This window comes from Dreissena polymorpha, chromosome 10 (assembly GCF_020536995.1).
Source record: "Dreissena polymorpha isolate Duluth1 chromosome 10, UMN_Dpol_1.0, whole genome shotgun sequence".
Taxonomy (NCBI): Eukaryota; Metazoa; Mollusca; class Bivalvia; order Myida; family Dreissenidae; genus Dreissena; species Dreissena polymorpha.
Window position 1 is genome coordinate 55482679 of NC_068364.1, and position 72089 is coordinate 55554767.

General features: G+C 33.4%; 1 protein-coding gene and 2 long non-coding RNA genes across 4 annotated transcripts; all 3 read left to right on the forward strand.

Annotated features, from left to right (window-relative positions):
• The first annotated feature begins 11319 nt into the window (after positions 1 to 11319).
• Positions 11320 to 14850, forward strand: LOC127847542 (uncharacterized). Its single transcript, XR_008034017.1, has 6 exons — positions 11320 to 11399; positions 12447 to 12534; positions 13054 to 13200; positions 13692 to 13777; positions 14132 to 14220; positions 14738 to 14850. It is a non-coding gene; the product is annotated as an uncharacterized LOC127847542 (long non-coding RNA).
• Positions 14851 to 15171: 321 nt separating this feature from the next.
• LOC127847543 (uncharacterized) lies at positions 15172 to 15734 on the forward strand. Its single transcript, XR_008034018.1, has 2 exons — positions 15172 to 15288; positions 15455 to 15734. It is a non-coding gene; the product is annotated as an uncharacterized LOC127847543 (long non-coding RNA).
• Positions 15735 to 24902: 9168 nt separating this feature from the next.
• LOC127847541 (uncharacterized) lies at positions 24903 to 40827 on the forward strand. 2 transcript variants are annotated; one of them, XR_008034016.1, is made up of 12 exons: positions 24903 to 25428; positions 27427 to 27473; positions 32216 to 32321; positions 32895 to 32971; positions 33933 to 34020; positions 34532 to 34677; positions 35175 to 35260; positions 35832 to 35920; positions 36403 to 36513; positions 36843 to 36959; positions 37147 to 40013; positions 40097 to 40827. XR_008034016.1 is itself a non-coding variant. In XM_052379545.1 (11 exons), the coding sequence occupies exons 1-11, from the start codon at positions 25386 to 25388 to the stop codon at positions 37479 to 37481; spliced, it is 1245 nt and encodes a 414-aa protein (XP_052235505.1). In that variant the 5' UTR covers positions 24903 to 25385; the 3' UTR covers positions 37482 to 40827. The 2 variants fall into 2 exon arrangements, 1 of the variants encoding a protein (XP_052235505.1); XM_052379545.1 differs by having other exon boundaries at positions 37147 to 40827.
• Positions 40828 to 72089: the final 31262 nt, after the last annotated feature.

A 72089-nucleotide genomic window follows, 5' to 3' on the forward strand; every position in this document is an offset into this window, starting at 1 on the left:
GCTGGTTTGAAATAGTTAACAAGTTCATCAGCAAGTCACAACGAAAAGAATTTCCGTATTAAGAGCAAACATCGCCCTGTTTTGTCATTATGTTTGGTGTATGTGTCGTTTGTTCGCTTTGATGTGTTGTCGACTTCGAAGATCAGTGCCACAGCCACACACCAAACGACAAATATGCCCGCTAAAACGACCAAAATAACGTCAAATATCATATGTGTCATATCACCGCGCTTTTTGTTATTCGTTCAATTATATTTGTCATTTTTCCTGGTATGAACTGTGCGACCTTTTCCAAAACCTTCAACTACACAAGAGATGTGACTTGAATAATCCACCATAGAAAAGCGTGTATTCTTTTTTTAGTCAAGCCCGCCTATAGAAATCTTAGTCTGATAATTATGATTTTGTTCAATGCATACACGCCTTATCCGTAGTATTATGTTCGTCTTATTGTTAATGTGCAAAGGTGATGTCGAATTCATCCCATCTTATAAAACTAAATGGCGTAAATGGTACAAATGATTGCACTATGATGTTGTTCGATTTTCAATTAAATTACAAAGCTTTTATTTAAAGTATACAAATAGTAATTTGTCCGACGAGTGTTTGTTTAATATTAATAATGCAATCACAATCCAGTGTGGTCTAAAATAAATAATGCCAAACCAATTGTTTTGTGTTAACTTTATATGTTACGAGTGCTTTCCTTGAAAGCTATAATATGTTAGTTATCAATATATTTTCATGGAAACAGGACGACAACCACCTTAGGTACACTAGTATCTCGTTTTTAACAATACCACGTCAATCACGTCAATAATGCAGTCATTAAATATAATAGCATTATATCAACAAGCATGTTCTTGCCTGATGGACGTCAATTATTTAACACCGTGTTTGAAATACTGCTTGTTCAACATGACCAATCGTTGACACAGACTGTGATAGCTAAGCTTAACGAGGAACTGTTTCTTTCATCTTATGTAAACAATATTCGACTATTCTTTGTTGAAAATAACTGTAAATACATTATATCATTTTTAGATTCTCTTCTCCTTTACGAAACCTTCTGCGTTTTTCGAATACACAGTACATATCTCTTAACCTGCGTTAATATTAGAAATTAGGCTGACATCGTATTTCATAAAGTACGTAACCAATACTTAAATTGAATGAATTGTTATTTCTATGGCCAAGATCGAGTTCGGGGTCGCAAGCTTTATGATATTACAAACCGCAATTACCCTTTTAGTAAACATCGTTACCTTCAATCAGTAGCTAATTAAAAAGTTTGAAGTCATATTAAGTGTCATGAAGTCATCCGATAATATTGCTTTCTGGTAGAGATTTTATTTCGCTTCAACTCATTTCAAATTAACCCATCTATTAGAATCATTGCGTAATTGCTTAGAGGATGTAGAGACACGTTGCTCAATAACATCGCTTGTTTGAATGACAAATTTGCATACCGCGTTTTTTCATAAGCTAGAATAGATGACTGATGGCGACATCAGAATTAATGTCGGTCAACGAGAGACATTATTTGCAAACAAAATAATTGGGTTCTGAAAGAGAACATGACAGTCCATTGGTGCAAAAATGTACAATGTGACATTGACATTAAAAGGAGAGAGAACGGTAATTTGCTATTTCAAGTGTTTTGTGTTACTGCGTTTGACATGATGATCGCAAAACAATAACGTGCTTATGCAGTTATTATCGATTTAAATTATATACAAACATCGATGAAACTTTAATAACATAACGTTTAAAAAAATCATTTGACACACTTGTTACCTTTTATGTTAATTTTTTGTATTTTGCATCTCTATCGTGTTGTTGTTTTCACGAATCAAACTGTTTTTGAATACCAAACAATTTGCTTCTTGAATTAAATGGCATTGATAATTTTTTCATTTAAATTCAATAAAAAGAAACAAACAAAATTACTCTTAGCTTTACTTCGTCTGCGTATAAATTGTTTTGAATATTTTACGAACATACTAGGAATTGTTAAACCCTGATAAAAATTAACACTGTCCATACTAATACTATCAATACACAGTTTTGTTTTACTGAATCACGGAGAGGTAAACAAATAGATAATGCATTTGACTATAGTTGCACCTTGGTCTCATGTGAGCAATTCAGGACAATCTTTGTTCCCTTGTCGTGCAACTGACAGATAACTTGTTATAAAGATGCCTCAACTATGTTGGAAAATGGTGCAAATATTTCAAAACATAGCAAGGATTACTTTACTTCTTGTAGAGCCTCTGGTCCATTGATCGTTTGCAATGACAATCCTTTGAATACGCTCCCATGGATATGTCAAATGGTAACGTAAAATATGAAAGAAAGGTTTGTGTAACTTAGTAGCGCATGAATAGATTCGACAGTGTGTTTTGGCGTCGAATTCATTATATCATGTTACTACAATCGCAACTAGGCACCTAATCTTTACGTGATGTTATGCATAACATTTAAGTCGACCGAAGGCAAATTTCGCGCAATGATTTATATGTTTACATGAAAAGAGAAGGCATGATTTGTCACGGTATTTAACTTGCAATTAAGCATATCAGCGGGTTGTTTAATTGCGTTTTCGTGTCATGCATAACGCTTCAAATTACTCGGTTCGAATGGCATGTGAAAGGCAATTTCAAGGTATTCAGTCTTTGATATTTTCCCTGAAATTAATGTAATTTTTACGACGTTCATAACACTATATATGTGCGTTTGCGTCCCGTCATTATTCCTTTGTAGCAAAATCTAGATCATAACCGAAACACTTTTGTAGGGCCTTCATAGAAAAGCGCCAAGAATATTTGTGTTTTTGTTTTTATTTATGCGCACCCGACCAAAATGATAACTTATTGGAATTAAACAGACGTAATGGATATTCAAAACTTAAAAAGTATTATTAAACATTGTAATGAAGTGGGTTTTAAAAAATGCTATAAGCGCGGCATAATTTAAATTAACCGTTTAAAAATAGGGATCGAGACATATAAGTGTATTACTAGATGTCATTGCACTAGAATACGCCACCTATTTACATATCTCTTGCTCATTCAAGCATGCTCATCAATAAATTGTACGAATAAACAACAGACTGAATGTCTGTGTGTCAGGAGAACTGGTTGTTTTTCTTAGTTCTTTTTATTAAAAACGCATTCTTAATTGATGTTTATCGATTTATTAGCGGTACAAAATTAGGAATGTAAATGCAGATATCTACTAATGCAGTGATTAACATAATAAAATGCAATGGTTGTTGTTTATTTCACCGTTATCAAAGCTGTTTCATTGACAGTAAACAAACTACACATACAATACAATTTATTAAGTTTCTGTATAACGGTTTTTTTTTTACAATGTTAAATGCATGTTTCATATCGAGCGCATTTTCAATCGTGGCGGAGATGCCAACATAACTATGTTTGTATAGGAAATAATAGAGCTTAATTTACTTTTCAGAATGTTTTGAGATCAAAGAATATATTTACATGCCATGCGATTTAAACGATCTAGTATAACAACTTGGTATGTCTTAAAATATTTCTTCAAATCATACAGTTAGTAAAATTAAGAAATTATCAAGGTTCTGAATCATTATTTCATGCAAAACTATCCATAATGCAAGATGAATTTCATCAATGACATGTTTATGTATTGGTGTATACTACACTAAATGTTATACCATATGGAGAAGGGAGACACAAATAACTCAAATATAAAACTTCTGATGGTGAGTTGTCGTCCTCAATATTAATATTGTCTAGGGTATACTATGATATTAGTATTATTCCAAATATAAGTAATGTCTGTGCAAATTTAAAAAATGAAAGTTTTTTGTATTATTTTGTGATATCCTTAACTATGTGTTGCGTTATAGAACACTATGTACATGTAGTTGAAAAATAATGTGACATTAATGTTAAAGTAATGAAATCACTTATTAATATACATTGGAGATAACGTACCAAAAATAAAACATAAAACAAGAGCTTCGACACAGACAAATCGGAGTCCTTTACCGGGTTTAGGTAGTCCGAATAAGAACACTATCTCCATATCAAGCTTAAAGGAAAGTGTATGGCTACTGTCAAGTCATTATCCAAATAACATTTTCTGTTTAATAACAAACTGAAAAAAATTGCATATTCCACATAGTTTTCTCTATACACATATTGTTTTTTCAACCTAGCTTAAATACGTTTTGACTTAGAGAAAGTCCCAAACTTTTCAGACGTACGCACGGACAGGAGGTACATACGGGCGACCGGACCCGAGGTAAGCATTTAGTCTCCTGCGTTGAAACAGTAAGCTACCTAATACATCTTTAACGACGAATATATAATCGCGTTACTCATATTCATATTCGTTACATGAAATGGGAAATAATGTTGATGTTTGTTCTTAACATCTGTATCATCTTAATGTAATTTTTATAATTATAACCCACTGATAGTGGTACTTTTTGATGGTAAATATTGATTTAAGTAATAGAAGCTACCATATGAGTAATTCAAAACGAACTGATAAAAAAGAAGCCTCGCTCTGTGAAAAGTGGTTTTAATGCATGTGAATTTGCGTAAAGTGGCTTACCAGATTAGCCTGTTCAGGCTTATCAGGTACAAAACTTTCCGCTTTTAATATTTTTTTCGTTAAAAAAATACTTTTCTTGACGAAAATTCAGTTAAGGCGAAAAGTTTCGTCCTTGCTTAGTATGTGCGGACTGCACAGGCTTATCTGAGACGACACTATACGCGCATTAAACCCTCTTCTCACATTTTGAGACTCATGTGAATGTGTATTGTGAACTGCATACGATTAAATTAAACCGTTTGTTTTTGTATTCATGGGCCAAACATTATTAACGTCAACAGTTTGTTTGAATAGTTTACGAGCGATGCACTTATCTATGAAATATTTGTTTCGCTTAAGTAAATTTAACAACAAATGAAATGTTATTACGGTCCTGATGATATTATGTCACAACATTATTTGAAATGCATTGAAAGTACCCCATAATGCGCACGTTACACTTCACATCACTTATCACAAATGTATTGATTGGCCCGAATGATTATCGATGGATGAAACATGGCCCACATACCATGGTGTACTACCGTCGTCCAGCGGAGTATACTGCTGTGCTGTATCGTTAAATGACCATACTTAATTTCATATAATTGGTTTGTTTTTAAGACCAGATAAGTCAAGTCGCTTTAATGTGACATGCCAACGCGGTTTGCACATGTCTGTGTAGCCCTTACTATTTAAATAAAACAATCAGGATAAGCTTACGTACATTATCCGTTATATTGGACTATATTTGTGTCATTTATTGCACACCAAGAGGAAAATTTAACGAACATGTTTGGAATCATTAATATTTAAGGCTATTTCCGTGTACAACGAGTTACTTGACTTGCCGCAGATTCGATAAGCAGTATGTTGATGGTCTATTAGATCGTTTTCATGACCGTTTCATAAAAGTTGACCATTTTGCTGTTTGATGCGAGATAAGTACCCTCTATCTAAAATTATGTTAGAGAATACATACTAGTGAACTAACATTTCATAAATCAGTATATTATTCCATTTCCTGAAGTAGTTTTAAAAAAGAGCGCTTTGAAGATGCATTTTCGATGGATATGGGCTATGGCTTTGTTTACAGGTACGTATTCATACATTGTATTTACTAAAAATATCATACGATGTTGAGTGAGACAATATTTATACAATGTGTTTGCATTTCTCAGGCATTATTTCACATGTGTTCTGGAAAATAATTTAAAACGTTGTCATTATCTATTATGCTCAACAAGAAAATTTGTTTTGGATCCCACACAACAGAATTCAGTGCAAAGTATTTGCATTTGACGGCATTTTACAAAGTTCAGAAAATTGGAACACCACAAATTTACTTTCAAACAAATGCGCTTGGTTTAAATCAAACGTTCAAAAGATCAGGTTGTGAAGTTAATCGAGAATTGGCAATTTTTCTTGAAAAAAGGCCAACATTGCGAATATTTCCTACATCTTGAATTAACGTATTGTTTTGCGTCTTTAAGTTTAAGTGGTCGAACATCGTTTAATTACATTTGATAAAACGTTACATTCATTTTTATCCTAAATACTCCTAGCAAGGCTTAGTCAATAAATTCTTATAGCGGAGATATGATACGGGCGTTCCGAAACCAACTCATTATTAGACTTACGTACAAATAATAGACTTAGACCTAAGCAAAATATATATAGCGTTTTAATAAATACAGGCTTCCATTTGTGATAATGTGATAGACACAGTGTTATTTACAAAGAATGGTGTAGAAAGTGGCAACTAATAACCCGTCAAAATTGCATTTTTTTGAAATTTCAATTTAAAGAATATTCTTTATTCTAAAACTTAAATCTAAAAAAAAACGGTTGTTGATTACGGAACCCGGTAAATTTTGTGATACAAATAAGATGAAATAGCATAACATAAGCATGTGAGAACTGCAATTTAGAAATAAAATAAAAACACCAATTGGATTCAATATACACAATAATAATTGCCAGTTACACACTTTACTGAGTTTTTAAATGACAAACTCAGCATTACATAACAAATGTTCGCCGTCCGTATTAAAATGAAATAAATTACATAAGTTTTGCAATAAAAATATAAATATCATGTTGTTAACTTATAACTAAAATATATTTATCATGTTCGATTACTTATTATCAACTTGTTTATTCAGCTACCTAGACAGCTATCCAAAAAAAATCATGTTATTTTGTGTGGTATTTTAGATATATTGTCATTCGATAGCGCATATTTCATGCGGTACAATTAATTAAAAGAAAATTATTCCTGGGAGAATTTGGTTTTGCATGTATATATACTAGGCTGATTAACCATATTTGTGTTTCAGGACTGGTCGAGTCTCAGGTTCCGCCTAACCTGTCCTGCTACTCTCCCGTAAGTAAGATGTTACGTATGTTTCTTTCAGCCTACGTGGACCGAATATAGTGTGGCTGATTCACCCAAAACGAAAACAGAAAATAAATGTTATTTAAGAGCAATTCATTTGTTGAATATTCTTAAAATCGTGTGTTATTGCGTTAAACATTAAACATTAGTATTTCATGGTTAAATAGTATTGCTCCAGATATATTTCAATAGTTTTATACTGCCCGGGTGGGGCATATACAAGCCGCTTTCTCCGTCCGTCCGAAATCTAAGTTTTATTAAACTGCGTAAGCGATATCTGAATGGAATTTTCCCGTTAATCGTATTCGTTTCATTGTATTCCCTTCCGTCCCTTCGTAAGTCCTTTCATCTTTTTGTCTGTAACAAGTTCCGTTTCCGCGAAAGAGCTTATGATCCGACTAAGATTAAACTTCATATGCAGCATTCATATTTGGCGGACAAGCGCATCGTTGTCATGTCGTTCCGATTCAATGACTTTTCATTGAGTATTTGTTGTTGATAATAGATACGTTATTTGCACTCCAAAAGGGAAAAATAATGTTGTCTGGTCGGTCCGGTCCAATGTGTTTTCGAACAATTTATGTCATATGATGTCGTTTTATGGATTTTGCGTTTAAACGCGAGTTATCAAGTTCCAATGATCTAAAGCTGATGACACTTGATATGTAGCATCCCTGATTGGGTGGACTCTTTTCTGATTTGTCCGCTCAACGAAATTGACAGGGAGAAATTTCCCTTTGATTAATATTATGATGTTTGATAAAATATAAATGCCTTTATCAGATCGAAGGAGTTACTTCCCTTGAATTAATTCGCCTCCACATAAGGATTGTTCATCACAAGATTGCTGAGACTAATGATAAGGAAACATTATTTTCACTTAATTTCAATGGTAGCAGTCGCATTTTGGTAATTCGTTCCGCTCATTATGTTCTTAGCGGAATTATTGCCATTTGAATAATAATTACTGTTCGATTTTGATCCGGAAGAGTAATGGTAGAATTTATATTAATTTATTGTTATGTATTATTCTTATACGTTTTGCAAACGCATATTGTCAGGTCATTTTGCATCAGTTATTTGCGAAGGAGTTATTGGCATTCGAAAACGTATTGGTTTCCGCACGAGATCTTGGTCACAACTGATCCAACTTAGGTTGAACATGTACATATTGACACATTATATAACTTCAATGTCATTTCTGTGGTGCGCCGACCTTGAACAAAATAAATTGCTCAATTTTCGTTCCAGTGCTTTCAATAAACCCATACATCATCGAGGACCATCTATCATTTTGACTGATATTCAAATTCCTACATTTCACGTTGTATTCGCCAAACGCGCAATATGATGAAATACATGTAAATGTAATATAACGACGATTGTATATTTCGGTTGATGGAGGGTACTTATCTTACTATGTTTCAATATCATTCATGTACACATTGCAGTGGAAACCCCCTTAGTCGGATTCTCTCTAAACCGGAATCCTCTCCAAGCCGGCCATTTCTTCCACCCCACTTTATATTGATTTGTAAAAACAAACATTAATTAATCCCTCAAAATTGTCAATTTTTAATCGCAATCTCGTCATAGGCTAAAAGTGTGGGAAATGCGGATAAAAATGTCACAAAAGCAACAAATTGGTTTGTACATTAATCATATTGTTAAAATCGCACAATAATTTAAAGAGACTTGCATTTTACAACATACATCCGGTCCGTTGTTTATAAAAGTGACCTGTGAAGGATAGTTCCAAGTGTCTGTTGAATTGATTTGAATTGCATATTGAAATATATATGCTTCAAACGCAATGAACAATTAATATATGCATGACCATCACACGCCTGTGCCTTAGATAATTTTAAATATGTATCTTTCTCGGGTGTTGAACAATTGCTTATAATAATTGAAAAGGTAATTGTAGATTTAATATGCTTTGAACAAGAATGTAATGTAATTCGTAATGTTGAGCATGTTTTTTATTTAACATGTTGGTATAATTAAAGTTCTAACTTCATTATTATTACATTAACAACAGTTTGTAAAGTGTTCGTGTGTCATATAAATTGTAATACGCACGTTTGTGTGTTTCATTATTACCTACACAGAGACTCATCAGAAACTCGGATTATTTTACCTCTTTCCGGTTCAATTTTAATCGGACTTGTTTCAAGCTCTAAATGGATGTCCGGTTTAGATTGTTTCCACTAAGTACAAATTGTCCACAAAGCCATCGATGTTACTCATATATTCTTAACAAAGTCCATCAGTTGCTCTTGATTTAAAAAAAAATATTTGTTTTCACTTGGTAGCTATCCAGTTTACTTTACACGCGATATGTATAACATTGGTAAAAATGTTGAAGTCACTGTGACTTCAACAATATTCGGAATTGTCAAATACGTCTGTAATTAATGTGAAGAATTGTGGGCGATATTTTTATTTATTGCAATTGACAGAACCATTTACAAAATATTTAAGGCCTGCATATTAAATTAGGATTGTTGCGCACAGTCCGAGCAGATATGTTACGCGTTCCGCGCAAATCAAATGACCTCTGTTAACCGTATCTTAAGTTGTTTATGTCACCGTATTGAAATATGCACGTGCAGAATGAAAAAGAACCACATATATGTTATATATGTTGTTCACAGAATTATATCTTTTAGTAAACGATGTAGGTCAGAAAACGACCAAACCTCTAAACTACACCTCGAGTGTCATTCACTTATCATACAGATGCATTAGTTCTATCGAAACAATGTTTAACGTTTGATTTTTTAATAAATCAATCCGGATTCCAGAGTGTTTCACAGATATCCGTGATACTGGTAAAACATATAAAATGCATGCTTATTTAACAATACCACTTAGCAATTTTATCTATCAGTTACGCTAAGTAATGTTGAAACGATATACTTGAGAGAGGGGGCAAAGAAAGCGTGTTATCGGTTTTGAACTATAAAAGTGGGAGTTTGTTTGAGCTGTGACATTCCGATTGAAAACAAAGAAGACTTTAGAACCCCTATAGAGGTTTTCAATTTAAAATACCAATTGTTTAACTAACACCGCAATTGAAGAGCATTATAAGACAAAATGGAGTTTCGGTGAACTATGACACGATATTGCGCATCATAAAACTTTATACTTACTTTATTTATGTACCTTTAAAATGACAAAAATAAAACAATAACATTTGGCAATAACAATATAAAACAAACATAAAAATTAAATACAGTTAAGATATCACTTAAAACATTATAGTCACTCCAATCATTTTTATTCTCCTATAACACAACTCTATTATTATCGCATGTACATTTTATTACTTAAATTCACAATTGTAAAATATAAATAAAATAATTTGAACAGATTATGATATAGTATATTCCAACATGACGTATGCACTGACATCATTAATTAAACGACGTCTTCAACAGAACTGTGTATATCTTGTAATGATAGACAACCGTGTATGATTTCGGTTCAACAATATGTCAATGATCCAACTAAAAGCGTTCATTTATAAGTCGTTAAATAATAACAAATAAACATGTGTCATACTAAAATGTCCTAATACATGTTTAACACAATGCTGTAATTTTATATTTCAATGCCATATGCGTGTGCATTTTATGAAAAAGAGATAAACATCCATGAGCGCATGTGGTTCGGTGAAATAAAGATCTTTATTTTCAGAGACCATTCAATCCGTCTTGCACTGACAAGTACGCTGCATTGCCGGGCCATCTGAACTGTAAATCTGGTCCATTTCTAGGAAAACCCATACCTACCAACATTACAGGCACGTATGTTGTCAGGAAAATACCATATCAACGGTTTTGATCGACCATGTAGTTCTAATCATGTCTCTTAAAATATTTTTTATTCTATATGTAGTGAGCGTTTAAAGCCACATAATACTGGGTAACACATTAGTGCTAACACTATACTTATGGTGCGTACTTTGAAATTCTTAAAATTTTAATTTAGATAGATAGATTGATTTGTTGTATCTTCTGAACAATGCACGTAGGGTTGGGATATCGTTCACTAGCGATATTTATGTCATCTATCTGATTTTATAAAAAAAAACTACTTTGAAAAAAGATCAAATCAAAGTAAATTAAGTCAATTTTAAAACCAATGTGGAACGTTTTTACACGATTGAAGAAACTAAGGAATATGCTCAGAGTTGAAGAATTGTATTAATTAAATACAGTATATGATTTTTTTCCTTAAACCTGGATCATCGGGACAACATATGCAATATCATATAACTCGCAAACACTGTGTTATAAAATAAATAAGATGTTTCTTTTTTAATTTAGAACAGACACAGATCGCAGATTTACACAACAAGATCCGTGCTCGTGTGACACCACCGGCTGCTGACATGACCCAGATGGTGATGATGCTTTGCATGCCATCCCATATATAGTCTATGCACAAATAACTATTGTATCTTAAAACTTATAGACTGTAAGATGGGCAAATGAGAATCCATATAAACCTTTTATATTCTCAATTTCATTAAAACGTATAACTTATGTAAACAGAACATAGATCTCACGATTGAAAGCCAATATCGGTATGACTATAACTTCTGTTTGAGTAAGAGTCTGAAAGTAATGAAATGATTCTGACAGCCGATTATGTACTTATGATTTTAATTAAGTTGTTTCAATGAGTTTTATACGCAAGTTATAACTTAAACTCTGTTGTCATGCGTTATTGTTATGCATTATAGCTTTTTATATGAAGTTCTACATATAATGTTCAGATCTATAAAACATGTTTTTGAACAGTTTGAAAGCTTACACTCAAATCAAGCTTGTTACTGTTTAACATTAGTTGTCAGGCGTGTTTAGACTCTCTATAGATTGTTGAAAATACCTTGTTAGCAAATAATAATATTTATCTTTATTTCCCACGTCACACAGTTAAGCTAACATTTTAATCTTCATTTCTTCATATGCTACAAAAAATCCCGTTAAACAATATATCAAAAGCCTCTTGCTCTTTACTAGCTGGCGTATATGATTGTTTACACTATTATTGAACCAAAATAGCATAATACGATGTGAAAAAAAACAGGATTTAACCGATGAAATCGGATTGAATAAATTAAATGTGCACAGATAATTTGTAGTGGTTGTATTATACGTGGAGCCAGTTATTGTTATAGTGTGATAATCGTTACTGCCTCCTTTAAAAAATGCGTGTATAATATGTGTGTTCGGAAAGGTATACTTGATAATGGAAAATGTCAATTCAATCCATTTCGCCCAATACCGTTGAATACAAGAAGTATTCAACATAAATTAATAGAGCGTATAAAGTGTTCGATTGCATTTTTGTTATAATTATTATCGATTCCTGTTCAGTTTAATTTTGTTTCAACCTAAAATTTCAATTTTAATAGTCAAATGACTCATTATATTTTATACACCAGAATGAAAACTCGGGTATCGGAAGCACTGCAGAGAGATTTGCCCGACGATGCAGTGCCGAAAGCACGTGGTACCAAAGGGCAACACCAGGTTACCAACACATTTCAATAGATTTTAGTCTGAAAGATAAATGAAACTCCATGACATTGCCATTAGAGAAATTAATATGAGACATTTTCAAAGACCGATATTAAATCATGACCGTAAATGGTAATAAACTATACACCAAAATTAAGTATCAAATATGGCAGACTTACGGTGTCGTCTCTTGGAAAACATTTTTAGATATCCGATTACAGAGAAATTTAGTTCTGGCAGCAAAGTTTTGCTTATAATATTCTTAACGCGTATATAGTATGGATATATAATTGCTTATATATGTAAAAAACAAAATGACACTTCTAAACGCAAACATATACTGAAACGGATGAGAAGATACATGCACGTAAGAATGCAAAACACATAAAATATATTAAAATTCAAACAGACAGTGTGCTACATATGAAAAACAAAACACTTTTAAATAAATATTTAATCGAATTCACCTTAAAAATTAAAATATCATGGCATAAATAAATATTACAAAAAGCATTGTTACATCATCCCTAGGTGGATACCTTATTGGTCAAAATCACCTCTACAGTAACACACCTGCTGACTTGGACAGATGTCATCCGCATTTGGGAAGCTGAAAATACCAGTTTTGTTTATGGCTCAACGGGAAATAACCCGTCACTTGTTGGTAACTACACACAGGTATGCAGTGTATAACATATAAAATTACAAACATGCAATGTCCGTTATATACTGTAAAACATGTGCACCATATTGTTACCAAATTAAGTCAAATATAAAAGGAAACTACACAACACTGTGAACGCGAACTATTATTTGCTACTTTAATACTATAACTTTGTTCTACTATTATACTTCTGGATCAGGGCAAAATCAATGCGTGATTTTAGCACCATTGACATATTTAATAAAGACACACGACTGAAGGATATTGCCATCTTACACAAAAAAAATAAGAATCAGATATAAAGGGGTTCATCTGGGTTCTAGCGATAGATAATGGAATTAACATGGAAATGATCTGCGACACTATGTAAGTTCATGTATCTCCATATTGTCATTAATGATATTTGTTTGTGCTTTGCTAACGGGTATTCAAGACGTATCATAATATGTTTAATGATAACTAAAATATCACCATGTGGTTAAAAAAGCTATCGCTTTTGTTAAAGATGGTTTCATCGGAGACATCCTCTGTTGGGTGTGGCGCAGCTCGATGCAGTGGCTTCTACCTGTACATTTGTCTATATGCCCCCATGTAAGATCTGTTTTCTTTGCGTGTATGTTTGAGAGAATTGAAACACAATCGATTTGAATGCGATTTATTATGTAATATGGGCTATTCACGTTAATTCACATCTTTATCGTGCATATCACACATGGGTTATAAAGTAATTAACTTTTGCTTTAAACATTACTTACATAATAAGACATACTTCTTCTTTATAACAAACTTGGTCGCTGAACATACAACAATATGTTGTTCACTTATAAATGAAAGTGACATTCAATAGTTTGCCCCATACGAAACACATAATCTTAACGACTTGCTTTTGAACATTATTGTAGTTTATATGTTGGCTTCCATAATTGGTAGTTTCTTTTTACACAGGCTTGACCCTGTACGAATAAACAAACCGTACAAAGAATCCAATAAATCATGCGACGACTGTCCTGGTAAATGTAATGGTACTCTATGTGGTATGTTAAATTCAGTTCTTTATTTCAAATGATACATGACCGATACGTAACCATATTCCGAATTTTCAGTTTTATCGTTCTTAACGATCCATAAAACTCCACTAGTTATGAAGTTGATAACAAAACGTACATATAATTCGCAGTGTTATGGATAGTTATCTATGAGCCGCGCTCTTTGACAAGGGGTTTAATTCATATGCGCGAAGTATCTTCCCAGATTAGCCTCTGCAGAACGACACTTTCCGCTGTTGGGATATTATCTTTTTAAAGAAAGTCTCTTCTTAGCAAAAAATCCAGTTTAGGCGGAAAGTGTCGTCCCTTATTAGCCTGTGAGCACTGCATAGGCTAATATGGAACGAAACTTTACGCAAATGCATTAAACGCCCTTTTCACAGACCACGGCTCATATAAATAAACATATATTAGACCATTCATAACTGAACATTATTTTATAAACGTGATGTTCCTAATATAGTTAGATACAGGTCAGGCATGAATACGTTTCTGTGTTTCACAGATTACGGTGGACTTATATGCCTGAGCGGATCTAAGTTGAACATGTCTACATATACGTGTGGTTGCGTGTCTACTGTCCGTCCAGGAACGTACAATGACAGCGTTTGCTTTCTGTGAGTTCCTTTTTTAATATACTCGCAAAACCGCTTTTTGTAAACCTACATTTTAAAGACAATGTGTCCAAGTTATTACTTATCATAATATGTGTGGCTCATATATAACAACTTTGATATAGTAACTCTCGCATTAGGTTATAGCTTTAACATGAGCAGTAGAAACACATATAATATTCAATTGACCTGACAATGCAAGGAATAAAACGTTTAAAAACCATTACACGTCTTGTAATTTTATAATAATGTATTTAAGAGTTAATGGTCAATGTGCGAGACAGTGTCCGCAACAACAAAATACAATCCCTAAATTCATTTTCAGTGAATTGCATTGGCACCACCGACAGTGATCCGGAATGTTCTCGATCCCTCTTAGGAACGTGTGGAACGAAGATAGACACGATGTTCCGGTGTCCATGGATGTGTAATGTGTGTCCATGTAAGCGAACACGGAATAATACGATGCATTTAAATACGTCTATTATCTAGTAGTTTCTTTACACAAAACTTGTAAACCTTGTAATTATGTAATTTACTTGCTCCTAGATTAGACAGAAAAGTATACTTATCCTTCCGGTGAATATAACTCTGGATTTGTTGTGTAGATTCTGATCGGTCTTGGAATGCCACTCTTATATCAAAAATGCCGTGGGAGCTGGGTCTACCGGACTGCACAACAACACCACTACCGACAACAAGTCACTCTACGAATGCTTATGCCCAACAGCAGAACGACGGATCGATGGTGTCATTTCACAGTGTGCTCTACATTGGCTGCACGACTATTGTGATGCTGAAACAGTTAACCATATGCTGAAATAATTGTTTATGACATTTCATTCGATGCTTGGAATTTGATGAAAACTAATACATGTTTTTTATCTTTGTGGGTGTTTGTCTTTTGTGTGCATAATTGTTATATAATTGAGCCGCGCTCTGTAAAAAGGGGGTTTAAAGCAAGATTATATGACTTTGATATGTGTTAAATTGTAATATATTGATAAAAATATGTTACAATAACACAAAATAGGCAAGAAAAATTGTACATTGAAGACGAATTTCATAAAATGCAGCAAAGACAAATAAGCGTCCACGAGCCGATTTTGACGAAGATATTTCGTACATATATTCGTACAATAACCGAAGCATTCGTCTTTTTGTTAGGAACAGAGTTAGTGTTCGTGTGTCGCTATGAATATATTTCTGTTGCAGGAATTTAAAATGAATCGTTAAACTAAATTTAGATTCACATCGTACATGCATGATATACATGCTAGCGAATTAGACTGTACATACATTTCGATTTCATAATTAAATATCTGGCTTATTTCGCATTTTTCGACACATGTTCTTTTTAACTCTTATTTTAATTTATATTGAAATATATGCTTAATAAGTTTTTTACACATTTTATATAAATTCATAAACATTTTACAAAATCGTATAATCTCGCTTTAATACATGTGCGTAAAGTGTCGTCGCAGATACTCCTGTGCAGTCCGCACTGATTTTCAGCTGGATATATGAAGTAATTACCAATTTAATTATGCTATACTTGAGTGGAGAATGTCACTGAAATGATTATAAGAGGTTCACTGTTACAAAGGGGCGAGTGAAAAAAAAACATGTTCATTTTACTCGGGGTAATAGGAAAAGAGTAGTTTTGCTTATTATTAGTGTTATTTCGAAAAGTTTCGCTTTTTGAGTAGCCGGTTCAAAAATATTCTGACATTTATTGTACAAAACATAGTTCACAAGTTCGATCAGACCATACAATACTTTGCCAATGTAGAAAATGTGTTTAGCCGCACTCTGTGAAAAGAGGGCTAAATGCATGTGCGTAAAGTGTCGTCCCAGATTAGCCTGTGCAGTTTCGGCCTAAACTTGATTTTTGCTTTACAGATACTTTCTTCAAACGCAAATTATCATAAAGGAGGCAAGTGTCGTCCCTGTGGCGTTCACACAGGCTAATCAGGGACGACATTTCGCACACGCATTAAACCCCTTTTTCACAAACTACGGTCCGTTTGTAAAGAAAATGGCATTTCCCGAGTTATATAACATTCTTATCCAGTTCTACATGCAAGTATATACCACGGTTTTGTTTACATTTCATTTAAAATCATTAGCATAAAAAGATAAGTTTAAGTAATGATCAATCTCATGATGTAAACAAAAAACCCAAATCAATTTAATATTTCATCACTTTTAAATAAAATAAACGCACGCGGTCTGGCGTTGTTCATTTATACTCGGACGCAGCATGAAGACTATATATAAAAAAATAACATTTGATGTTACTTAATGCACAACTAATACTTATTTTCTCTTTCAAAATTGTACACAAGAAGTGTTGATTTTATTCCTGTTATTGCCTGTATATGTTTCAAAGTCATTCGAGGATTAACACTTTGATGCATTGACAATCATCCACTTTGTCTGCGATTTTGGAACATAAACAAATAGAGTTTTATGATGTAAGAAGTACATCTGCTGTGTTTCATAAACTCATGCCTCAGATAGTTACAATCTATCTAATTTCTTTGGTTTCTATCTAACCGTTGAGTAGTTGAATGGTAATTTAATTTAAATCGATCTCTTCTTTAGCATTAATTTTGAACTGTATACAATTAGTTTGATTTGTATCTAAATGTACTGTTTTATTAAAAATAAGTCGACAAATGTGACGTGTGTCGATGTAAATAATAAACTCCCGAAACATAATCAGAAGATCAATTTTTTACTGTAACTATTTTATTAAAGGCAGATTACCGATTCCGTTTTAAATGCAAGGTAATTCGGCATATCAAATGAAATCATGATTAGAGATGAGGTTATAGATGAAATACAAGGTGCACACGCATCAGTAATACCCTTTGATTGTAAAAATATTTCAGAACAAGCATCAACTTGTAACACTGCCCTATAAGGTAAATGGAATACAGATGTCATAAAGACATCGTTCACAAAAAGCGACATTGCAAAGACATGTTCATGTACATAATAACACCGCTTCCAACCCCAAAGTGTGCATTGAACGTAAAATATGCTGACCGCAGTTAAATTCATATCTGTTCGTTTTAATTTATATTTGTGTTAATGTGAATATCATGTATTGTATGATCAAAATGTTATGAAACTGTTTCCTTGCCATAATTAAACATCATATATTAGTGTAAGGTTTCAGTCTTGTTGATGCAGCTAAAGCTGTACTTATATATATTGGGTTGAACACAATCCTGACTATTGTAAATTTCGGTAAGTCTCGGAAGTGACTCACTGATTTTCGAAATATACATATTTTTTCCAAAATCGTGGAATAAAGTCACACGGGTTAATATAAGTCTATATGTAAAATATATAAACCATTATTGCTTATAATGTTAATCGTTAGGGATATATATTATAATTGAATGTGATCTCTCTTATATATGACCCAATTATGTAACATGAAACAATGTTTTATAAGGTTTTTTTTTCTGTATGAACGGTGAGCTTTTTAAAAAAGATTTCATATTACTTGTAAGCTAAGTTGTATGTGTATATTATTACCTATGTAAACAAACATATTCATTTGGTATCCATTTTAAATCAATTTCATCTCACTCGTTAGAAGCAACATGACTGAAGTAGAATATTGTAAAGAGAAAACCATCGTATAGCAGATAAGTACACAACACTCAAAATATCGCGAATGGTTCGTTTCTTTGCGATCTATTTGAAATATTATTGTCTGGCATCAGTCATTTGAAAACAAGGTCGTTGAGTTGATGTGCCCCAGAACTTTATGTGGAAAACGGTAAGAAGTGAAAGTGTAGGCAGGCTAATACTCATGAAGTGAGGAAACAGAAATGTTAGTGGAAAACAAAAAAATAAAGGAAGTAGTGAAATAGACTACCACTTGTCGAAAAAAGGATTTAAAAAATATGTTGTGATTTCAATTAAACATGTAGTAAAATACAACCTCTATAAATGTATAAGTTTCCATATTCGAAAAGAAACTGTTTATTGTAATTCGCAATATTTGAAACCTTCCATTACCCATCGTAATATTCTTACATTGTATGTTTTAAATTAAACCACGTGAAATTAGCATTTTGCTGGTTTTGTTGATTCAAATACTTTTCGGGGCTGTTAGTAGATCACCGAGGATTTCAATTGACATCACATACAAACCGTCAAAAACCAATAATAATGAATCATTTTGGATTTGTCGATATATCTACCAAGTGAAATAATATACAATCGATTTAATCCAATCAAGAATATTTCTTCATGATTTACTATCGATGCGACTGAACAAGGACATACTAATGAAACTAACTCATGCAAAAAAAACTATTTACGGAGGATATATTAATGAACGCAACCGTATATATTTGCCAAAATCAGCAACATTTTGTCATGACAAAACGGATGTTTTCGCCCACTTTATGGTTCATTAGCAAACGAGACGGAGTTGGAAAGATCTCTTTGTCCGCCACAGTGTGAGAGATAGTGCGTGGCTAATATATTTCATTACTACTGGCATGCTTGCTGGTTTGAAATAGTTCACAACTTCACCAACAAGTACATAACGAAAAGAATTTCCGTGTTAAGAACAAACATCGCCCTGTTTTGTCATTATGTTATCGTATATGCTTGATATACATGCTGGCTAATTCGACTGTACATACCTTTTCGATTTCAGAAATAAATATCTGGCTTATTTCGCATTTTTCGTCACATGTTCTTATTAACTTTTATTTTAATTTATATTGAAATATATGTTTAATAAGTTTCTTACACATTTTATATAAATTTATAAATATTTGACAAAATCGTATAGTCTCGCTTTAACCTGCGTAAATATATGAAATTACGCTGACATCGTATTTCAGTATATAAATTACGTAACACATATTTAAATTGAATGAATTGTTATTTCTAGGGCCAACATAGATCGAGTGCGGGGTCTGCCAGCTTTGTGATATTACAAACCAGCAATATCCCTTTAAGTAAACATCGCTACCTTCAATCAGTAGCTTATTAAAAAGTTTGAAGTTATTGTAAGTGTTATGAAACTATCCGATAACTTTGCTTCTGGTAGCGTTTGTATTTCGCTTCAAATCATTCAAAATAAAGATACACACACTTTTGCCAAGTTTTAACAACGACAGTGTCTATGTGCGTTTCACTCTGAATAAATTCGCGTATAGCATAATAACTGGTGTTAACGTCTAAGAACTCATACTTCCGAAATGCATACACAAACTTCGCTTAGCTATCACACCGAAAGTTTGCTGGGCTAGAAGTAAATAAATATGTACGGGCTCTATATGAAATAGACTAAGCGGTTGCTATTAGAATCATTGTGTTATTGCTTTAGAGGATGTAGAGATACGTTGCCCAATAACATCGCTTGTTTGAAGGACACATTTGCATACAACGTATTTTCATAAGTTAGAATAGATGATGGCGACATCAGAATCAATGTCGGTCAACGAGAGGCAGTAGTTGCAAACAATAAAAATTGGCTTCTGAAAGAGAACATAACACCCGATTGCTGCAAAAAGGAACAATGTGGCATTGAAATTAGAAGGAATTTGAACGGTTATTTGCCATTTGTAGTGTTTTGTTTTACTGCGTTTGACATGATAATCGCAAAACAATACACGCGCTTTTGTAGTTATTATCGATTTAAAGTATATACAAACATCGGCTAAACTATTATAACATTACGTTTAAAAAAAACAATCGACACAATTGTACCTTTTATGTTGATTTTTAGTATTTTGCATCTCTATAGTGTTGTTGTTTTCACGAATCAATCTGTTTTTGAATACCAAACAATGCGTATTATTTGTTTTAAATATTTTTGAGAACATACAATTGTTAAACCCTGATGAAACTTTGCAATTTTCGTACTGATTCTATCACTACACAGTGTATCACTTAATCACGTGAAGGAGAACTAATAGATAACCAATTCGACTATTGTTGCAACTTGGTCTCATGTGAGCGCTTCAGGCCCATCTATGCTCCCTTGTCATGCACCTGACAGATAATTTGTTGTAAAGATGTCCCAACTATGTTGGAAAATGGTGCCTATATTTCAAAACGAGGCCAGGTTTACTTTACTTCTTGTAGAGCTCTGGTCCTTTTCATTGTTTGAAAGACAATGCATTGAACATATTCTCATGATTATGTCGAATGGTAACGTCAACTACGATATAAAGGTTGGTGTAACTTAAAAGCGCATGAATAGTTTCGACAGGGTGTTTTGGGCGTCGAATTCATTGTATCATGTTACTCCAATCGCAACTAGGTACCGATCTTTACGTGATGTTTTGCATTACATTTATGTCGACCGAAAGGAAATTTCACTCAATGATTTATATGTTTACATGAAGAGGCATGATATTCTCTTTTTCACGGTTTTTAACTTGCAATTAGACCTAACAGCGGGGTATTTAATTGCGTTTTCTGGTTATGCAAAATGCTTAAAATACTCGGTGCGAATGACTTGCGAAATTTCAAGCTATTCAATCTTTGACTATTTCCCCTGAAATTAATGAATTTTCACGAAGTTCATAACACTATATATGTGCGTTTGAGTCCCTTTATTTTTCCTTTCATAGCACAATCTAGATAACATTAAGCCTAAACACTTTTGTAGGACTTCATAGAAAAGCGCCAAGATCATTTGTTGTTGTTTTTTTTCTGTGTATTTATACGCATCCGAACGAAATGATAACTTATCATAATAACTTATTATAATTATATAGACGCAATTGATATTCAAAACGTAATAAGTATTATTAATAATTGAATTGAATTGGTTTTAAAATAAGCTTAAGCGCGTAGCATACTTAAAATTTACCGTTTAAAAATAGGGGTCGAGACATATAAGGGTAGTAGTAGATGCGATTGAACAAGAATACGCCCCATATTTACATATCCCTTGATCATTGCAAACATGCTCATCAATAACTTGTACGAATAAACAACAGAATGTTTGACAGGCGAATTTGTTGTTGTGTTTTAAATTCTGTCTATTTAAAACGCATTCTTGATTAGTGTTGAAACATTTTGTATGAAATGCAATAATGCAGTGATTAACATAATAAAATGTGTTGTTGTTGTTTTTTCACCCTTATCAAAGTTGTTTTATTGCAAATAATCTATAAAAACAATACAAATTATAAAGTTATTGTTTTTTGACAATGTTCAATACTTGTTTCATATCGAGCGCATTTGCAATCGTGGCGGAGATGTCAACATAAGAATGGTTGAAAGGTACATGCTTGAGCTTAATTTATTTTGCAGCATGTTTTGAGATCAAAGAATATAATTACATACCATATTAATTAAAACGATCTAGTAGCACAACTTTTTACGTATTTAACATTTCTTCAAATAATACAGTTAGTAAAATTAAGAAATTATCAAGGTTGTGAATAATTATTTCATGCACAAATACCCATGAATGCAAGATAAATGTTATGAATGACATGTTGATGTATTGGTGTACTACACTAAATGTTGTACCATATGGAGAAGGGAGACACAAATAACTCAAATATAAATCTTCTGATGGTGAGTTGTCGTCCTCAATATTAATATTGTCCAGGGAATACTATGGTATTATTATTATTCCAAATATAAGTAATGTCTGTGCAAGTTTACAAAAATGAAAGGGATCCTGTTTATGTTATTTTGCGATATCCATAAATATATGTGTTGCGTTATAGATTATTATGTAGTTTAACAATACTGTGACATGGATGTAAAAGTAATGAAATTACGTATTCATATACTTTGGAGATAACATACCAAAAATAATAACAAAAAACAAGAGCTTCGTCTCTAAAAACACATTTTTCTCAACCTAGCTTAAATACTTTTTGACTTTGAGAACGTCCCATATTTTTCAGACGTACGCACTGACAGGACATACGGGAGACCGGACCCGGGGTAAGCATTAAGTCTCCTGCGATGAAACAGTAAGCTACCCAAAACATCTTGAACAACGATTAAATGATCGCCGTACTCAATTCATATTCGTAAAATAAAATGGGAATAAATGTTGATGTTTGTTCTTAATATATGTATCATCTTCATGTTATCTTAATTAGTACAAGATAACTATTGATGCAAAGCATCAAAGGGCGTCGGGAATTTCAGTGTAAAAGGCACTAAATAAAGTTACATGGAACAATTTTTTTTCTACTGTAAATATCAATATATTGGCCGATTATTTTAAACAAAAGAGAAACAGATACTGGTATAACCATTATCTATGATTTTGTGTTATAACCCCCAAATAACCATTATCTATGGTGTTGTGTTATAACCCCCAAATAACCATTATCTATGATTTTGTGCTGTAACCCCCAAATATTTCATAGTTCATTTTATTTACATTGGTTTCCTTTTTTTGACTGGCATCCGTGTGCAGTTTTCATTAATGGAACAGAACTATGTAGGTTTTATCTTCTTCATCTTGTAAGCGTAATTTCATATTTTTCTCAACTTCAAGGGGAGATGATTCTTAACTTATTGTAACGTTGCTCATTTACGATAGGGGTTGAGTATTCATTGATATGAAAACACTGTAAAAGTTTTAATGTGTTTACGAACCCCCCCCCCCCACCCTCTTACACATATATTTCATGGGCATAAAAAAATGGTTACAATAAAACAGCATATTTATTTAAACTAAAATGTCTGCATCAAAACAAAAAGTTAACATAGAACACAAAAACAATAATTTGATTCTACTGGGGCTCGAACCTTGGGCCTCTCACATGTGAAGCGAGCGTGCAACCACCACACTACGGAACCGCTTGGAAATTCACCTTCTAACTAAGATATTAATAAGTGACTGTAGTGTAACGGTTATCAATATAGCAATAAACCGTGTAATCGCTGTCGTCTTGTAAGATTGAAGAAAATACGCGTAAAACCAAAACTCGAACAGCAAAAGTCTGCGCTATTGTTACAAAAACCACAAAAAATGGGATATGTTTTGTTTTTATACAAAACCAGAAAGTTTCACCGGTTCGCGTATTTGCCCAGTCCCTGTGATCTTTTATTTTTTCCCAGTCCCTGTGATCAGTTATTAATTAAAAGAATTAGCTTTGCATTATTGGCAATAAATGTTGTAGTAAATGTAATAGGCACAAATGCAGTACTTATTTACACTAATTTACACAAATAATCACCACTATGCAAGATATTCTGACAACAAAACTATATACATTGATCCGTAAAATAACTTCTCCTCCCATAAGCGAAAAAAAACCTGTTACATACGAGTCGCCGCACTTCAGTTCGATGCCATTAACACAGTGAAAGTGGTACTTTTTGATGGTAAGTATTTATGTGAATAATAGAAGCTGCCATATGAGTAATCCAAAGCGAACTTATAACAAATGACCCTCCCTCTGTGAAAATGGCATTTCATGCATGCGCATTTGCGTAAAGAGGCTAACCAGTTTAACCAATGAAGTCTGCACAGGCTTATCAGGGACGACGACTTCCCGCTTTTATTGTATTTTCCGTTTAAAGGAAGACTTTTCTTGACGAAAATTCAGTTAAGGCGAAAAGTTTAGTCCCTGATTAGTATGCGCGGACTGCACAGGCTTATCTGGGACGACACTTTAAGCACATGCATTAAACCCTCTTTTTACAGTGCGAGACTCAAATGAATGTGTATTGTGAACTGTAACCGTTAAACTGTATTTTAATCATTGGCAAAACATTATTTACGTCCAACAGTTAGTTTGAATTGTTTACAAACAATTCACTTATCTATGAAATATTTGTTTCGCTTAAGTAAATTTAACAAAAAAAGAAATGTAATAAATGTCCTTATGAAAATATGTCACAACATTTTTTGAAATGCACTGAAAGTACGCCATTATGCGCACGTGAAACTACACATCACTTATCATAAGTGTATTGATTGGCCCAAATGATTATAGATGAATGAAACATGGCCCACATACCGTAGTGTACTATCGTCGTCCAGAGAAGTATACTGCTGTGCTGTATCGTTAAATGACCATACTGAATTTCATATAATTCGTTTGTTTTTAAGACCAGATAAGTCAAGTAGCCTATCAGGTCGCTTTAATGTGACATGCCAACGCGGTTTGCACGTGTTCGTGTAGCCCTTACTATTTAAAGAAAAAAGCAGGATAAGCTGGTGTACGCAATCCGTTATATTGGATTATAGGATTGTCATTTATTGCTCACCATGAGGAAAATTTAGTAAAATGTATTGAACTATTGGTATTCAAGGCTATTTCCAGTGTACAACGAATTACTTGACTTGCAGAAGTTTCGATAAGCAGCATGTTGATGGTATATAAGGTCGTTTTCATGACCGTTTCATAAATGTTGACCATTTGCTGTTTGATGCGAGATAATTGCCATCCATCTATCTATAAAGTTATGTTGAAGAACATATACTAGTAAAATAATATTCGTATTTTATAAACCGGTATACTCTTCCATTTCTTGACGTTGTTGAAAAATAGCGTTTTGAAGATGGACGATTTCCGATGGATATGTGTGATGGTTTTGTTTACAGGTACGTATACATACATTTAATTTACTTAAAATATAATACAATGTTGAGTGAGCCATGTATTTATACTATATGTGTGCATTTCTCATGCATACTTTCAAATGTGTCCTGAAAATAATTTTAAACGCTGTCATCTATTATACTTTACATACGAAACATTTGTTTTGGGATCACACATAATATAATTCAGTACAAAGTATTTGTATTTGACGTCATTTTACAAAGTTCAGAAATTTGGAACACCACAACTTTACTTTCAGACAAATGCGCTTGTTTAAATAAAAATTTCGAAAGATCAGGCTGTAAATGTTATCTTTAATTGATACTTTTCTCGAAAAGGCCAAAATTGCAAACATTTCACACATCTTGATGTAACGGATTGTTTTGCGCCATTAAAGGGATCTTTTCACGTTTTGGTAAATTGACAATAGTGAAAAAAGTTGTAACAGATTCGCAAATTTTCGTTTTAGTTATGATATATGTGAGGAAACAGTAATACTGAACATTTACCATGGTCTGATATAGCAATTTTATGCATCTTTTGACGATTTAAAAACCTGAAAATTATTAAGCGTTGCAACGCGAAACGATTGAATAATTTGAAGAGTTCTGTTGTTGTCGTTTAATTTTGTGAAACTACGAAGATTGCTTATATAAAGTATAAAATACGTCTTTCATGTATACTTGGAAGGATGGCCGAGCGTTCTAATTGGTTTGTACTCCAGGACTCCGGGCGTCAATGGCTCGAGCCCTGCTGCGGGCTACTTTGTTTTTCCTTTTTTAAATTTTATTCTTGATTTTTTACTGGAGCTTTTAGATCCAATGTTTACATTTATCAATATAAAGCATTTAATGACAAACTTCAAAACATGCCAAAATCTGTGAAAAGGCCCCTTTAAGTCTAAGTGGTCGAACATCGTTTAATTACATTTGATAAAACGTAACCTAAATTTCGTATCATATCTAAGTCTACAAATTGTTATTTGCGGAGATAATAATACCTTCGTGCGCGTATATACCAACACTTTTTTAGTCTTAAGTATCAATTACAGACTTAGAACTAAGCAAAATATGCATAGTGTTTCAATAAATACAGGCTTCGATTTGTATTAATGGGATAAACAGAATGTTCTTTACAAAGAACGTGGTAGAAGAGGCAGCTAATAACAAGACAAAATTACAAGTCTTGAATATTTCAAATTTAAAGAATATTCTTTATTTCGAAAGCCTAAATTTCAAAATTGGTTGGATGATTACGAGCCCCGGTAAAGTGTGTGATACAAATAAGCTTTACATTAATTTAAATATCCGCAATTATAATTGCCTGTTGAACAACGTTCTCAGTTTATAAATGAGTGTTTATAAATGAGTAACTGTGAATTACATTATAGATTTGCGTAGTCAGTATTTAAAATCAATATATTACACAAGTTTTGCATTAAAAAGATTCAAATCATTTTGTTTACTTACAAATTAGAATGGATTTATCATGTTTCGAATACTTATTATCTAGTTGTTTGTTCCGCTCCCTAGACAGTTATCAAAACAAAACAGCAAATATTCATGTTGTTGTGTATGGTCTTTTAGAAATATATATGCCAACGAATAGTTTTATCTTACACATGTGTTATATACTTTTTAAGCGTTTTCATTGGCTTAGTTTTCGTTCGAGTGACCAATCGCATTTTGTTATTTTGCTGAAATGAAGTTGCAACGTCAAATGACGTCAAGAAATGTAAACAACATTCGGGATTTATCATTATGTTTGCGTAAATATTTATTTAATTTGCTCATTTAAAAGCATGTGATGAAATAGATCTGACACTCGTTGTCATTTCATACTATATTTTATTAAACTCGTCCAGGAAATTCGTTATTAAGCTCGCCAAAGGCTCGCTTACTAACAAAATTCCTGAACTCGTTGAATAAAATATGGTATGATATGACAACTCGTGCCAGATCCATTATATACGAGGCTGATTGAACATATTTGTGTTTAAGGACTGGTCGAGTCTCAGGTTCCGCCTAATCTGTCCTGCTATTCTCCCGTAAGTAAGATGTTTCCTTTTCTTAAGCCCACGTGACCGACTTTAGTAATAAGGTATGGCTTATTCACCAAAAACGAAAAAGTTTTTACGTCTAATGCTTACTACAACAACATAAAGCCAAACAGCTAGTGATTTACAAATATGTTTACATTTCGTTGTATCCTGCTTTCTTTCGACGTCATATGTACAGATAGGAAATAAACGTTATTTACGAGCAATGTATTTGTTCAATATTCTTTACCGTATGTTTTTGCGTAAAACAAAACATAGTCTCCCTAGGTAAAATTAGTATTTAATGTTTTAATAGTATCGGTCCAGATATATTTCAATAGTTTTTTGCTATGCGGGGGGTGGGGGAGATTTACAAGCTGCTTTCTCTGTCCGTCCGAATTCTAATTTGTATTAAACGATGTTTGAAAGGAATTTTCCCGTTGATCGTATTTGTTTAATTGTATTCCCCTTCTGTCCGTTCGTCTGTCCTTTCTTATTTGTGTCTGTAAGACGTTCCGTTTCTATGAAAGAGCTTATGATCCGACTACAATTAAACTTCATATACGGAATTCATATTTGGCGGACAAGCGCACCGTTGTCATGTCGTTCCGATTCAACGACTTTTCAATGAGTTTTTGTCGTTGATTATAAATACGTCATTTGTAATTGATGTTTGAACCCGCTCGAGAACGTCGACACAAATGATCCCAAGTTGATTTAACGTTACATACAGAATCACCATTAGGGAAATAATATTGTCTGGTCGTTCCGCTCGGATGCGAAATTAATTAACGTCATTTGATGTCGTTTTATGGATGTTGCGTTTAACGAGAGATATCAAACGCTAATGATCTAAAGTTGATGACACTTGATATGTAGCATCCCTGATTGGGTGGACCTGGGTATAGTTTCTGATTAGACCTCTCAATTAAATTGACAGGAAGAAATTTCCATTTGATTTATAATATGATGTTTTATAAAGTATACGTGCCTTTGTCAGATCACATGAACTTATGGCATCCATTCGATGAACACTCAACATGAGGTATCCCTACAGATGAAGGGCGAACATGCGCATTGTCAGGTCATTCATCTCCAGTGAGTTTTCAGGGAGTTATTTCCCTTGAAATAAAATTCGCCTCTATATGAGGAGTGTTCTACACAAGGTGGCAGAGACTTAATGATACGAAAACATTATTTGCAATTAATTTCAAGGGTAGCATGCGCTTCTTGGTAACTCGTTCCGCTCATTATGTTGTAATCGAAATTATTGTCATTTGAATAATAATAACTGTTTGCTTTTGATCCGGAAGAGCAATGGTATTATTTAATGAAACTAGTCTATATATGAAGTATCCCTCTTGAGTAGACATGCGTATATGATAAGGTTGATCTCCTCTATTTGTACTGAAAATGTTTCCCCTAAAATGAAAAAGATGGCATTTCTGAATAAATTAGACGTTTTAATTTCATGAAAGGATCTAATGACGGCAGCTTTGTTAACCTTAACCCATTAATTTATGCCTGGCGTCTAGAAAAAAGCCTTGACAAACAGCGAAGACCCAGATGAGACGCCGTACGATTCGGCGTCTCATCTGGGTCTGCGCTGTTTGCTTAAAGGAATTTCTGTAAGACATATATTCTAAATATAGAAATAAATATACTAGACATCCGTACTTTTGGAAATAAATTGATCCAATTTAGAAGGATGAGAGAGTCAACTAGGCATAAATGGGTTAATATGCAGTATCTCTTCATGGACATCGCGCGCGTATGGACAGGGCACTTGGCTTCAGAGAATTTTCACGGACTTAATGCCACTTGAATAATAATGCGTTTCCAAAAATGAATTCGAACCGTAATGAGCCCATTATTGTTTACGTGTAATCTCTGGATGTCATGTAATACTGATGCAAGGTTGATAACAGTTAATATTTAGTATGCTTTTTAAGTTTGGCATACGCATATTATTAGGTCATTTTGCATCAGTTACTTGAAAAGGAGTTATTGGCATTCGAATACGCATTGGTTTCCGCACGAAAGCTTGGTCACTACTGATCCAACATAGGTTAAACATGTACATATTGCCACATTATATCACTTCAACATCATTTGTGTGGTATGTTGACTTAAAACAAAATAATTTGCTAAATGTTCGTTCCCGTGCTTTCAACAAACCCATGCATCACTGGGGATCATCCATCATTATGACTGATATTCATTTTCCTTCATTTTACGTTGTATTCGCCCTCCGGTAACATATGATGAAATAAATATAAATGTTATGTAACGACGATTGTACATTTCGGATGATGGAGGGTACTTGTCATATTTGCTAATAAACAAACATTCATTAATCCATCTAAATTTTCCATTTTTAATCGCAATGTCTTCATAGTCTAAAAGTGTGGGAAATGCGGATAAACATGTCACAAAAGTTACAAATGTGTTTGTACATTAATTATATTGTTAAAATCGCACAATAATTTAAAGATACAAGTGTGTTACGACAAACATCCGGTAGTATCCTACCTTTGTACAATTGTTACAAATGTGTCATTTGAATTGATTTGCATTGCACATTTCAATCTATTTGCTGCAAACGCAATTAGTTGTAAATCTTTGCATTACACGTGTGTGCTTTATTTGCGTTTAAATAAATATGTTATTTTCAATGGTGTTGAACACTTGCTTATAAGTAATAATTATTAAAAAGGTAGCTGTATATTTAATATGCTGTAGATTTAATATGCTTAGAACAAGACAATTCGTAATGGTGTAATTGTTATTTAATATGTTTGTATTATTTAAGATCAAACTTAATTGTTTATCCATTTCAAAAAAGTTTTAAAGTGTTGATAGATAATATAAATTGTATCTCAAACTTATGTGTGTTTCATTATTAACTACACAGAGACTCGTCCGAAACTTTCCCTATTACAAGATCCAGTTTTGACTTGTTTCACGCTATAAAGGGTGTCCCGTTTAGATTGCTTTCACCATGCATTCAAATTGTCCACAAAGCCAGCTATGTTACCCATTTATTCTTAACAACGTCAATATGTTCCACACTTGGTATCCATCCAGTTTACTTTACACGCGATATGTATAACATTGGTATATGTTTGGCAATTCACAGGGCCATTTACAAAGTATTTAAGGCGCACATATTAAATTTGAATTGTTGCGCACGATCCGAGCAGATATGTTACGTGTTCCGCGCAAATCAAATGACCTCTGTTAACCGATTCTGAAGTTGTTCGTGTCACCGTCTTGGTTATAGAAAACTGCACGTGCCACTTTATAAAAAAGAACCCCGTAGATGTTGTTCACATAAGTATATCTATAAGTGAGCGATGTAGGTCAGGAAACGACCAAACCATTGAAGACCATTTTAAGCTAAATCTCACGTGCCATTTACTGATCATACAGATGCTTAAGAGCCTTCGAAACAATGTCTAGTGGTTGATTTTTAATAAATCAATCTAGATTCCTGGGTATGCCGAGGATATCTATGATACTGGTATTAAATATATAATGCATGCTTATTTAACAATACCACTTAGCACGTTTATCTATCTGTTACGCACAGTAATCCAGAAACGATATACTTGAGAGATGCGGCACAAAAAGCGTGTTATCAGTTTGGTACGATACAAAGTAAGAGTTTGTGTTCGCTATGGCATGTCGATAAATCAAAACAAAGAATTCATATCCGAACCCCCTTAGAGATTTTCAATTTAAAATACCATTTATTTTACTAACACCGCAACTGACGATCATTATCATACAAACTGTAGTGAAAGTGAACTATGACACAATATTGCGCTGCTAAAAACTGTATACTTTATTAGTTGACCTTTCAAATAAAAGATAACTGATTAAATATTGTTAAATCACAAGCGTGAACGCATATGTTACCACAATATTAAACCATATCAACTAAAACACGTTTGAATATTATTTAAAATAGAATCGTAAGTTATACTTTTAGAACACATTGATTTTATGTTCGCGTAAACATTTTTAAGTACATAAATTACCATTCCGTGAACAAAAGGAAAATGACAAAAAAAGTGTCAAATTATTCGAAACTAATCATAATAGTGTAGTTGCTTCAAAACTGACGTATGCATTAACAACATACATTAAAATATATATTAAAACGTCTTCGACAGCACTGTTCATATCAGTTCGTGTAAGAAGGTTCGATAGACATACTTGCATCATATAGAATGGTTTTGATTCAATAGTTATCACTAAGCCAATAAAACACGTTTGTATTTATAAGTCATTTTCAAATTGAACTAAAATGTGTTATTTTATAATGGCCTAATATATATTTTAAACCATCTTTGCAATTTTATGTTTCAATGACATCGGTTTGTTAAATTTAAGTTTACTATTATTTAATGATCATATTGTTTGAAAGACAATATTGAATGTGGATCTTGTATTAAATAAAGAATAACAGTTAAAAATACATTATTGTTGTCAGAATATTTCCTTTTAAAATGGCTTAAACAATCCTAAGATATAATTTGATGAACAAAAATGAAGTATTTTCTATTGAGTGTTTTTTTTTTACACGCAAATGTAAAATGAAAATGCATTAGTGCCGTCTGCAAACAATTGCAACATATATTCAGGAAAAATATATTTTGACTCGTGTTCTAGCAGTAATCAAACCGAAATAGCAGAAATAAAAATGAGTGCGTTGATTTCCGTCTTATAAAAATCTACATTTTCAGAGACCATTCAGTCCATCTTGCATCGACAAGTACGCTGCTTTCCCGGGCCATCTTAACTGTGAATATGGTCCTTTTTCCGGAAGACCCCTACACACCAACGACACAGGCACGTATTTTGTCATGGAAACATCTATTCACGTTGGTGATTCACGCTGAACTTGATATAATTTGTCTTAAAATCTTATGTTAAAACATACATTTATTACTTTTGAATAATATTTATAGTATTTGATTTTATAAAACACTAACACCATAACTAGATATATACGCGTTAACATACAAAAACTGAATTTTTATTAATTGCATTTTGAACAATTACGTTGGAAATCGTTCGCTAGCGTAATGGCATCTGACTAATTTCATCATACAATAACTTTGCTTATAAGGTTATTTTGTAATTTTAAATTAAGTTTATAAATATTTTGCATAAATTTAAAAATAAATGATGAACGTTTTCACTCGAGTGAACAAACTAAAGGATGTGTACAAGCGTACAATCTAACATTTTAATTATAGTATTCTGAGGGATCCGCACAGTCAAACAATTTGAATGCATAACAAATTATATGTTTTAATTCTTCTTTTGGATTCAAATTCATGGGACACAGTAATGTTTTCATTATGATAGCAAACACAAAATGGTATTGTAAAATAAATAAGTTGTATCTTAATTATACAGAACAAGCACAGATCGCTTATTTACACAACAAGATCCGAGCTCGTGTCTCCCCAACTGCTTCTGACATGACCAAGTTGGTGAGGATTCTTTTGTACAACAAGACTGTCTATGAAATAAACAATTTTTCAGGCGTATGTACCTTAAGACTGACCGATGCAAAGCCAGTACCGTAATGTCTACAACCCTCTTTTTTAAATTAGGGCTTGCAATAGTGATGAAATTATTCGGACTCTCGAGGATTGTGTCATTTGTTCTTACGATTCCGTACTAATGAGTTTAAAAAAAATGCATGTGTTCTTAATTGATTTATTACGCATTTAATTTGTATTTTTACATATAACCTTGATGTCCATAAAAGTATTGTTTCAAAACGTTTGAGAAAACATGCTTGGTTTAACTGTTAAACATTTTTTACAACAGGTGTGTTGACTGGTTACAATTCGTAGAAAATTTCTTGTTCACAAATAATAATACTGTAGCCGTACATCATATATTTAAGTGCATATTTTTATTTGTATTCCTTCCTCTTGGTATATATGTAACGAATAATCTCTTTAAACAACGTTTGGAAATCATCCGTGCTTTTCTTACATTACATTAATGACTATTTACAGTGTCATTTCATCAAAATAACATTTCGATGCGCGATGTGTAAGTCAAATAATTATTTAGACTGATCAAATAGAACAAACCGAATTATGAGTGCACATTGAACAGAATAAATGTATGTGAATGTGTTGTATTATACGAAAACTAAGTTAAAGTTATAGAATTTGGTAAATGTTAAAAATATTTAGCAAATAAACGTGTTCCAAAATGATTAATATATAACATAACGCCTTTAATACATGTCTTTTCCTACTCTCGGATACAGACACAATTTAACAGAACTTAATAAAGCATCAATAGTAAGTATATTTTACAGTTAAAAAACGTTTGCTATTTTGAATTATTATTGACTATGGTTAAGTTAAAGTGTGTTACAATATCAATTTAATAATTCATTGTCCATTGGCTCACTTTGATTGTATACGCCAGAAAGAAAACTCGGGTCTCGGCAGCACAGCGGAGAGATTCGCTAGACGATGCACTGCCGACAGCACATGGTACCAAAGGGCAATGCCAGGTAATCAACTATTTGTTAAGACTTCAATATATGAAGGATGAATAATATGATGAGTAGCAACATTCATGTTAGAAATTTCCAGAGACCTATCTCAACTCACACTCGTCAATTCTAATTAACTATATAGTGAAACGTAAATATCAAATACGGCGCAATAATTGTATCGTCCGTTTAAAAACACATTGGTATAACCTATTACGGACAAGATTAGTTATAGAATGGTTTACTTTTAATGCATTACGCATACATATTACGTATAAAGTACATGTATATATAAAAGCAATACATATATTATACACTATCACACATATGCAAATATTGCACAAAAATAGACGTGCAAATAAATTCACATAAGAATGCAGAGCAGAACACTACCAAATATACTCAATTAAATAATGTCAGTTGTTTAACATTTAAAAGCAATGCACGGAATAATTATTATTTTAAAAAATTGAATTAACTGAACAAATATTCTTAAATATTACGAAACAAACTGTCGCGCAAACCATAGGTGGATTCCTTGTTGGTCAAAATCACCTCTACAGTAACACAGCACTGACCTGGACAGATGTCATCCGCAAATGGGAGTCTGAAAATACCACTTTTGTTTATGGCTCAACGGGAAATAACCCGTCACTTGTTGGAAACTACACACAGGTATGCACTCAATAAAATACAAATAACAAACTTACAATGTCCGTTAAAAGAACATTTGAACATTTGCACCGTATTTTTACCAAATTAAGTCAAATATAATTTAAGGAACCTATACAGCACTGCTGAACGCGAAATATTAAATTGCTACTAAATTACATCAACAATTTTCTGTTATTATACTTCTGGATTATGGTTGATGTATGCGTGATATTAGCATTATCATTGACATATTTAATTAAGACACACCATAAAATGGTTTGAACTATCTTATAAACGAATACGTTAAATAATCAGATATAAAGGGGTACTTCTGTGGTCTAGTCGAGGGATTTTGGAAGCAACGCGTAATTGTTATGCGACGCTATTTAATTATCTCCATAATATCATTTATGACGTTTGTGTGCTTTGCTTACGCGTATTCGAGACTTATAGAATTATGTTAAATGATAAATAAAATATCAACAGTTGGGTGAACAAATATATCGCTTTTGTTAAAGATCGTATCATCGGAGACATCCTCTGTCGGGTGTGGTTCAGCTCAATGCAGTGGCTTCTACCTGTACATTTGTCTGTATGCCCCCATGTAAGATTATTAACTATATATGCCGAAGTCTGTTTTCTTTGCAAGTATGTTTTTACCAATTCAAAAATATTGATATGAATGCGATTTATTATAAAAATAACGTCTCAATGCCTGGCTAAGCCTTTATTTGTCAGTCAGCAGTCCGCTGAAACATGACTGGCATGCATGTGCCCCGACCCGGGATCAACCCGGGACCTCTGGATTGCAACGCAAGCGCCTTATTCATTGAGCTACGGAGGCACATTATGTACTATGTGCTATTCACATAAATTCATATCTTTATCGTACATATACACCATGGGATAAAGCACTTAACTTTTCTTAAAAAATACTTATATAACAAGACAAACTTCTACTTTATATCAAAATAAATCCCTAAACATTCAACATAAATTTTGTTCTCTTACAAAAGAATGTGACATTAAAGTTGGCATCATATGATGTAAGTGCTGAAACACATAATCTAAATGACTGACTTTGAACATTATTGTAGTCTATATGTGTAAATTGCCAAGTACTTTACATCTGTGGATGTTGGTTTTCTTAATTTATGTTGTTCTCTTTTTCACAGGCTTGATCCTGTACGAATAAACAAACCGTACAAAAAATCAAATAAATCATGCGACGACTGCCCTGGTAAATGTAATGGAACTCTATGTGGTATGTTAAATATCGTATTTTATTTTAAGTAATACATTATCAATACGAAACCAAATCCAAATCATTAACTGAAATCGTTTTTACCGATTCGTACAACTAGTTATGAAATTGATTACCAAACGTGCTTATATATCGCATTGTTATTAATGGTTATTATATGGGGCCGTGCTCTGTGAAAAATGAGTTTAATTCATGTGAAGTGTCGTCCCGAATTAGCTCGTTCAGACTGCATGCTTTTGTTATTTTTTCTGTTTAAAGATAGTTCTTAGTCAAAATCCACTTTAGGCGGAAAGTGTCATCCCTGATTAGCCAGTGCAGACTTAACAAGCTAATCTGGGACGACACTTTACGTGCATGCAAAGAGCACGGCTCATATAAATAAACATATATTAGACCATTCATAACTGAACGTATCTTATAAACGTTAAGCCCTAATATAGATCGATACAGTTCAAGCATGAATACGTTTCTATGTTTCACAGATTACGGTGGACTTATATGCCTGAGCGGATCTAAGTTGAACATGACTACATTTAGGTGTGATTGTGTGTCTACCGTACGTCCAGGAACGTACAATGACAGCGTTTGCTTCTGTGAGTTTCTTTCTTAAATATACTCGCAAAACCTATGTTTGTTTACGTACATTTTAAAGAAAATATGTCCGCATTAATTATTTATTATAATATATGTGCTTATATATAACAACGTTGATATATTAACCATGGCATTAGGTTATATCTTTAACAGGAGCAGTAAAATACATTCAATATTCAATTGGCATGACTATTTAAGAAAACAGAAAAACGTTTTAAAATCCATTTCGCGTCTTGTGATTTTACGATTAATCAATTTAAGAGTTAATGGTCAATGTCCGAGACAGTAATAGAAACAACTAAAATATTAACCCTCAATTCATTTTCAGTGAATTGCATTAATAACACCGACAGTGATCCGGATTGTTCTGGATCCCTTATAGGAACGTGTGGAAAAAATATAGACACGATGTTCCGGTGTCCATGGATGTGTAACGTGTGTCCATGTAAGAGAACCCAATATCATACGATCCATTTAAAAACGTGAAATGTGTTTGTAACAAATATTATTGTATTGCTTCTTTATCAATCATAACTGTGTGTTTTTACAATTTGTTAAAATTTTTAAATATTAATAATCATGATATCAATTAATAACGTTCTTATTAATTTAATTCTGAATTAATCGTGTAGATTCTGATCGAAACTGGAATCCCATTCTCATATCAAAAATGCCGTGGGAGAAGGGTCTACCGGACTGCACCACAACACCACCTCCGACAACAACTACAACAACTACAACTACAACAGCAACAACTCTGACTGCATCCACAAGTCGCGTGACGCAAACATCTGCTGGGCACTCATTTGCCACAAGTCCTGCCATCCCGGCAATTGCTGGGAGCTCAGTCGCGACAAGGCATAATTCTAATGCACAGCTGCAGAATGGTGGCATCGCAGTGGCATTCGCCAGTGAACTCTATATTGGCTGCACGATTATTATGATGCTGAATCGGTTCACATCATAAAATAAATTGTATGACATTGCCTACGACGTTCAAAATATGCTTACGATAATAAGTTAACGTTTTAATAGGTTTTCTTTTTGTTTGCATTATTGTTATAATACAGTGTGGAAAAAGGGGAATAACTTGCTGCGAAAATATCATAATGATCGTTTGTACATATGTTAAAGTAGCTCTATAAACCTGTTTATGCGGTATGGTGGTAAACATACAAACCTTTTATTGCAATAAGACCGAAAGCAGCTGAAAGCTTATTTACGACTTGAGCACACATACCGTCGACATATACCGGATTGGATACAGGATTCTGGATAACAAGATTGCAAACTAATTAACCCCTACACACCGTTAAAAAAACGAAACAAAATCTACTCAGCGAGTTATATATTGTGTTTGACACAAACTCACATTTACACACACCCAGCAACAGCTTACATTTGAACTTCACTAAAATACCAAGCTGAAAAGAATATATGTTAATAGATTTTTTTGTTTTCATATCCAAAATAAGTATGTCTTTTGTATTTCCATATTAAAAAAACAGACGATAATGAACCGTACGCAATATATTTTTATATAAATTCCCTTTCGTTTAAAATAAATCGGCATAGAAACAGAACATTTTCGGAATGTACCTGAAGACATCCGTGTAGTGAGTATCAAAATGTCCGCATCATTGCATACACATCTATTAACGAAGACCTTTTTAAAAATATAATCGATATAAAAATATGTTAAACGTGTTTGTGATCATTAAATATGTTTATTCACCACGGGTAATCGCTCTGATTGGTCATGTACCAGAAACAATTCTCTTTTGTAGTTGTGCAAAGGATTGTCGATCAATTTGCATTGAAAAGACATTGCTTAAATTTTGGTCATAGCAAGTGTTGATCGTTACACGTGGATTGCACATTAAACAGTCAAAGCGAATATTATTTATTCTGTACAGTTTGGTTGGTTGTTACAAGCGACGTAGTGCATGTGCATGAGAAACAAATGATCAGATGCTTTAAACATATCATCACAGGATTAATTAAGTTAAGAGAAATACATGGCCTAAAAATCGAATTGGGAACTTGACCTTCAACAGAAATGCGTGTCAGTTATACGCGGCATATTCAATTTTCTCAATAAATTAATTATCAAAAGTTTTACTCAAATCTTAAAAAAAAAGTAAAAGCTATTAAACGGAAACTTAACTTTGGCTGAAATGAACCACCCAACCACTATTCTACGGACTGTCGGGGCGAACTTCTTATGCCCTTATTATTCTTAAGGTTTTGTCGGTTCCGAAATTATTTTAAAAAAATACTATCATAAGGGATCTTATAATAGTACTTTGTGTCGATAGGAATTATAACAAAATTAAATCAGCTCATCTGCAAATCGTTCACACTAAACGTAGACCATTTTCGAATGTAACAGGTAGTTATATCCATCAAAATTATCCCTACATTTAGCAATTGTTGGCCTAACTATGTTATCCGTTGTAAGATACCGCATTCAATATCGAGGAAAGTAGAACATGATAAGTATTTGTGTAAATCTCAATGCTTGCAAAGTCGATGAAATGCACATTTTCAATGAATTTAGGAGCGTTTTCTGCATACGGTACCAATAACAATATAAATAACATTGGCAAACAAATTCACTGCACTTCAGTGGGAAGTTTTACGCATAAAATATCGAAGCCTGCAAACAAGAAATGTAAATGAAGTGCTTTGAATGTACATGTATTTTATGTAGTCAATCGATGATTTTGATCCCAATTTGAATATGTTATTCACGTCTTAAAAGCCTTGGGATATTTAGCAGCCCAAATTTCTCGACGACAAGGTTTTATTGAATTGTCGTTATTTAAATAGTGCTAAATATACCCACCTTTACTATACATTGTCAAGTCATGCAAGTTCAAAAATCTGCTCAAACAACACTTGCTACCCAATGCCAAGGTAAGAAAATCAATATAAAAAAATTCTTCACAAATTGCAGTACAATCACCAAAATCTACAAAACTAATTACGCAAAGAAAAATCCAGACTGCACAATCTACACAATGTCGTACAAAGACGCTAGCTCAATTCAGTTACAACTTCAAAACTTCAACACATATCCCGAGTCCCGGTTCAGTCAAACTACTTTGAAAACTGATTAAATTTTGTCAGAAAAAAACATTCATATTAAAGGGTTCATACAAGATCTTCGCTAATGCCTTCACCACAAACATGAGTTGAAGCAAACGCAATAAGAGGGGTCATTATAAATACGGCTCCTCTATTGTGATATGGAACCAATTAAGTTTTTTTATTCAAAAGTTTGCACATAGAGAGACTTCAAAGGGCATAATAAGATCGCAATATTATATCGTGTCAAAAGATACAGTGACAATGATAAGACTAGAACAACGATAAACGACTTGATCGCCATTGCCAACAAACGGTACGTTTATAGTGCCCTTGGCAGACGCCCGTCTGTTCCGCCCGATTTTATAGTGCCCTCGGCGGACGCCCGTCTGTTCCGCCCGATTTAATAGTGCCCTCGGCAGACGCCCGTCTGTTCCGCCCAATTTTATAGTGCCCTCGGCAGCAGCCCGTCTGTTCCGCCCGATTTAATAGATGCCCTCGACAGACGCCCGTTTGTTCCGCCCGATTGAATAGTGCCCTCGGCAGACGCCCGTCTGTTCCGCCCTATTTAATAGTGCCCTCGGCAGACGCCCGTCTGTTCCGACCGATTGTGCCTCCTCCCTTACACGTATAGCTTGTAACTTATGGGAAACAGAATCGAATGTATAGCTTGTAACTTATGGGGAACAGAACCGAATAGAAAATATTCACATTGTCGACGATTTACCGATGTCGCATCAAAAACATATTTAGCCTTTATCGTTCGAGGTAAAGTAGATTTAAACTTACACAAAGTATGTGAAACATGATGGAAACGTGACATACATTTTGAGGACAACGAACTTAGATGTCACAGTCAAAACAAAACTAATTAGTGAATAAAGTTTTATTTTGTTAGGCATTTTATATTTTCACCACAACATACGTATAGTTTGTCGAATTTGTAACCACATGTGGTCATTGTAATACATATTGCAAAGCAATTAGTGCTACCTTTATAAGTTTGTTAACATTACATACATGTTTCTTCTGTATTGACATTTGGTTATACAATACAGTTGATTGACCAGTCCCACTAAACATTTAATTTGTTTCTAACAAGTTCATAAATAGCTTAGCAGAAATATGTCCGAAGATATTAAACGAAAGATACTTTTTTGGCAATAATTCACTGTCAATTTGTTAATAACATGATAACTTACACATTAAAGATATTAAACATATTTCTTCTTGTATTATTATGAGTTATTTATCTATTAATCTTACAGTGATAAAATGAATTACCTGTAGTCTTTATCGTCAACTGTTGTACTTAATTTTGGTACTAAAGTTAAACATGTTGAAGTAACATCCTTGTACATCAAGAGTAAACTATAATACATAGACAATATATAATACACATTACACCTTGCCACAAAGTGAGACTTAAATAGTAGCTATTGATATTAAACATTTTATTACAAAGACACTATATCTATTGACAAGAATTGTTCATATTAAACACACTTTACAGTTTATCACGTACTGTCAGAAAATATTTTGTGACGAGCGAAGACAGTGACAATCTATAATGAGATTCATAACAAACATGACACAAAATATATACTGCGCAATATGTACAGTGAAGATATTAAACTAATGACTAGTTACTCACAACACTTTGTCTGCTAAAAGTGTTACCATTATTTACAAACAATATAGAGTAACATAATTATTTGTTATTGTATTACAAGTGGTGTTTTAATTCTGGATGTATTTTCTACTCTTTTACAATTGTTTGTAAGTTTACCTTTTACAAATTTAGTCAATCAATGTTATAATATGTAATGCATAACTCGTGTTATAGTAATGTGTAACTATGTTAACTAAATTTCGTGAAAGGGATTTGGATTTGTCAGATAACCGGAACTCGTTAATCGGCTAAATATTGTAACATTGAATTTGAAATGTACAATATAATAAGTTGTTTCTAAATAATATGTACAAACAAAACATTAAGCACTTCGTGTTTTGCCATGCGACCCATCTAATCTAAAACAAGAATCTTACCTGCCAGAGCTGTCTAAGGTGAACAACCTTTAATCCTTTGTTGTTTGCGGTCTGTTGTGTTTATTTCTTTGTTTATTAAACCAATAGTACACAGTCATTGATTTACAGTATAAAATAACCAACTTGAAAATAACGCATTAAAACAAGGAGCGATATAAACAAGCACATATACAAATAAGACGTGGATCATCCCCAACGCATGTACGTCAATATTGGTTTTGCCTGGAATATTCGATAAATAACGTTGACTGTTTCTATTGTTTACAAATAAATGAACAGCACATTTAAATTAAGGGTGTAACGGTACACCGTGGGACGGTATATCGTAATAGTCTCCTTTCGGTACGGTTTACGATAGGCCTCCGAATCCGTACGGTACGGTACGGCATTTTCCATGACGCATTTCAATGGAAGTAACTGTAATTCGCCAAAAAATAGCGGAAGTTGAATTGAAATTACCACCAGCGAGCTTCTAATAAAAAGTACGAAAGCATTTTGTGTGATCAGTAAGAAAGTGGTAGGCGTCTATTTCGTATAAATATTTGCTTTATATCACGACTTTAGTCGCTACGAATTTCCTAAGCAGGAGCTGTTATTTTGTGATTCCGCTGAGAATTTCGCAAATTCTTTGAACCCATTAAAATTAAACTTCAACCACTCAAAAATGTGCTGTGTCGCCTACGTCACGAAGCAATGTGCAATATTTGACTGGTTCTCCGAATTGCGCTTGGAGTTTTTTTACGGCACAAGCAAAGCCAGTTTGACTAGTTGGTAAACACGTTTTATTTGTAACTTAAATAATTTCTCGAAGTAAAAGAATCATAAAAAAGTCCGTTTTTTTTAAACATATTCATAACTTCTTGTTCATATTAAATCAAAGTTTTAGATTTATAAATAATAATAACTAATTGTCAAGTTCATGACATAATATGTTATTTTGTATATTGTGTGACACATATGTAGAGGTCTTTAAATAAAATTGAAAAATGGTTTTAAATGGTTGTATGTTGCTTCCATCTGACGATACTTGTCGCGGTACGTATTGTATCCTACATACAGTACCGCAATACGTAACGTATCGTAAGGTGAGCGTATCGTGACACCCTTAATTTAAATCTGTACAAATATTCGAAAAAAGGTATATACTGAAAAGTAATTATGAATAAAAATGATGCGAGAAGAAACCATTTGCTTTGTTAAACGAAAAATTGCGAATCAAGTTGGTGGGCATACAGTTTATTTATATATATATATATATATATATATATATATATATATATATATATATATATATATATATATATATACACAATTTTCAAAATAAAACCCTAGCGTTGATTGTTTTTGTAATAAAATATCCAATATACTCTTCTATTGCTGCCAATTTAAATTAAATAAGGCTCAGTTCTTTTTGCATACCATGTACTAAATAGAAAAAATGTTCATAAAAATGCCAGAAAAGGCTGTGGTGGAGTCGGCTTTTTAATCGTAAAGGATTTATTAGATTGTTATAATGTATCTGTTTTAGATGATAGTCATGAGGGGATTTTATGGATTAAATTACAACATAAATATTCAGAGTATACATAAATAACGCGTGTTTGTTATTTACCACCTGAAAATTCATCTCGTCCCTTTGATATAAATTCTGTTTATGATCAATTGCTGACTGGGATGTATAAGTACCAAAATATGGGATCAATATATATTTGCGGGGATTTCAATAGTCAATGCAGGGAAGTGGATGATTTTATTTCAGCTGTGTACGATATGCCACAGCGTAATATTGTTGATTATGCCACAAACAAATATGGAGAGCTATGTGTAGATTTTTCAATAAATACGAAATGTGTATGCTTAACGGCCGTAGTAATGGGGGAATAATTATACATCAGTTTCTGTAAATAGAGCATCTGTTGTGGATTATTGTATTACTTCCCATCAGCATCTTGGTATTTTTACAGACTTTACAATCACCCTCACATCAGATCTGATTATAGCATTTGATAGTATTGTAAACATTACTCCTGATGGCATACCAGACCACTGGCTGCTGTCTTGGAATATTGTTATTAACTTAGAGTACGAAGGTAGCCTTGATGCTAATAGCGTTTCTAGTCATGTTAACTTGGATCTGGAGAATGTACCAAATATTTTTTTAATGATCAGTCTGTTAAGGAAGATATAAATATTTTAATAAATAGATTGGAAAGTATCGAGGTAAATAGCAATAACATTGAACATGTTTACCAAGATTGGTGTGATATTGTTCGAAATAATATGTATAATAGTATTTCTCATAAAATTATTGTAACTAATAAAGCTAGCAAGTTTAGGAAACATAGACAAGGCAAACCTTGGTGGAGTGTTTTACTTACAGATCTGTGGTCTAAATTATGTACTGCTAAAAAGAAATGGTAAAGTCGTACTCTTCGTACTCTTAAACATATTTTTAAAGCTGATTATGTTAAGTTACGCAAGCACTTTGACCGTGAGGTACAGAATGCTAAGCGTACATATTGGTTTTATTTACATAATAAAATGTTGGAGGACTGTGAAGTTGATCAAAATTACTTCTGGTATTCTATCGTAAATAATTCTCCAAGAAAAAGCTGATCCCAGAGCAAGTTGTTTTGGACAATTGAACAGTCACTTCATCAATTTCGGAGGTGTTGAATAAATGGAAGCATGATTTAAGCTCACTTTTTAATAATAGAAATGTACAGGACTTTCTGATGTTGATAGCGATAATATTAATGTCGGTAATGAACGAGATTAAAGTATTGTAGAAGTTAAGAAAGCAATAAGCAAAGCTAAATGTGGGAAAGCTTATGGGTTGATGAGATACCCTCTGAAGTATTTTTTAATTATACATCCGTTATTGTTTACATTTGTTGTTCAATTTATGTTTTGATAATGGAATTGTACCATCAGTTTGGAGTAAATCTATAACCAATCCTATCCCAAAGTCTCCTAAGCTGGATCCTCGAGACCCAGTGTCATATCGAGGAATTGCCCATTGCGTTTGCAATCTACAAGGTTTACTGTAGGATACTTGATGATAGGTTGAGCACTTATATTGAAAGAAATAGTATTTAAGTAGATGAACATAATGGCTTCAGGAAAAAGCGTAGTACTGTTGATCAATTATCGTCTCTAACAAGTATTAAAGAAACCCGTAAACAGCATAAATTAGCAACATTTACTGCCTGTATTGACTTTAGAAAGGCGTATGACTCAATAGATAGAACAACACTTTGGATTAGATTACTTAGTAATGGTGTGTCAGGAAAAAAAGGCTACAGGCAATCATATCTATATATAATTATGTATATTTTCCTGTGTTAGAGTTAATGCGCATAGAACGGATTGGTTTGAAGTAAAATGTGGTTTAAGACAGGGGTGTATTTTATCCCCTATTCTGTTAAATATATTTATAAATCATTAAGCATTGTATTTGAAATCGTTAGATACTAATGTTAAAATAATGATGAGATTGTATGTGTTTTATTGCTGATGATATTGTACTTCTGGCCGATAATGAGCAAAACCTTTAAATGTATTAAATGAATAACGTATTAGAAGTTGCATGGATATTAATGTAGGAAAAAGCAATATTGTTTACTTTCGTACAAAATCTATGCCGATATATAATGTTGTGTTCACATGTCGTGACCAAGTGATATAATATGCAAATCAGTATACATATCAAGGTTTAGTTTTGAATGAGTTTTTGGATCTTGATGTTACAGCTAAGATGGTAGCTCAGAGTGCTAGTAGAGCGTTAGGTTTACGTATTGCCAAAGTTAAAATAATAAGCGGTGTACCAAACGATGTCTTCAAGAAGCTTTACGACTCAGTTGTTTGGCCAGTCATTGCTTACGGGGCGGCTATATGGGGGCATAAATCCCTTCCATGTGGAACAGCTTAGCATAACAGGGCAATGCGGTTTTTTATCCCATTTCAACGCGACATTGACGGTATGCGGCTTTATCTAGGATTGGGTAAAAACACCCCAAATCTTGGTGTTTCTGGAGAAATGGGTTGGACTCCAGTCCCTTTCCGCCAATGGAAAATTACTGCTTCCATCTTTCCACTACCAATTCCTCTAGATTAAACAAGCGCATAGCACTCTGGGCTAGCAGTTAAATCCAAAAGATGCAGCAATTGGTTTTTCTTTGTGCGGAAGCATCTATCTCATTGCAATCTTAGACATCATCATTACAATGATTCTAGACCTAAATGCAAAGGTGTTATTGTTAAGAACATTGACCATTTAATGTTAAATGAATATAAAGTAGATTGGCTACATAGAATTAACTCTAGTAATGGTGTATCAGGTAGAGGTGGAAATAAACTTAGAAGCTTCTTTTTATTTAAGCAGAGCTTTGGTTTTGAGAATTATTGCAAAATAATAATCCATAAGAGTCATAGATTGGCCCTGTGTAAATTTAGGTGTTGCGTTGCTCTGATTCCCCTCGAGACAGGCAGGTATGAAGGTCTGCCTGCCGACAGACGCTTCTTTCCATTTTGAAGAGATAAAAATACAATTGAAAATGAATGCAATGTATTATTAGAATGTAGCATGTATAATGATATCAGATATAATATTGTTGAAAAAGCTGTTGATTCTACTCCAAATTTTATGAACATGTCGAATAGCGATAAGCTGAAATCCTTTTTTATAAATGAAGTATTAACAATAATCTTAGCCTAAACCTGCTTTTTAATTTTACAAAGAAGGCATTTTTACATGTGTAAATAAGTAGTAGTGTTGCATGTTTTATGTAAATAGCAGCGATAGTATACTTATTATATTTGATATATAATGGACTTGTGTATTGTAAGAAATGCTAGTCATACGTTGATATCATCGAGCGTCTTTGTGTACAGAATCTATTATATAAGATTAATGATGATAATTCTCTATAACGCCCATCTATAGTTTTTTAGGTTAGGTTTGAAATTAGTTATTTATTATAGAGATGTTACCTATTATTTTACAATCTGAAATAACTGTTTTATTAAAATACAGAGGGCCACTATTAACCAGTCCAATTAGGATCTGATCCTATCTGGTAGTAGCTCTTTTACATCATTTTTCACTATGAGCATTAGTGCCCAGTTTTACAATCACCAGTGTTTTATGACCTTCAAAGAGAATAATAGGTTAATGTTGATTATAGATCAGGTTTATCCTGCGAGGCTTAGAAAACAAAAAGCACGAGCCTAGGCTCAGTAACGTTTATATTTAAACAAAACTGGATATGTTCGCTTGATTTGTGAATTCATTTTGTCGAAACAATGACGTCATTACGTGCCTTTGATTATAGCAGAAATTTAATCAACGGGGCTTTAATCAACCGAACTCGCTGTTAAAGTGGGATAGAATATTTTATTGCAGGTGTTTAACAAAAGATTAACAGAGCCAATCTGGTTTGTATGATGTATACTATCAATTAAACATGTATTTGTAAAAAATTAAATAGTTTTAATTGTAATATAACACACTTAAAATGTCTATTATAAACCTATAAGATTGGCCATGCTTGTTTGTTAATTGTGTTATTTTATGTATTATATTGTGCATGTCATGGATTATACAATAAACTTTGAAACTCTGTACTTATACCTGAAATTATCCCAAATTAATGATAAAGTGTGCACAAAACTTCAATGCGATAATTCCTTTACATACATTATTCATAATTATCGCTAAACTCGCATATAAATGTATTATTTTCTCTTAGATATTAGTATTATTCTAAATAACACAAACGTGCCAAGAAAAGACATGTATTAGATTTGATCGAAACTGATAAGTCTTCAATATAATCTTAAATCGATCTTGTGACGCTTTCAAATTCAGATAAAAAACATTTATGAATCAAAAATTAGAATAAATTGAAGAATCATTAGTGTCAGAAAATGTAAAAAGAAAACAGTAAACAGTACTTGATTGGTGGTACTATATGAATATTGTTTATTTATATTCTTTAATTTCATTGGTTAATATTCATATGTTTATGGTAGATATGCGAATACATCGTTGTCATTTAAATCGTATGTAATCGCATTAACACGAATATATTCTCCATACTACTTTATGAATGCCCACGGTCTCAGGAAAACATAAATAATGCAAAGTTCTAGGATAGGTATCTGCTAATTTGTTTAATCACGAAACATGTAGTATGATAAATCCAACAAAAGCAGATATTTTTCTTTCCTTTTTATCAACGTTTCGGCTTACGCCTTCATCATGATAATACAAATAATAACAGAAAGCGGATGTTACGTCATCGACATAACGTACATTAAATTGCGGGAAAATTAACGTCAATAAAATGAACGTTAATTAAATAAGCTTATCTTTTGGATTCAAGAATACACAATTTCCTATAAAATTATATATAAAATACTAATAGGAAAAAACAAAAGTAAGCTTAAAGGGGCCTTTTCACAGATTTTAGCATGTTTTAAAGTTTGTCATTAAATGCTTTATATTGATAAATGTAAACATTAAATTTTAAAAGCTCCAGTAAAGAATCAAAGATAACATTTAAAAAAGGAAAAAAGTAGCCCGCAGCAGGGCTCGAACCAGTGACCCCCGGAAACTTGAAGTAAAAACGCAATAGCCAACTGAGCTATCCTGCCAAGCATACCTAAGCTGCGTATTTTATACATCATATAAGCAATCTTCGTAGTTTCACAAATTTAAACGACAACAACAGAACTCTCCAAATTATTTAATCGTTTCGCGTTGCAACGCTTTATAATTTTCAGGTTTTTAAATCGTCAAAAGATGCATATAATGGCTTTATTAGACCATGGTAAATGTTCAGTAATACTGTTTCCTAACAAATATCATAATTTAACCGAAAATTTGCGAATCTAAAACAACTTTTATCATTTTTGTCGATTTACCAAACCGTGAAAAGATCCCTTCAATTAAATTGCAGAGCTAGCCTTTTATGTTAAAAAGAACTTTGTTAAATATACCATTAGGGTGTTATGTTTTAAGTCTATATATCCAGTAAGTTTCCTTGCACAGACGAGTTATGTTGTAACTAACAACATCAATTGGCATAAAGGAAAAGTCATTTGCGCTGTGGTGATCTTCATTAAAATGTGTTGCGACCAATGTTGAAAATTCAGGGTCAGAAAAGTTTCTTATGTCAAATCGATGACTGTTCTTTCTTTTTGACACCGATTGCATGGTTTGTCCAAAGTACTGCTTCTGATACTGTTTACATGTAATGAGGTATATTACATCTTTAGACGCACAGTTCATATTCTTCTATAAATTAAATCGCTTGCCTGTAACTGTACTTTTAAATTTACCTTCAACGTCTATGGATTTACAATGGGAGCAACGTGCTCTTCCGCAGGCACTTGACGCACCTGAACTGTTCCAACTGTTCGTAAATTGAGCACATGTTATGTAGTTTTGTATCTTATTAGGCCTTTTAAACGCCAGTATGGGCTTATATGTTTCATACACACTTCTCACTTCTTCTTTCTGTGACAGGTTAGGTATGCCCCAATACTTATTTATTGTGGCTCCTATGTTTTTTTTATCACGAAACATGGAAAACATCGTGAACGTTATCGAGATTACGTGTGGTTTGATCCCATGCATGGCCGCATGTATTGTGTTAAGAATGGTAATGAAATTATTTCTAAGACGATTACCCAAAACTTCTGATTTAAGACGGGTAGTGTCAGGTACGTGCATAAGTATATGTCATAATATTGCTTAAATAGTGTTGAAAATGGGAAATGCATAAACAACACAAACAAAACAAACATCAAGTTACAAGATCAATATAATTATGATATGTATTTAACAAGATTATTTTAATTAGTTATAGTATTGCAGTTCTATGCAATCATGTCAGAGAAATTCTAATTGATTAAAAAAAGATCCACACTATATATAGCATTGGTGATCAAACTATTTAACTATAAAATAGAAACAAAACGATTTTACAATTAAATAAAACGTTGAACTTAAATTTTTAAGTAGTTTAAGTTATTACTATAATGCATTTCGTACCGGGGCTTTATTGATTTAAAACAGTCTTAAAGTATGGAATTTTGTTGATGCAAGACCTTTAATCTTATGTATAGTATAGTAAGCAAAGCATAAGTAGCTTTTGATTTTCATTATATGGATTCATCATATAAATTACATGCATCAGTATTTTTAAAGTACTATTAAAAATGTAATAGTATCGGATATTTTAATAAAAACAACCATGTTCTGGCCCTTAAGACATTCATCAACTCAATAGCATTTTAAAAGCCATTTTGATTATGTTGCAAAAGTCTTTTAAAATTGTTTCATTTTTAACAGGAAAAGAGTAAAACAGTAACGTTGATATTTTTATTTTATTATACTGGAGACATTAAATGTTAAAATACGAGTTATGTTCGATTAGTGTCTCGCATGATTTACTAGCGCATTGACATTCACTGAATTGTATGCGATTTTGAAAACGAGATCCCCTTCGCATTCATGGAGTTTTTAATTATCACTACCAAACATATCCGTAGGCTTGCGCGGTGTGCCGCGGATGTTTATGCTCGCATGATTGCATAAAGTTATTATAGTGATGACAACCATTTTTGAATTCGTACGTTATTTTGTCTTAACCTGTGAAAATTAATTTAACGTATATACCCTAATCACACGTCGTATAATTTTGACATTCGAAATCATTTTCGTACTAAAGCAATTAAATTATATATATATATATTTATCACAAGCTATACCCTGTTTCCCATGTCATACAACCATTTAATTTTTTTTATTACACATGTGTAATACAACATTTTTAAGAGTTTTCATTGGTTTAGTTTTCGTTTATTGACCAATAGCATTTTGTTATTTTGCTGAAATGACGTTGCAACGTCAAATGACGTCACGAAATGTAAACAACATTCGGGATTTTATCATTATGTTTGCGTTAATAAATATTTAATTTGCTCATTTTAAAAGCATGTGATAAAAAGATCTGACACTCGTTGTCATATCATACCATATTTTATTAAACTCGTCCAGGAAATTCGATAGTAAGCTCGCCAAAGGCTTGCTTACTAACAAAATTCCTGAACTCGTTTAATAAAATATGATATGATATGACAACTCGTGCCAGATCCTATATATATATATATATATATATATATATATATATATATATATAAACATGACCCAAACTGATTTTGATTTTGTTGGTAAAACAAAATGTTTACAATCGTTTGCGTAAAATTGCAAACAGATACAGAAAATCAAATATTTGTTTAAACATCAACTACAGATTTTAAATGTGTTCATCATTAACAACACACAATTTAGCACAACTACACATGCAAGTTAAAAACAAACGTGAGCGCTTTATTAACAAAACTTTGCGATATCTTTGGCGACATTTTCGTCGGATATCATGGTTCAGATGTGCTTCTACTGATGACGAAAGAGACTCGGTGTTGCACGTATTCGGATCAGACAAGTTTGTTTCAAAATCTCTCTGCGGTAAAAACCTCTTTGAAAACATCTTTTGAATCGGAAAGTGCGCTTTCTTACACAAAACTAGCGTATTGACAAAAGCAATGACGATGAATGGGATAACCATTGTAAAGAGCGTATCCATCCAAGTTGCGACTGTAAGTAAACCCATATTTTACCGTTTTAAGGCACATTCAACGTCCGCCGTCACACTCTCGCCTTGTCTTTTCGCTGATGTCCAGAAACTAAAAGTGTAAAAAACACAGGCACCGGCCGCAAACGTGCAGATTATGAGTTTCTCACGAAACACAGTGCAGTACACCTTATGTTTCAGAAGGTAACACATGGCAATGTAACGCTGGCATGAGAAGCCGACAATACACCAAACGCTTAGAAAACTTGTGACGTAGGTTACGTAGATGAGGAACTGACACGAGACGTTCGAAGATATTATATCGTGAACTTCGTAATCCAGCCATTAAATTAGTAGGCTTAGTAGAAATACGTTATCCACTAAGGTCAAGGCGGTTAGAAAGACGGAGGAAAAGGCACGGCGCATTCGTCTTGTGGAAAACACTATTAGCGAAATAGTGTTACCGCATAGTCCCACAAAAACTATCAAATGAAAAATAATTGTGCGAATAACTTTGACGGCATCCGTAAATGCGGTGTTCGACACGTCCGTAACATTGAAGGACGTTAACTCCTTCGTTCCAGATGTCATATTTAATACATCCATAAGAACGGTATTTTAAAAAGCCTTCCAAATGAATATTGTAAATAATTTCGAGTTTTCGTGTGTCATTCAATCAGCAAAAAAATAGAATAGCTATGATAGAATTGACAAATATGCAGCTAGCTGTCAACTACAATGAACAAACACAAAAACAAACAAGTTATACAAAAACAAATGTGACATTTCATGCTGTTAAACTAATAACTAACAAACGTCAATAAGCAGCATGTACCACACACCCAGTATCCGCGGAGTGGCTACTTTTATAACGTTAAATAACTTGAAAAGTACACAGACAGGGATAGAAAATATATATATATGAAAATATAAAACTTCTGATTTTTTTCAAATTAACGGCACTCCTTTGAATGACTAAATGATCATAGCATATCAATTCGCATATCTACGCAATACCGCCTGCAACAGCCAAAAGTTATTGTCCCCTACCGGTTTCACCGGAGGGGACGTATGGTTTCCGCTCTGTGCGTCTGTGAGTCTGTCTTTCTGTCTATGAGTCTGTCTGTCACACTTTTCTCGATCTTGCGATAATTTGAAAGTTCTTCATAATTTTTCATGAAACTTGAAACATGGATAGATAGCAATATGGACATTTTGCACGTCATTTCAATGTGTTCCTACGTCAAAAATTCTGGTTACTATGGCAACAAAAAAATCTGACAATGGTGGAGCCTGTAGGGGACATTTATTTCTTGGCAATAGTCCTGTTTTACTTGATCTTTGCGTTGTTCTGCAATGATCTTAATACGCAACATACATTATTCAACATATTCTACTTGTGTTTATAACATGTCACATTCAACAGTTGTATATATATATATATATATATATATATATATATATATATATATATATATATATATATATATATATATATATATATATATATAGTAATTGCTAATTTTGTTTTCTTTTCTCAGTAATACATTTGCTACAATTTAGCTATACTTTGATGTTAAACATATTTGTACTAGTATACATGTATGTCTACATATTTTAGTGCATACAGCGTTTCTTAAAAATATAAATACACTTTAACGTCATGTTTAATATGACTTGATAAGCGGAACAAGATCAGAGTGCAATTAAGAACTTAAAAAACCCTTTTTCTGAATAAATATTTAGAAGTAAGAGTATATCTGTAATTTTGGCAAAAAGAAATAGCGCCTACGACAACGAGTCAACATGGCAAGCCACAGAACGACCAACAACGATACATTCGTATTGAGCGAGATTACGAAGATAAACTCAACAAGAGGTTAAACAATCTAATGATACACAAATAATTATATATTGCCTTGTTTTACTTATGTTTTTCATGTATTCAGATGAATTTGAATGTATGAATCGGACAGCATTGCTTTTTGAAGTACGAACGCATGTTTTTCTTACAAAGAATTAAAGGGAAATTCTGATATAAGTTCAACTCTTAAATGGTGACATTGAACTAATTGATATGGCCGGTGTTTGTTTTTATATGTTGTTTAAAGGTGAATCATATTAAATTTTCCGAAACAAGCAATTGCGGTAAAGCCGACGCGTACAATCTGCAAACATGCAGTTAACTAAAGATCAAGAAACTGAATACTTTAGCTATATATAATTATATAGGACTGGATTTCGTTTGAACCATTTTCCCTGGAGTGAAGGTAGGTGAATAGTTGTTGTTGCAATGTAAAAAGGATGATCAGCATTACAATAACTATATGGTCTTTTGTCGGCATAAGTCTTGTAAACACTAATGGGGCATCGATCAGGGTTTTGTGTATTAGCCCACATTTTCGGCTTTACAAATCTCACATCCCTAGGGTTCTCACCAGAACGCGTCTTGGTTTGTCTTTCGGTAAACTGCAAATATTCACGGCCATGTTCGTGAGTAAACAGGGAAATGTCACCCCAACACATATCACGATGTTCTTGACAGCTTCGCAAACCAAAATGTATGAAGTTATACAACCATAAAGTCTGAAGAATTGTATCAGGGATAGATACACCGAGCTGTTTCGAAGTCCATCATTTATTTATGTCGTCATCACACAGTTGATCACTCTTTTTAGGGAGATTGCCTTTACCGCTCCTTTTCAGTTGACGCTGTTTCAATGACCTTCTTAAAAGCAGGACCCTGCGATATTGTCTGGCCATAACCCTTTCTCCGTAACTGGCGATCAAAGCTGGACACCATTCCTCTTATTACAGACGGCTCATAATCGTCGCCATTCTGTTGTTTTGTTCACTGAATAAAAAATTCGCAAAGTAATAATGATAATTCTCCTTCGGGGATTTCGTGAATTTCGCGGAATTCATTTATTTCGGGTTCCGCAAAAAAGGCTTTCAATATCTTTAGGTCATTTACAGTTTTCGATAAAGTGTTTTTGTTGATTTGTTGATGATTAAAATTCTCAACATCTAAGTCAGAAACGATATAACACCTGTTGGGCCCTTGTCTCGGCATCCGATCCGTGTCAGCGTTCGTGTCAGCGTTCTTCCCAGCGTTCGGCAAAACGGTCAATCGTTCCCGTTCTAGCTTTACCTCAAAGTCACTGTCAATAATTTAAACCATGTAGAGTGTGGCGAATCCGCGGAAAACAATTTATGTTACGATTCAATATCCTTGGCCATCAATCTGCACCTTGTCGTTGACAGATATGTCAAATGAGGCCATGTTTATTTTGATTATTTTGACAACGCGTATGAATATCTTTTAAGTGATTCGGCTAACTTGCATAACAATATAACTAGTGAAATAACACCCATGTATTAAACAAAATTGAGCATTACGTTATTTCACTCCTGGAGCGTTAGTCATTTTTTGATGCGTAATAATTAATGTTAAACAATCGTAAAAAACGGTGACCAGTATTACTGCTGCAAAATCAATATTTCAAAATTTCAGTACAAAATATAAATAGATTTAACGAAAAAAAACAACATATTACAATCATTCCACATTACAGACACAAATTTTATATAATGTTTTTGTTGCTGTTGTTTTGTTAGGGATGTTGTTGTAAAGTGTTTTTTATGACTCCGTTTTCCTATAAAATCTTATTATCGACACAAAACACACCAGCAGTAATTAAATACCCGTACTGGATTGTGTTTCTACTACATGCGTTGTGGTCATTCGGGATTCGAAATCATGAAATTACTCCCGTTACTTGTACGCGATTTTTATGTCCCCCAGTCTGTACTGGGGGACATTTTGTTTTGCCCTGTCTGTTTGTTGGTTTTTTTGTTGGTTTGTTGGTCCGTTGGTTATCTTCAAACTTAACTTGGCCAATGCAAAACTTTTGCAATATTGAAGATAGCAACTTAATATTTGGCATGCATGTGTATCTCATGGAACTGCACATGTTGAGTGGTGAAAGGTCAAGGTCATTCTTCAAGGTCAAAGGTCAAATATAGGGGACATAGTGTTTCACAAAAACATCTTGTTTTTAATAAGATTACCATACGGTCTGTAAATCATAAGCTTGAATCAGTTGAAACGTACGTGTTTAGTGGTTTACTACTTGTTTGACGTTTGCTCTAAACATAACAAAATGATTAAAAACACGTTGTTGTTTCCCTTTACTCGTCGCATTTTAAATAATCTACTAGTCTTAGTATACCGTCTCATATATGAGTGCTACAAAAGCTACCCGTTGAACGGCTTACGGTAAAACCTTCAGGCCATATAAAGAATATACGTTAAATTGTTGTCTTTATACTGCTTTATGTGAGTGTTATATAAGGATTGCCAGAAAGAGTGTTATTGACAGAATCGGTACCATAACGATATTTATGACAGTTCTTTTACGGACATATATAACAACTTATTACTTTGATAAGAGTTGACCACAAAACGTGTACAGTAACACTTATTATAAGAACATGTCAAAACTGTGTGGGAGGGGGTTACGTTATGTTTTACTTAATTTGTTTGCGAATTCTCTATTACTATTGTTTTGCTGTTCAAACTTGCGACATCGTGTGAATGTCTTGAATTGTACTAAGTTGTCCTCGTTGTAATTTGTACATTTAAGATATATGTACAGAAGTTGAAAATAACATTTTTAAACAAAATGGCATTTGTTTTTTCAATCGGTATTGGTACGAAAACTGAACCTTCAAGATAATACACGACATAAACAGAATGAAATGAATGTGACAGTAGTCAAACACTATTACAACTTTGGCGAGGATGAGTTATAAAGTACTAGTATATGGTATATTTCAGTTTACTTCACTTTAATAAGTGGTATTTATGCGTGAAAAACAAATATTTCTCTCCGCCAAACACTATTATCATCAAACGATTGCATTGTATATGTTAATGACCATGACTTTCAGAATCATCAAAGTCCTGAAGGGCGGCAATACAAAAATTATATGAGGGGAGTAACTACTTCGAAAAACACTCTCCATTCGTATCGTAAATTATATCCCTTGGAAAGTGCGTATACCTGGGAGAGCGTATTCTATAATGAATCATATTTAAAATCTTGTAATACGACATACACTATACATTTGTTTGCTATTCAAAGTCTTGAAATTGTATTGCAATCGATTGCAGGACCAACATCTTAGACAAGGTCGCCGTGGCGTTGTGAATATGGTGTCCGCCTAGCGATCGGGAAATCACGGGCTCGATCCATTCTGTGGGAGCGTTCTTTAGATCTCCCACATAGACACTAAGAAAACGGACTCGAGAGCGTTTCAAATAAGCCTGAGGCTTTCTATGCAATCGAGCTTAAATAAATAGGTTTAAAAAAACTAATTTTAATTAGGTTATATTTTTTTGGCAAAATGTGTATGTTTTGAAAGTTCATAAAATGCAATTAAATATGCATAAAAGTTCACTCTCATCACATATATTTTTTCAAATGCTTTCGTTTTTTAAACTGACAGGTTCATTCATGTTAATTATTCTTATAACATAAGTTTGGACTGTAATATTTGCGGTGTGAGATCCATTCGTTTTTCTACTCACGACTTTAATATCAATGACATCAATGATATAATAACTTATCATACAAACGACCTTAACATTATAATATCCGTTTAGTGTAATTTCATGGCCACATATCTGAACGACGTAGCCAATCCGCTCCAGTATATTCCTACCGGGTTAGAAGGAAAAGTGTCATGTTTGTAATAATATTTTCCGTTCAGATTAGCATAATAGCAATCAATAAACCACCAGCCACCACGATGACTACATGCACAACAATACGTACTATGGCTGTTATTGTCTGCATCGTCAGCTGCAAACATCTGGTCATTATGTTTAATTAACTGATCTCCAGCATCCCCACTGTACCCTTTAGCACTAAGCTTGTACTTTCCTGCTTCTGAGGACAGACCGAACTCCGAATACACTGCATAAGTCTTCTTGTCTTCAAAAGTCTCCATGTCTATGTGCAGTTAGCGAGACTTGAAATTAGTTAGACGATATATATACTCGTTCCCAAGCTAGAAATTGCCAGTACGATTTCCAAAGCCTGTCTTGTATTCCTCCCAGGAGCGATCAAAGTCGACCGTTCTGTACTTCCGACGTTTAATAACTAACCAAGCCTTGCCTTGATTGATCTCACAATATACTTCTAGACTGGATTGTTTGAAGTATGGATATATTGTATGCACACCACGTTTGTAAACGTCATCACAAGATGTAGACTTATGATTCAGGTCATGTCTCGTGTTTCTTGCATTGCAAACCCCTTGAAACGTATTTATTACGGACTTTATTCTAGAAGCAATTTGTGTTACCTGAGAGGTAAAATTGTCCATTAATGCACCCATACGTTATATAAATGACTTTGCTTGCATGCTGGCATTTTTAAAATCCGGTTCTTTTTCCTTGAAGTCATCCAAGCGTTTTACTTCTCTGAGCAGATCATCTCTGAGTTGCGTGGTTTCCTTACTTAACTGTGTCAACGACTTGTTGAATGTGCCATTCATTCTGCTATTCACGAATATATGCGCTTCAGTGAAGTATTCAAACATAAACTAAGGTAATTTAGCGTTGTTAAAAGTATTAATAAAAGTAAACAAATTATTATCACTCTTAAAATGCATCGAGTTGAATGGCGATTTTACACCTTCGCCTGATTCTTTCGTTTCCAATGACGATGATCCAGGCAACATATTATTCAAAACCGCCAAGCCTTCGTGCCTGTAATACACTTCTCTTTTTCGTTCGTTTCTTAGATTTTGTATATCGTATTCTGCAACGCCGAGTTTGGAATTATTTCGATAATCAAAATAAATGTCTTAAAAGTCATGGCTATAAGTTGCTCCAAGATTTATAATGTAACTAGCATCCGGCCGGGAATCTGCAAACAAAGTTGACGATATTTGTATTACAACACTCGTTTTGCACATATGTGGTAGGCAAAAGAGGAACCTTACAAAAGTAATGCATATTTTCTGATTCGTTGTATGTCCTTTAAGTACATGCCTAAAAATTAATCAAAGCTATGACTAAAGCGTCAGCTTGTGTTGAATTCGATATGCAGTATGCGTAAAAGACAACATTCTGAACAAAAGGCACACATTCAATATGAAACATTAATTAGGAATAAATAAAAATTGTCTTCAATCAAACCAGTAATAACCCTCCTCTTATTAATACTGCCTATTAAACAAAGTTTTTAAACGTAAGTTTGGCAGCACTTATATTTCCTGTGCTTAAGTTATTTGTCTAATTGGTAGAAATGAAATGTCGTATAGAGTTTACGTATGCAGGGAACATAATAAATGTGACAGGCTCGCATACATCTAAACTGAATGTTGGTGCAATTTATAAATGACAATCGTTCAGTAACGCGTAACATCGAATTTGTGGTTGCTCATATTTTAACACCACAAACATGTTTAAACTTTATTAACGGGAGCAGTTAATATGCAATTTAAACAAATGCATGTGCATGCGTTAGCAATGCATGTATATGTGTCGTCTTAACTATAATGATGCATTAAGAAGAGCGTAATGCATTGGTTAATACAAATTAACAGAATATGTTTGTTTATAACTGCATTCGCCTTTAAACACAGTATTAGAGAGATAAACAATATAAATGAATAGTGTATTCCAGAACGTTACATAAATGTATTTGTTTAACCGTATGAACGTAAAACCTAGTTGTGTTTTGTACTGCGTACCTGCTGTCAAATCACAATAAGGCGCACATTGATGGTATTTTATAATAGTGACTTCATAAATAAAACGACCCCGATTAGGGACGCGTCATCCTTATGGTATTTGTAATGTACAAATGTAAATGACTAATTCTCACCATACACAATCCATTAAAAATGCATGTTCTCTCAAAAAGCACTTGTTTGCTTGGCGTTTATTGGCAATGTTATTGTTCATTGATAATAGCAGCACGTTCAGAATCATATTCAGTATAAGCAATACTATCCGCAACAACAGTAGCAACAGCAGCAGCTATAGCGGCGCTTTCAGAACTCCATACGAAGGAAAATCTTACCGTAGACAAGCCATAGCAATTGACATCTCGCCAACTGTGTATCAAATTTTTACCTAAATATCGATCAACCAATCAGCGAACGATAAACGTGCGCGCCGGTTGCTAACGCCCTGCCCTGTCCGCCATTTTCTAGACAAGCCGAATACCTAGTTCTCATTTATTTAACGAGTTGCGTTTATTTTGTTGGAATAAAAAGGACATGAAATTTATGAAACGGTGTAAATAAGGTTAATTTAACTCGGACCGTCGGTATCCAGATAAATAAATTAGAGGAATTTAATTTATATAATTTCCAACGCGGAAATGTAGTCGTTACAAGTGCGTATGGAAGCTTCAATGTGTAGACTTTCCAAAATAACCGAACTCCTTTATAGACAATTAATTTATTTCAGAAACTGAAAATGTCATATAAGCAATATTAAGTATGAGATCACGTGTATATGTAAACAAATAGGGAATATTTGTATTTGCATAACGAAATCATCGTTATAAATCGATTTTCATGTTAGAAATAATGGAACACTATTTTATGTTACTATTTAAATAAAAAGGTATCGATGCAACCGTTTTGTTGTTCTGCACGTTTTATGATTATGTTTGTTAAAGGTGCCATAATCAATGTTTAATATTATAATATCACTTGTAAACGTTACAACATGGGGGATTTCGGTAACCGCTCGTCGTCAGAAATCGTGTACAACTTAAGCAAAACTCCAGTTATAAAGCGCTATTCGTGCCAAATATATGTGGACACAATGTTTCGTTAGTATTTTCGTTAAAAAAACATGGGTAAATACCAGTGTATAGGTGTTAATTTATTACTAACACCACCATTAAACGTAGTAACCGGTTAGATTTCGGCAAGCGCGCAAGTGTTTGGGAGCGTATTTAAAGTACCGAAATACCCGTTATACAAAGCTAATGTTCTTTAGAATCTTATAGTTTTTGCATTTGCATGATAAATATGTGAAACAAACCCCGTTTACCCAGTGATATAGGGAGTAACAAAAGCCCATAAAATTTATCCGGAATATCGCTTAATCTATAGGCAATCTATAGACACAGAGAGCACTTTGGTGTTAGCTTGTCTAGATTTTCTAATCGCTGTCACGTAACCATGTGGGCGGAGCGATTATCGTCCAGGCGAGATGTCAATTTGCACACAGGTTTACGGCGTTGAACAAATAATAGCATGTGATTATGCAGGTACATGATTTTATCGGATCACTTATGTCAAATAGAAATAAATATTTTTGAAAGCATTACAAGGCGCCGATAATTCTACTTCTAAAGTGTCGTATAATGTAGATTTTGTGTATTCGGTATGCGTTTTCGGAGGCATACTGCACAACTGAACATTATTCAATGTACAATGATTTTAGGCTAAAAAGCAATGGTCTTAATGCAAATCAGTCGTGACACTCATCATATTACATATTATCTGGTAATCAAAGTTATTAAATGCAAGTTTGGCAGCATTTATACGGGCAAAAGCCCGAAGGGCGTTGACCGCTTATTTGTATCACTTTTCTGAAATACAAATTTACTTATCTGATAGGGTATTGAAGTCAAATAATTCATGCCGCGTCGTCTGTTTTCGCGATGCATTGGGCAGTTTACTTGACCGATGTAGCTACACAGACACCTCGACAAACGCCATATCGCATGTATTTGCATACCTCAATAAAAAATACGACAAGAAATGTTTTTTTTTGTAGGTAATGGTACTCTTTCTCCTTGCATTATATGATTTTCTACGATCAAAAAACGTCTGTTTGACTCCCTGTGTGACACTTCCTGTTTCCCATAATGCATTTCAAATTGAAAATTGCTCTAGATGTTGTTAACATAATCTTAAAAAAGATAACCCGTCTAAATTATTTGCGTACTTCCGGCTTACAATATCGAATAAGATTAGTTTCGAATTAACTTCTTCAATGAACCCAATATTCTATAGTTAATATTATCCCTTTACATAAATTAACAATTGTTAAAAAGTTTAATTTGTTCACAACATGAACGGCCGCGTTTCTTTCGTCGACAACTATACATGTCTGTGTGACGTCACTGCTTTCGTCAATACGTCATTAAGAAGTGAAAATTGAAACTGACATACTCTGGTGGATGTTTACATTGTTGAAATTTAATAAATTAATGGAATGCACTCGATTGGTAAGTAATTATTCAATTAAAATATTGCGTTCGGTTACATAAAACACCAATCTATAATTATATTGCTAAAGATTACCTTTGATAACATGGAAACTGTTTTCGGCAAATACAAAATTTCGCCGATTTTAAATTTATGGTCATTATTATTCAGTCAAACTAATGGAACATAAAAGTTATCGTTTTATTAAGTTTTGGAGTTATTTCTTGAGTGTATTTTACGTGATTATTCTAAAGACCCTTTCTTTTGTGATGTATTTAGTAACGTTGTGATTGTAAACAATGTTGCATCTCCGACTCATACTCGATCATTTTCGTACCAAACTGTTTCAAACTGTAAAAAATCAAACTGTGCTTACATACACATTGGAAATAGACTAATTCATATGCACATTTTATGGATTCTCTTTGATTTTCTTTTAGAAGCTGCTCTGTGAAATGCTGGACTTCACACATTCCATGCAGCATTCTGCTGAGCAAAACTGACTGCGTGCTTTGTACTCAACAATGAAGCAATTCTGGACCTATAAAACTTGACCGGGACTGAAACATTAGCAATTGTGACTCTGTAATGTTCAACGTTAGTGGACTGTAAAGAAACTGCAATTATTATGAAGAAACTCTGTATGTCTCTAAGCAGTTCTAGACGTTTTTTTTTCTGTATTTCTATTACTAGTATTAATTCAAAAAATGTATGCCACAATTAAAAAGCACACTCTGTTTAGAGACCATTGTGTTGTCTCATTGTGTGATGATGACTTTGAGTAATACATTGTACATTAAACAATATCTACTAAGTTGTTTTTAAGTATCAGATTTCTTGTTTATTATATAAATGAATGTTAATTTTTGCTTAAATATAAATTTGCATAATGCAGTGCCAGTAGCACACTTTGCAATATTTTTATTACAAAAGAGTGTGTTGTACACTTGAACTTATACCTATAATTAATAATCCTTGCCTAAAAATTCATTTGACACACCTGAGACCATGTTGTGTATTACCATTATTATTTTTCACATTATGCTGACACTTTGAAAAAATTGCAAATAAGCGAAAAGCAGTTTAGTCTTGTCAACTGTCTCTGGTTAATTTTTTGAAGGCCATATAAGAAGCGAAAGTGTAGGAGACGGTATTCATTTTATTTGATGACTGCTTGTTATTATTTCTTCATAGAAGGCGTACTGGATGAGTGGAGTATTTTTTTTTTGTTCTACATCTTTGATGAAGTCAACTCATTGACATTTAGTGTAATGACTGAGCATGTTTTTTAACTAACAAATGCGTGGTAGGAACTTATCCGAATATATGCAAACTCATAACAGTGTGTCTAATACTACATGTGTTGAGTGCACAGAAACAAGGGCGAGAAGATAAGGGTATAAATGAACATACTGAATGTGTTATTTTGTTTATGAGCTTGAACATACAAAAACTTGACTTTAATCAATTGGGATGTACATGCAGTTTAATAATCGGGTTGTTATTTTATAATCATATTCATGTGGAAACCGCCTCATTCACATGCAATACGCAGCTGCTGTCTATATGTTTAATGCCACATTCCATAATGACTGAATATCTTTACTTTCAAAACATGAAAATGAATTAAATGAAATGAAAATAAACGAAATAATGTAATTAAATTCAGGTGAAAAATATTTGATTATATTTTATTTAAATATGGTTTGGTAAATTATTTACTGGTAAAACAATTCTTGTTGATAACAGTAAATTCGTAATAATAAGTATGTTGTTTATTTTTTGTCTCACACATAAAGTGACAGGTACACTCATATATTTAGCGTTCAGCTTATGATGTGGGTCTTCATCATAAATCTTTTGCTACTAGTATTTTCTCCTTAACACCCACCTAGTAATGTTCAATTTGTGTATGACATAAGCGATAGTTTTTACCGACTGTTAATTCCTGAGGATTCAGAAAAATACAATAAGTTTACCACATTTCATGACATAAGCTCTAACAGTGCGGAAGATATGCAAAGAGTATTATATCCAAAGCCAAAGGTGATATTTCTGGTCTGTGTAATTTTGCGCAGTGAATGAGGTCTATGCACTTCTTTCAAGATAGATGTGAACACTCCCGCAAGCGTTGTTGCATTTATATGTTTATTAACATTAATTAAGTACAAAAAGTTTTTCATTTACTATGCAGGGGATACATTTACGATGTCGATGATTTAGACATGGGACCAAAATAATGAAGTACGGCACCTTTCTTTTTTATGCTTAAGTTAAATAAAATCGTTTTAGAAATAATCGCACTCTAAAACATAAATGGCATCCCTGCATATGGAAAACATCAATAAAACACAGTTTCGCGAGATTTTTTTTAAATTCTAACATTGTTTTTAAAAGTAAACAAAAAATGAAATACATGTTTAAGAGTTTGAAAACAGTACAAGGAGTAACTATACATAAAGCATAGCTTCATAAACTTGTATAAGATTAAAACAAATTATATTTTATTGCTTTGCTAAATTACATATTGTTTTGTAAAGAAACTGAATGTTTTGTTGCATGATAATGTGCAGACATATATAACCCGTGTTATCTTTAACAAACATCAAATAAGCTTTTGCCCGTAAATTAGGTAGCACCTATTATCATATTATTTCCCTACCTTAAGTATTTTTTGTCTTATTGGCTGAAATTAAGCACCGCAGAGAGTCTCAAGTATAAGAAGGAATTAATACATATGACCGACTTGAAAATACCAAAGTTGATTGTAAATCCAATCTATAACTGGAAATCATAAAGCTCAATATTTCTTTGATCGTTCGGTTGCTGGTATCAATTGATGCAGCACATACATGTCAATATAATAATATTTTTGGAAATATTGTTTAACAAGCACGTAGTCAGAGGAAAATAAATTGTCAATTGCCAAGACGACATATATGTCCCATATAAAACAATATCACTGGTGCTGGAAATACGTTGCTCGATTACATTGAATAAGTATGATAAATGGTGAAAAAAGCTCGAGGTGGATTTGATGGCAATCAAAGACCTAGAGAAAAGGAATATAGTAATCTTAGTTTGCAATAAAAACTTTGTTAATTGTGATTAATGAAATAATAAACGGATTCGCCCCCTCTGTTTTGACGAAAGTGTACAGTGGACAAACACTTTGGTAGTCCGTCATTGTTCAGATCGTGAATGGCGAATCAAAACTATGAAGGGGAAAGATTATTTCGAAAGCACAGACCATGCGAGTCGAATATTACGTTCCTTGCAGTGTTCGCCTACGCCTGGGATGATGAAATACAAACCACAAAATGCATGCAATATCCTCTAGTGTCAACAATTAAGTATTTGGTTTAATATTTACTGCGAAAATGGCATAATTTGATATTTAATAATAATGTTAAGTTACTTAACTAAATACAACAAAGATAAATTGCATAAATATATGTACATTTACAACAAGCAATTCAACATTGTATCATTGCAATAACTTGCGTTGTTTCTTACACAAAGATCAAATAGTATATGGATGCACACTTGTTTATTATATGGAAGGGTTATACTCGTTATTTTGCTGCAGTAACCTATCGTTCTGTTGGTTAAACAGATACATTAAAAGTATGTCAATGCTATATTATATGAAATTATTTTTAAACGTCTTAAACAAATTCCGTATTGAGTTTTCTTTCGATATTAATTAACAAAGCAGATCGACGATTATAAGTTACCAAGAAAGAACAGATACTCAATTGTATATATACATGAAACACTAGTTGCATTTGATCGTAAAATTCATTTTTAATTACATTTATGCAACACATCGGATTATACTATTGGCGTTACTCGTTTACAATGAAGAAAATACGTTTTGAATTATAAGTATTATACTTATGTCGTGTAAGGTAACAGTTGTATTAAGTTGCGTAATGATATATTTAACAATCAACGACATGCATAACTGCATCGAATGTAAGATCACATATTCTGATTACCGTGAGAGATACTTGTAAACATAAAAAAGTTACATCATTTCAAAGCTGACATTTTTTATGATGGTTTACGAATATTATTGCTTACTTCATCCTTAGCTACAAATAAGTTACTAATAAAAGGTATAAACGGCATATTTAAGGCCTTTCACGTTGCGTTAAAACTGAGTTGCATGTTATTTTAAGTTGCTCTTTTACATTTTTTTAATGGCATGTCATAGTAATATTGCACACCTTCGTTTGATCTCCGTGCGAATATCGTTCCCTGCCCCAGAGTTCCGTCGTGTTATTTAATGTCATTTAGTAAGTGCCTTATTAAAACATTATACATTGTCTAGTTCATTGTAATGGTAATGTTTATGTGCGTACCGGAACTAAATTAGAAAGTGTCCACACACTCATATTATCAATTAATTAAAATAAACAATAAATATCCGTTGCATAAATAAATTAACACCCTGTGTTTATGTTTGTCGTCTTTTTTTGATAAACATTTTATTCCATAACTTGCAACCACTGCTATCTAGTGTACTTTCTTGACCATATATCTTAGCGACGATAAACCGCTCCAATATATTTGATGCGAAGATGACACCATTTCATCTTTGTTATAGTATTTACCGTTGAGGTGGACATTTATGCAATTATTACACCACCTACCTCCACGATGGACACATGCACAACAATAAGTACTATGACTGTCATTTTCTGCATCATAAGTTGAGAAAATATGGCCATATTGTTTTATTAACTGGTCTCCAGCATTCCAAGTAACCCTCTTATATTCAGCTTGTATTTTCCTGTCTCTGAAGACAGACCGAACTCGTCATACATTGCATACACCTTCTTGCCTTCAAATGTCTCCATTTCTATGTGCACATGGCGCGCATGATATTTCGTCATTTGGTATATATTCTCGTTCCTGAGCCAGAAATCCCCACTAACATTTCCAAAGCCCGTCTTGTATTCCACCCAGGAGCGATCGTTTCGTACTTTCGACGTTGAATAACTAGCCAAGCATGGACTTGATCGATCTCACAATATACTTCCAGGCCGGATGTTTTAATGTCTGGATATTTTGTATGAACACCACTTTTGTCGACATCATCACAAGATGTAGAATTATGATGCACATGATTTCGTGTTCCACTTGTAGTGCAAACCCCTTGAATTATCCTCATGTCGGACTCAATTCTAGGTACATACTGTGTAACATGAGAGGTATAATTGTCCATTAATGCGCCCAAACGTTGTACTATTGACTTCACATGCATGCTTGCATTCTTAAATTCCGGTTCTTTTTCCTTGAAGTCATCTATGCGTTTTACTTCTCTGAGCAGATCGTCTCTCAGTTTCCTTACTAAACTTTGTCATCGAATTGTTGAGTGTGTCATACATACTGCATTCACGGTTTTATGCGATTCAAAGAAGTACCCTTCATAGATAAACTCGAGTAATTTCGCGTTGTCAAAAGTTTTGATAAAAGTGAAAAAGTTATTATCACTCTTAAAGTGCATTGAGTTGAAAGGCAATTTCTTGCCTTCACCGGATTCGTTGGTGTCCAGCCGCGTTGATCCAGCCAACATGTCATTCAAAACTGCTGCGACCTCTTGCCTGTAATCCACTTCTCTTTTCCGTGGGGGCTTACGTTGTTCTAAATCATTTTTGGAATCATCAAAAATGTCATTATTTCGATTTTCAGGAAAACAGCTAATGCATTTAAACATTATTCCGACGAGTAAAATCAAGATTGATACCGTGGACCTTATGTCGCCAACTAGAATTTTAATAACAGAGAAATCGGATGTGTTCTGGCAATTTTCCGGAGGAAAATAGGCAAGCACTTAGAATGCTCATATCAGAGGCGGCATTAAAAGGGAAGTCGAACCGGCGCACGCCACCTCCCTAACACTCAGATTATATTTGAACATTTTCGGATCATTCTTAATCAGTCTTATAGGCTAATTTATTTATATATAAGACTCCTGTTATCTAAATAGTTTTGTAGCAGCTATTGGGAAGCAGGAAGCAGTACCAAAAGTGCTACCGATGATCGTCTGTTTAAGAACCACTGGTATATGTTAATCGGCGACTCGCCTTTATCTTGTTTTACTATGTGGGGGTATGTATTTATACTAGACATGTATGTCTGATGATAGAAGAAAATATATCAAACAAATACATCTACAGTGTATAGTATTGAACCAATATTCGCATGTTTACAAAATAAAGCTCATTTACAATAAACAGTTTGAGTGAAAACTTTATCAGCAACAATATCGCCCATATTTAAGTTGCATGCTTATATTATGCCAAGGTACCATAATGCAATGTCCAACCGTGAAATCCAGTACCAGTATACAAATGTTGCTGTGTCCAAAATTGTTAGTCCGTCTTTTTATGTATAGCTTAATCAGAGATTTGTAGTCGTCAATGCGATGCAACAGTTTGAAAGAATTCATCTGCGTGTGAGTAGTTTCGTCTTTGTTCTTTTAGTAAAGTTTACATACAGATAGTTTCTATTCATTTGTAGATGACAGTATTTTCAAGTTTCATCTTTCTACATGACGGATGCATTTTGTTGTGTTTATCAACTTTGACAATGGTTCACTATCCACCCGATTAAGCGAAAGTTATAGTGACACCCCTGCATTAACTTCATATACTTTCTACCTTGTGGCAGCGTTCGTGTAATATGAGGTACGCAAATAGGAGCATTACAAAAGTAAAGAATATTACACAAAGTAGTGTATATTAATGCAAAATTCAAACGCCTTCGCAAGTGCCAAATATGAATATTCGGAGGTATTTCCTCTAGACGATTTACTTGACATGTGAAATGTATACTTATACTTACTTCTTAACGTATTTGATTCAGCTGGTATTGCAGTAGAGCGCTGGAATACAAAATTCCGAGAATCGTGGATTTCATCCATGCCTCTGCTTAATAACGTGTATGGGATTTGGCCACGATATCATTGTTATGTACATTCTCCTCCTTGACTCTGATTCAAGTAGGGCAGTGTTCAAGTTGTTGCATACGTCTGTACACCAGCTTACCCAACAAATTAATAAGCTGGTTAACTAACAGCCATAATTAGATTTAAATAGCAACAAACAAATACCTGCATTTCAAACTAAAACTGCGTTCACCCTCATGTTACTGCCTACAGTCTTATAAACAAAGTCGTTAACTGCAGGTTTTGCGGAAGAACAGGTGATACAGCATGTAGATTAACGTACATAATGAATTACCGCACACAAATGTTACCGAATTGATTTATGTAGATCTAATATGTTAGTGAGAAGAGCCTTGAATTCCATCCACTATATTGTTTGTGCAAAACTGATGTAAGGTCGTTACCATCGCTTTTTATATTTTGTTAAAACTAATATTATCGACAGCATGCAAAACTTTAAGTAAAGCGATCTTAAGATTTTGGTAATACGTATTTTATGATTTTCTTATTGAGCATCCGCAACGAAAACTTTCATGATGGGAAACAACTCGTTTAAATTTGTCAAATATTCTTGCAGGAGTAACTTTCCATGATACGTCAATATGGATTGTATTGCTCTGTTTTTCTAGTATTGAATTTGTTTTGTTTTTTTTTTGTTAACGATTCTTATCCGCATTATATAAATACAAATGTGCATACTTTTTAATGAGGACGAAAGTAGTTGACAACCTTATCAGAGACCGTACTCCAAGAAAGTAAACGCAAAACGAAGGCGAGTATTTGTGAAAATGAAATCGTGGAGATTAAGATGTGATCTGTAACTCTATCTACCAATCACCTTGTCTACCAAAAAAATAGCTCTCCAGATATAAATTTAAAAAAAGGTTTCAGCCACTAATAAAGTACACGTGTATTTTTCATTATGTTTTTCAGTAAAACGTTGCATTTTAATAAAACTCAAATGACCACAATCAATATAAATTTCGAAAACTTAATGTCTCCAACAAGGAAATTGAAAACCAACATATCGGGTGTTATATGGCAACTTTTCGAAAGCATAATGGCAAGCAATAGTGAATGTCATTCTGAGGCAAATTTACATGGTGTTAAAGGTGCAAGTGCGTATGCCACCCTAACCAATACCGACAACAAATCTTCAAAGTCTACCCATCTTTTAAATCCTTCTTCGCAACGAAGTTTTGCAAATTTCACTAGGGGAGACAACTCGTTTGAGTTTGAGAAAACTTTTGACATGAGAAATTGTCAATGATTTATCAATACATTGTTGTGCAGTGTTCTTTCTTGAGACGGTCAACCGGTAGTTAACAAAGTTTTGTAACACCTGGAAAGCTTCGTAATTCGCTGGCACTTCCATAATGAACGGTTATGATGATTGGTTACAATCCTAGGCGATTCATCCCCGCTCGATCATCAAAGAGTGTATGAAGGCGACGAAATGTTGTATCTTATGTATAATGTTTATATTAGAACGCCGCCGCCATCTAGTAAATTTAGTTCAACTACTACGATTTATCAAAACTTTTCGATATCATGTCTATTCACATAAAGCACTATTTGTGCATCATTTTACTGTCCCGAGCCAAACTTAAAACCTTTGTTAATTTAGATAAATAATAAGTTCACAAATTTAATTATTATCAAATGTATAACAAAGCACAATTCAAATCTGGAATAGCGATTGCATAGCCGTCGTCTTACAACAACAGTATGGTAGTTTCAAATAATTGAATATTGACCATGCCTAACTGTTCCTTACCGGTACTCAGTCCCCGTACACGCCCCACCAGTCTATCGACAGTGTGACCGGATGCGAGTGCCAGCAAGTTAACGGTACCAGACGTAAGTACAGCTGGCAATACTGGTGTTTTCTTTGGTTAAAGTGCTCGTCCAAACATGCTCTGGAGCGTCGACCTTTACTACTTTGACGCCACTATCGTTAACAAAACGATCCGCAAGCGCAAAAATCCTTGATTTGGTTGCCTCTCAGATTTACTAAGCTGAAGCCAACTGTGAACTTGCAAAGGTCCTATAAGCTTCATCTGACGTGGTAAGTTGTTTTTAAACCATATAGTTTGTTAAAGAAAATTATAAGTGTTAATCAATGGTTAATAAATCAAAAACAAAAAGAGTGCATAGAACTAAACATTGTTTGTGTTGTAAAGAGAGGCGTACTATGTTTTCCGTGTAAATAGTCCAATTTTGAAAAAAACGACGGTTGTTACGCATAATATGGCAATAACATAGTTATCGAAGCTGGCTCCAAGAGGGCTTTATAAAGGCCATGGTTTTAACAAGACCAAGGATCAATCTCGCCGGACCTGCTGGAACAAGCACAACACCCTCAATCGACACATAAAGTGTCAACAATATTTCAAAATTTTTCTGTTCATTTTAAAGACAATTCATAGCGAATTTGATATGCCGCCTGAAGCAACGGCAAAGCAAAACTCAGCAAATGCTTGCTTGCATAGTTATCATTTTTTTAGTTTACGAAGTGTAGGAATATTCGGAGGACATTAAAGTCCATATTGATGCAGAAAATATTTTTCATTGGCAATATATAAGGTTTCGGTAGTTTTTGAATACTTGAACCTTATACTTACTTATCCGTCTGCAAGTTAATAAGTTTTCTGTATAACCAAATTTTAATATTTTTTTTTTGTTTATTTATGTTACTTTTCAGCCCATTTCTTGTTTACACAGCCACTTGAAGGCTTAATTTATTCACTTTATATCATACATTAATAACATGCGTTATTACCATATGAACTTCTAGAAGAAATTAATATACAAATTACAATGATGTTTTTCCTACAAAATAAATGACAAGTTGATTTACAAATCACATATTTCCTAAGTACTATTAACTGGCCAATTCTAGTAAGGAACTATTTTTTTCGCCGCAGCTGTCATAACAAAGCTTTGACCCGCACGAATATCGAACAAAATAATAACTATTTTTTCGCCGCAGCTGTCATAACAAAGCTTTAACCTGTATGAATATCCAATAAAATGGTGACTACGTTTTCGCCGCAGCTGTCATAACACAGCTTTGACCTGTATGAATATCCAATAAAATATCGACTTTTGTTTCGCCGCAGCTGTCATAACAAAGCTTTGACCTGTGTGAATATCCAATAAAATGGTGATAAAATTTCCACCAGAAGGCTTGAATTAGAATATTCTAAGTTTTTAAGGGCAATTTTAAAAAAAATAAAGCGATGCAGAATTTCGTCTGCGTGAAACAATTTTATCTCGTGTACAAAGGTTCGGCGGATACGACGGTTTCACACTCCACTCTCAGAATTTAGGAAGTATCCTAGTGACCACTTAAATATATTTTTATGTTATTTTCCACATAGTATTTGTGTTTTTTATCTATTACTAAATGTTTAATTATTTGTTTCATTGAGAATAAAACTCTTCCTCTGGCCGAACACCCCTTAATGATGTGGATGAGATACAGAATAACGAAAATATCCGCGAATAAACTACCACATTTCTCTGTGATTTCATCGGTTTTACTGATGATCATTCGCCACAAAATCACTATGTGATCTAG

What these genes read in the sequence shown, in the direction of transcription:
- LOC127847541 (XM_052379545.1), top strand. Translation starts at nt 25,386, where the DNA reads ATGGACGATTTCCGATGGATATGTGTGATGGTTTTGTTTACAG. An exon ending in ATTTGTCTGTATGCCCCCAT is followed by an intron (nt 35,261 to 35,831) that starts GTAAGATTATTA and finishes TCTTTTTCACAG; the next exon opens with GCTTGATCCTGTACGAATAA. An exon ending in CAATGACAGCGTTTGCTTCT is followed by an intron (nt 36,514 to 36,842) that starts GTGAGTTTCTTT and finishes ATTCATTTTCAG; the next exon opens with TGAATTGCATTAATAACACC.